The following is a 72,089-nucleotide window of genomic DNA, read 5'->3' as shown; positions in this document are numbered from 1 at the left end:
ATCGAACTGTAATCCCCTCTACTAAATCCAACGTCAATCACTACTGAACCAACTAACTATTACCACTTGGATTTAGATATGCAATTCTGTGCAATAATTCATTATATTTTAGGTACTTATCAATTATCAAACAGTGCAATCCATTAATGAACTTCAAAGTTTTGAAATTATTTCAATCCGTGAGTTTGTCTAAATGAGCTATGAGACATCTATTCAACTTTTTCTTAGTCTCATCAATAGATCTCGTTAGTAGCCTTGTATACATTTTACTTTGTTTTTATAGTTTAAGACAATTTAGAGAGTTTAATTTCTCAATATTAAAATGTAAATCGATTACCCCACTAAAATATAAATAATTTTTCATAGTAAATAATAGTGTATGCTTAAAATCTATTTTTGCATATTCTGAGAATGGTTTTACATTTTCTCGTCTATGATACGCTGATCAATAGAGGCCCGCGAGGCAGAAATTCGAATTAGGTTTATTACTGCTGCTGTGGAGCGGTTGAAAGCATGCACGAGGCCATGCATGCCCGATTGAGGATCTCGAGTGTGAGGAGCCTAATGCTTAAATATTAATATTTCTTAAACATAAGATTTAAAATATGAGTTTAACTGTTGTGCACTATCCGTGCAAAATTATTTTACACATGTATCTAATAATGTGTAATGAATATTGTACGTTATGTGGTTTAAAACACATTACATGATCTGTCAATGTATTATTTGATGTATGTGTAAGAAAATTTACGACGATAGTTAAAAACCTATTATAAAAAATGAATTTAACTATCTTATTATATATGTCAGGATTCAAAGTTAAATCTTTTATACATTGCGAATAATATTTGATGTATGGTACTGTTTTGTTTTCCTTATTTGCCTAGTGACTCCTTTTGTTTGGTGTAAAAGGAATTAATTTAGGCTTTTTTATTATTGTCATTTGTTGATAATTATGATATATTTTTTTAAAATAGTTAGAAGGTATGTTGTTTTTATTAATTAAAATATGAATATTTTATATGTTAGTTATAAGGATGACTATATTTTATAGTATTATTAATGTTTTTTTTTTTTACAATGTTAGCAATGAGAATCGAATCTATGACCTCATGCATACTATTCAAATCTCTCACCATTAAACCAAATCTAATGACTTTATATATTATTAATGTTATTTACAATTTCAATTAAGATTTGCATGTTTTTTTTTTATTAAAGGCTTCATTTTAATATTTGGGATTGGGCCTCCAAATAGTCGAGATCGGTGTTAATTCTGTTTTTATGTGTTTTTGTGGAAGCATATAATTGTGTTCATATGTCTGATATGTCTGACTTGCTTATTTATATTTGCCGATAATGGATATCATCCTCATCCCCCCACCTCATTTATACATATGGTGCATGGTGCACAAATTAATGTTTTTATTATATCGAATATGAATTTTACAAATTCACTGTTGAATTGAAAGTTTATATCATATAGATCATTCATAAAAAAAAATTAAAATCATTTGATATGTTATTGAGACTCATAAAGATTAACAGTATTTAATAAAAATTTATAAACCGTTAATTTTGACGGGTCTCAATAACATATCAAATGATTTTCAATTTGTTCAAAAAAAATTTATGGATAATCTATATGATATAAACTTTCAATCCAACGGTGGATTTTGTAAAATTCGTATTCGTTATAATAAAATCGCTAACTTGTGCACCATGCACCATATGGTGCACTTGTGCATGTTAGCCAAAGCCTCTTAACATATGGTGGAACCAACAATATAGTTTTTTGAGGGAAAACAAAATCGCTAACTTGTGCACCATACACCATATGGTGCACTTGTGCATGTTAGCCAAAGTCTCTTAACATATGGTGGAACCAACAATATTAGCTTTTTGAGGGAAAACAAATCTGTGGTAAATATAGGATATGGATTGCCCAATATCTTCAATGTTTTGTGGTTTGGCCAATTACCTTATACAGTTTTAGGAGTTTTGTTGAATACATATATGTTACTTTATAGGTAAAGTTAATTCAAAAATTAAATTTATTTTTTTAAAATAAAATTAGAGATGGAGGAATTATAGTATTTAAATCAAAGAAATATTTATATAAACACAACCACAAATAAAAGTTATTTAAGTCCACACTCATAAAATACATATCATTTAAATATTTTAAAAATATATATAGTCTTAAATATGTAAATGGTCTCTTTCAATTAAAGAGTTTTGATTATAGTTCCTGTAAAAAAAAAAAAAGATTTAGTCCTTACAAATACATATATTTTGCTTTTGGTCCTTGTTGTTTTCTTTGAAAATTAATTTTACTGAATTGGTCCTTGTAATATTCAAATATTTGATTTTTGTCTTTCAAAATATTACATAGAATAAAACTAAAAAATAGTATATTATTTAATTATTATTTAAAACAAATATATATGATTTAATTATTTTTCTTTCATATTTTAAAAATTTTGTGTATTTGTATTTAAATGGGTTTCATTTATGCTTGTGTATTTAAAAATGTAATTTTTTTTTTGTACAAGAGGGTCGAAGGTCCAACAAAAAACTAGAAAATTAAACGGACATTTCTGTGAGGAATGCCCTAAATGCTACGAGGAATTGGAACCTCAATTTTGTGTGATAAATTTTCACCTAATGTTGTAAACAAGGTGCTACCTATACCGACTCTCATCGATGCTGATGGGTCTGATATCATGAGATGGGATGGGAAACTTAGTAATCACAAGTTTACAATTCAGTGATTAGTGCATTTTTAATGCAATTTCTTTTATCTTGTGTTATGGTAATTCTATGATTTCTCCCGTTATTTTAATTGTTTTTAGTATGTTTTCTAAGTTTAGTTTAGTTTTACTTTTATTTTATTTTCGTTACTTAATTTTTGAATAAAGAGTAATTTAACACCTTCTCATTTCGCAGATCATAACTTGAGTTACGAGTATCCGACTGAGGTGCACAAATATGTGTTGGAAAGCTAGGACAAAAAGCTACAAGTTTCATGTTGACATTATAAGCCATTTCGGAGCGCAAAGGAGTCAAATAATTACGTTTCATTCCAGACTTAATAAAAATAATTTAATTTCGGGTCAAACATATGTTTTTCGGCCCGGTGCTTTTAGACTTTGTTTGGATTGGTGGAATGATATCGAATGGAATGGTATATAGTGGTATGGAGAGAGGTTCCATTGTTTGGATTCTTTAAAATTGAGTGGAATGGAGTGGTATATAATGGTATTCATTTCATCCCATTCCATTCCATCCTTTTCTCTCATTTTTCTTTCCCTCCAATTTGGAGTGTATAAGATGGAATACAACCACTTTATAAAATTGTCCAAACAATGGAATGAAGTTTATGTTCCATTCTGTCCCGCTCCATTCCATTTTATTTCATTTCGCTCCATTCCATTATGTACCATCAATCCAAACATAGCCTTAAAGCCCAATCTTTCATATATTATTTAAGCAAAAAAACCAAATGGTTTGTGGTAATGTCAGACAGGGTAAGACTATTCATTATTCACCAAATCCTAAACAAAAATACAGTTACATCTCTTCTATGGAGAACTAAAACATTGAAGGTTAATATGTTGTAAAGGTATTTCGCCAAGACTTTGAGGTTCTTATATTATTCAGTTTTTATTCAATTCTTTTCATTCATGTTCTCAGTTTTCTTGTTTGCTTAATTCGAGTTTCATAGGACAGGTTTGATTAAATTCGATTGATGCATGTTCCTGATTGTATTTGCGTTTAACTTAGCTTTTTCGTTAATTCACGCTATCTTTAACCGTTTGCTTAATTCGGTATATAGGAACGTAATTCATATAGTATCGATGTCACTTGTTCAATCGTTTCTGTAATCGAATGAGAATTGAATCCTCTTAGGGTCCGTTTGGTGCACAGGATAAGAGACAGGATATGATAACTGTATCATATCCTGCCACAATCCTATCCTGTCTCTCTAGTTATAATTCTTATCCTGAATTTGAGCTGGGTTACCAGCAGGATAGGATAAGAAAAAAAAATTATTGATTTATTTTATAAAATATATTTTAAAATACATAAAATAAAATTAATAAAATATAAATAATAAAATAATTAATTTTTAAATATATGTGATTTTCTCATAGGGGTAATTTTGTAATTTATATTTTCTAAAAAATAAAAATTTTACTAAAATTACAATATTTTAAAGTAAAATGATTATTAAAAAATTGACAAATAGGGATATTAATTTAAATTTTATAAAAAATTAAATATAATTCTTTTGCAATAGTTGTTTTATTATTTACGTATGAGATATATCATATATTTATTTGGCTTATCTAACATTGAGTTATTTATTTGATCATGATTTTTATTTTAAATTATATAAAGTTATTTGATTACTTATTTATATTTTTTATTTATAAAATTCAAAGTATTACAAAATAATTTTAAAAAAATAACAATTGTTTTACAAGAGTAATTTTGTCATTTAAATATGTTATATATCTTATCATATTATTATGAGCAAGTATGTATTAAAAACAAAAGATAATAGTTATCATGTTTGTTATCCTGTGTGCACCAAACACAGGATATGATAATTGAGTATAAATGTTATCCTGCTGTTATCCTATCCTGTCCTTATCCTGTTTTATATCCTATCCTGTCACTATGCTATCCGGCGCACCAAACGAGCCCTTAGTAGATTGATGATATAATAATCAATGATAAGTCTGAAATTGCTGAAACAGTAGATTAATCCGTTTTTCATATAAAAAATATTATCAAATTGTTTTCTATACTTTCGATTGTCTGAAACTGAACCCCCCCCCCTCGTTTTTTTATAGTTATTTCTTCGATTTTAATATTTTCTGAAATTGATTAGGTGTCCTTGTGATATGACTTGAGTGTCTCTTCTCTAACCTACATTTTATTAACTCGTTTTTTGACCCGTGTGCAACAGCGGATCATTCAGCGTGCTTATGTTTTGTAGCATGTAGAGACTCGTGCCCTAGAGGGAGAATTGAAGTCTTTGTGGGACTGGAAAGGACCTCACTGTTTACAAACATTTATATTGTTGGCAACCCAATGTGTTCATCCTTACCAATTTTTGTAGAAGCAAGTGTGGAATATCCCCTGCATGCACTAAATGTGAGAGAGGCGAGGAGACTACAATCATGTGCTTCGTGATAGTGTCTATACTACTCTGGTATGACGATGTCTAGTTCCATCTAATTTTATAACTAATTTATTTACTTTTGAATTGTGTTTTCTTTTTCTAAAAGTTCTTTGAAATAAAACAGTTTGAATGAAAGACGAGTTAAGAGCAAAGAGAGAGATACAAAGAATTTTTATACTAGTTCACTTGTTAACTAGGGTTACGTCTAGTCCCCTCACCAAGAGAGATTTAATTATAATAACCAAGATTACAATTGCTCAGACACCAAGTCCAAGTCTTCTTGCTCAGGATATTACTGATCCCAAGACTTCTTTGCTCAAGATACTACTAACCAAGAGTGACTTCCCTTGCTTAAGATACTAATGATCTTAAAACTTCCTTGCTCATGATACTACTAACCAAGAGACTTCTATTGCCTTACGAACAAGGACTTTCAATCAGAGTTACAAACAAAGATTGTTTGAGTTTGGTTACACTTCATACTCTTATATAGTGGTAAACTTACAATTAAGCGGAATCACTTAAATTTTCTAGGATACTAGATTTGTAAGAAAACTATCTAAGTGTTTACAAGGTTTATAGAGAGTTTTGTGTGTTTGAGAGTTCAGAGTTTTGTAAATTCTAATTAATGTAATTATTACCGGTAATTGAAAGTTCGATGCGGCGGTTCCCACATTAGTGTGGCGTATTCGAAATTTGTTGACTTTGAATTAGTGTGTCCAACTTTTTCATACTTGGAGAGATGACAATTGTTGTGTTGTTTGGCTTGCTGCTTTTAGCCTCTCATTAATTAGATGAATAATGCTAGCAACACACTCTTTAATAAACACACTCAACACACTCTCTTTTATTGGTTGAAATTCACATGGGTCCCATAAAAAAATGTGGATCCATATAACTTTTATGGGGCCCGTGTGAATTTTAACCAATAAAAGAGAGTGTGTTGGAGTGTGTTTGTTAAAAAGTGTGTTGCAAGCACTCCTCATTTTAACCACTGAACTATCTGACAATTTTTTCTAATCCACTTATTTATTTTTCAAAGTCAAACTACCCCTAAAACGTTGTCACCGAAGTTCAAATTAGAAGTTGTCATAAGTAGTTTTTTTCTAAAAATATCTTTTATAACTTAACCTTCTTGCCACTAGTCTAAACAAAAACCCTAATTCATCTTTGCTTATTTTCTTGTTTATCCACTAAAGAAGAGGTCATTTAGGGTCTTTTTATTCAAAATCACCTATCTTAATCGTTTTTATTATTACTATTATTTAAATAATTGATTTTCCCAAATTTTTAATTTTTATTTGTTTTTCTTTGTGATTTTTTTGTCTGATATTGTTTTACTACCGTCTTATTGTGGAGTGGTTTTATTTACTTCTTGTCTTGCTTCGGTGAGTGTTTTAATTTCTTGGCTTGGTACGTTATTTTTTTTGTTTGTTCAGGTATGCAGTTTCAGTGTAGATTTGTTGACTTTAGCGTCGTCAATATTGCAAATACAGAGGTATAATTATTTCGGATATTTGAATTTTGTCATATCAATTGTAGACTTCATTTTATGTTATTATCCTCGGATGTTGGGAGCTCATTTACAGATTCATCCTTTTTAATTTTGATTAATGTACTCTATCAATTTGAATAAATTGATATTATTATTTCTTAGTCACAAAATATCTATTATAATTTATGACTCTAAATTATTGAATGTGACCTGCATAATTGAATAATTTGAGTTACTTTTCTTTTTGACTAAGTAAATAGAGTTAGCTTAAAATAGCATTATCCATGTAAGACGAAAAATCCAGAATATCTAACATAAATTGACACATATGATAGTTTATGTATTTTTTATTATAATTCCATATACTTTATGTACTTAGTATATATATATATATATATATATATATATATATATATATATATATATATATATATATATATATTTGTTTACATACTTTTTTTAAAAAAAAAAATTCATCGATAAATTAGTATCCTTATTTTTAAGTCACAAAAATATCTTTTATAATTTATAAACTCTAAATTATTGAGTGTGACCTGCATAATTGAATAAATTGACTTACTTTTTCTTGACTAAGTAAATTAAATAGAGTTAGCTTATAACATTAGAGTTAGCTTAACATAAATTATTCTAGAAAACATAAATTGACACATATGATAGTTTTTATGCCTTTTTTTTTTGATACAGATACTTTAGGTACCATTTTTTTGTTACAATACTTCTGGTTTTTTTTTTAATTATAATTCTCTTGTTCTCATTGAAATGAGGCTCTGGTAATTCAGAGTTCGACAGCAAGATAAGTAAAATTTGATTAAGAATTGTTTTTATAAAAAATTGAACTTGAATTTTCCCAAACGATTCTTCTTATTATTAGATGTAATTAAGGGAAGTTGTGTACCAATAATAAATTAGTTTAAGTAGATTTTAAATCTTTTAATAAGTGATTAAGTATTTGATATCTGAATCTTACACATAATTTTTTTTTCATACTAATGACATTATAACCAAAAAAATGGAGGATTTGTGTAACGAAATGAATTAGAGTTTCACTATGTGTTGAATCAAAATTCGAATTTGAGCCTATAGAGGTGTTGGTATAATTAATTAGTGCTGACAAAACTTAATAATATAATTCTCACTCACTTGTTAGAAATATTATAATATATATATATATATATATAAATCAGAATTTAAATCTAGTGTTTTTCACTTATTTACTTTAATCAATTATCACCACTTAACTTACTGCGAAAAAAACTATTAAAAGCTAAAAAATTAATGTGTAACTAGGTTTTTACTCCATGCAAAATAGGCGAGTTTTGGTTTATCCTCTGCAAAAAATCTTTTTTGGATTACCCTTTCTATAATGTGAAGATTTTCTGGTTTACCCCGTCATGGAAAATATTGACTTCAGATTCCGTCATTTTGTCCCTTGTAATGTTAACGAGTTTTGGTTTACCCCCTAACTGACCATGCCACGTCATTATTTTTGTGAAATCATAGGTCAACATTTTTCATGAGTGGGTAAATCAAAGAATCTTTATATTACGGGGGATAATCCAAAAAAACAATTAAAAGGGTAAATCATTAAATATCACAAAAAAAAAGGTTAAATATGTTTTTGTCCCTATAGTTTTCCAGAATTTTTGTTTTAGTCTATGAAGTTTGTTTACACACTTTTTAGTCCCTGAAGTTTCATCGGTCAATGTTTTTAGTCACTACTTTTCATTCAACTCGTGTATACTTTCACATTTTTGAATGATTTTTTGTATTCATGTTTATAATATTATAAGAACATCTCCGATAAAAATTTAGAATTTTTTAACATAAGATGAATTATTTATGAATTTTTATGTGCAAAAAAATTAAAAAATATATATTTAATTCATCTTTTGTTAAAAAGATATAAACTTTTGTAACAAATATTCATATAATGTACTAATCATGACCGCCGAAAAAAATTACAATTTCAAATGATACGTACGAGTTGAATGAAAAGTAGGGACTAAAAACATTAACTGATGAAACTTAGGGACTAAAAAGTGAAAACAAACTTTAAAAACTAAAACGAAAATTTTCAAAAATTATAGGGACAAAAGACATATTTAACTGTGTCTGTATTTTGTTGTATGTACACTTATGGTTAGTTTATGAGGTTTAGTTCAGTGGTGCAAAAAGTTAGTATTATCACCTCCGCAAATTGTGCACACCGTCGCATAACACATCTACTTTATAATTTTTTCAGATAACTTAATTTACCCTCCAATTCCAATATATTGGTTAGATATTAGAATTCTATAAATAAAAGTTAAACCATACTCACAACTTTCCTAATCAGTAGTTAATTAACTAATTGAATCATATCCATTCAAATTTAGATTTAAGACTTTGTCAACAAAATCTTGCTGGATCTATCACTATCCTTTTTCAATTTAGTCATAGATTGAAGATTAGGGAGCAAAATTTATGGAAGTCCTGGAAAATTTAAACTATTATTATGGAGCACATATCATGGTGGCATCACCTGCCTCCTTTATTTAATAAAATATAATTTATATATTAAATTTTGCACTTTTTTAACATTCTCTTTAGTGCTGTAAAGTAAAAAAAGAAAACATCCCTTTAGCAATTGAAACCTAGAGTTTGGTCCTAGAATTCAATGTATTGAATCTTGGAATGTTTGGATATGAGTTCACAAATTACTTAAAGGTAAGTTGAATATAAAATAATATAAGTTTAATAAATTCACATATGTTAATTAAAAAACTGAACCAATAATTTATGTCTCTTCATGTATGATCCAAATTCCAAATGATAAGGAATACTCAAACATTATATCTTGTAAAATCCATTTTATCTTGTAGAAAAAGATCCATTTATTTTATTTTTTTTGTTGACAAAATCCATTTTATATTTTAAATTCATTTTAACTTCTCACAAAGGTGAATTTATAACCGTTTTTGTCACAAATTTTTAAAGCCAAATTTAAAATTTACACAACTATTAAATTTTACATTTAAAGGTGTTCAGTCTAGCAAATACATTTGTCAATTGAGATAAGTTTCACTAACTTTGCATAAACAATTTAACTATTTATACCATGTAGTTATGTATGTACAAAATATATTTTCAAAATGAAAAATAAAAATAGAATAAAGTGAAATTGCTTTCATAACATAGAAAAACCTATAAAGGTGTCAAAATGGGTCGTACCGTCTCATTTGGGCTCGTCTTGCCATCAATCTATTTAATTTTGGGATGAGATGGGGAGCCAACTTTGGTAGGTGAATTAAAACTCTCAGCCCGCCCTTTAATGGGTTAGCCGTTAGAGGGATGCTATGTCAAGCCATCATCAATAACAAAAAAAAAAATATTAATTTTTAGATGGGTTGGCTTGTAAAAAGAATGTCATATGTACATGCATGGCACAAATTATTTTCATAAACTTCTCCATAAGTCTAACAAATCGTTGTTAAATAAACCAAATCTCCGCGAGTTAATGCATTAGTATGATGGAAGCCGCCGGAAGTTAACTCGGTGAAGTTGAATACGGATGGAGTTTGCAAAGACGGGAGAATAGTGGGCCGTGGAGGCATCATTTGTGGTGAAGATAGTAACTCATTTAAAAAGATAATATTAAGGTTTTTTTTCTTAGAGATGGCACATAGGCACAATGCTTACCTAGGAGCTACTCAAGCTTATTTTTAATAGTAAAAGATTTGCAAAAAAGTATTTTGGTAGGTGTAGTGCTTTTTTGGCGGAGTGTTGGGGTGTAGTAGAAGGATTAAAATATGCTGGTCAGTTGGGTTATTGAGTTGTTGATGTGGATATTGACTCAATATTAGTTACACATGTTATTGATGAAGATGGAACTGATGGCTTGTTGGGTTCTTCATTGGTTAAGCATATTCAGAGAATGATGGACCTAGACCGAGAGGTGAAAATTTTCCATGTACATAACGAGGCTAACTAATGTGTAGATGTCTTGACAAATGTAGGATGTTCTTTAGATTGTAGTGTCATTTCTTTTCATGAATTTTGTCAAAATAGTGTTACGCATTTACTTTTTGCTAATATAATAATATAACATTATACCCCGAAATTAATTTTGATGTAATTTTTTTCTTTCTGAACTTAAACCCTCTTGATTATAAAAAAAAATAAAATAAACCAACTTAAATCTTGGCCCATAAATGCAATCCTTTTTTTTCATTAAAAATAAAATTGTATAAAATGAGCTATACATTCTAGAGGAAAATGTAATACTCCCTCCGTCCCAAATTATAAGGGAAAATAAAAAAATCACATTTATTAAGAAAAAGTAAAACATGATAATTTGAAATATGTTTTTGTGAGTTTTTCTTGGAATAAGTTGCATAGGAATATGTAAAATCACTTTTTATTGGTTGTTGTTTATTGAGAAAAGGGGAGAAAGAGAAAATTAAATGCAATTTGCATTTAATTTTACGAGAATAATGGAAAAACATTCTTGAAAATGATTTTTTACCTTATAATTTGGGACAAAAAAATATGTTTTTTTCCCTTATAATTTGGGACGGAGGGAGTATCTTCTAATGATTAAAATGTTTATTTTATTTCAAGAAGAGGTGTCATTTAGAGGTTAGAGGTAGATGCAAATCACAAATAGGAAAATGTAAATACAATCGGTGGTTATTAAGGCGGGTGCTAGGGTGAGAGAGCATCTAATATCTCTCACCAGTGAGTCATAGTTAAATACCATTAGATTAAGAGAGTCTATAGATCTTATTGTGGTTTATCTGTATGATATTTGTTTCCCTTTTGTTTGACCTTGACTTTTTTCTTTTTATAATTCATTTTTTGAAATTTAAAATTACTATTATTGTTTTACAATTTAAAAACGTAAATTAAATTTCCATTAAAAAAAACCCAGAAAAAAATTAATCATCAATCTTCAAAACATAAATTTAATTTTCATCCAAATGAATTTTTTTTTCTCCCAAAATCTCAAATCTAGAAATAACTCATTTTTCTCCAACTTCATCTCCATCTCCTTTTCATTCTCCAATCTCCTTCTCTCTACCAACACCACAAACCCAAATACCAACCTAAAAACAAAGTTGTTGCTCCCAAAACAATAACAACCCCAAAAAATTGCTTCTTCTTTGGCAGGAGCAAAATTACTTAAATAATCTCAAATTAACTTCTTACTTCAAATCTATTTCTTTTTTAGAGCAAAAGAAAAATTTATTTGGGTTTGAATGTTTGAGTTTGGGTTAGGGAAAATGTTTCCATGAAAATTTTCAATGTATTTAATTTGTGAAATTTCATAGTTTGGGTGACTTACCATACCTTCATCTTCTTTTTTTTTGGTACAAACCATACCTTCATCTTCATGTTAGTATATTCTCTTGAAGATGAAGATTATGAAAAACATGTTTTTTTTTTTTTTGAAATATAAGTTTTGTAATTTTAAATAATGGTAAATATTATTTTAGTATATTAGCATGAATAAATTTATTTGCTAAAAAATGTTGAATTTATAAAATTAAAACAATGGAAAAATAATGGCGTTTGAGAAGAACTGAAGAAGAGAACAAGAGCAATGATAATGTATAATATATGTATCATGCACCTTTTTCATTGAACGGTTGAGATTCATTATTTAAGTTGTCCACCCATGAGAGATATGAGACAGTCTCTCACGGTAGAACCCGCCGGTTATTAATTCATCAACAAAAAAAACACCAATAGTACTCTATATACTATGTGTAAGAAAAAGGGGTCAGTGTTTCATCTAAATCCCCACCTGAGGGACTAAGAAAAAGGATTCATGTGGTCCTCTCTATAGTCCTAAAACCAGCCACCCTTCCCAATATTTATGGAATTTTTTTTGGCTCTATATATCATCATAACCACAGCACCTCAAAACATTGAAACATGAAACCTCTCTATCACCCTTTCTAAACAAAAGCCATCTTTCTATTTTAAATTCAATGATCCTAAATAATTTCAAATTCACCATGAAACCTTCTTATCTTCACAACTTTCTTATTCTCTCCTATATAAACAAAGTGTCCTAAATAGATAATCAGAGTCTCAGTAGAGCGATCTAGTCTGCGACTCCGCCTAAATTTCAGTTGTGTTTGAAATTTGAAGCAAAAATTTCCTATAACTCTTTTCTCATTCTTCTCAAAACATGATGCTTGGTTGATAAACAAATAAACCACTCCACTCTAAAATCCTTAATTTCTTGACCATATTACCCTTACTTCTTATTCCTGTGATAAATTCTTAGTATCATCATATCAGTGTTTAAAAATCTTAAAAAATGGATCTTTTAGAAAACCCATCTTCTCTAAAACAAAACAGAATGGAAATATCTATATGGGTTGCAAAATTCATGCTTATGTCAATTGGGATTATCTCAATTCTTGTTTTGTTGAAAGTTGCAATAATTCCATACACATTTGATCTTGTTCTATCAACTCTTCCTCAACTTTGGTTCTCAATAAGAAGATGGTTAACAGTTCCTTTTCTTTACATCATTGTTAACTTCATCATAGTCACCATTGTAGCTTCTTCAAGCTTTTCTGATCCCAAACAGGCAACCACAACCACCATTTTAGAAACTACCACTGACCCAATTGAGTTACAAAACCAAACCAATGAACCACATGAAGAAAAAGAAAAAGAGGTTGAAGAAGTGTTTGAAGAAGTTTCAGAAGAACAAGAACAAGAGAAAAAGGTTGTTGAAGTTAAAGACTCTGAATTGTTCTTCAACAAATTCATCACTGACCCATCACCAGAAGAACAGGAAAATTGCAGTAAAGACTATTACTTGACAGATTCTGATGATAAAGTTAAAGACTTTGGATTGTTTTGCAACAAATTCATCACTGACCCATCACCAGAAAAATGCAGAAACGATTATACCTTGCCGGATTCCGGCGATGATGACAGTTTAGAAGCGACATGGAAGGCTATAATGGAAGGACAAGAGAAAACAATGAAGCCACATCTTCAGAAAAGTGACACTTGGACTGCAAGGATTGTGAAAGCAGAACCATTTCGTAACAATGGTGGTTTTGGTGGTGATGATGATGATGACCCTGTTGCTTGGGCTCAAAGGGAACTGAAAAAGTCAGAAACTTTCAATGATAGATCATCATTGAAAAGAGAAAAATCAATAAGTCCTGAGGAATTGAATAAAAGGGCTGAAGCATTTATTAAGAAGTTTAATAATCAAATGAAGTTGCAGAGACTTGAATCTTATCAACGTTTTATGGAGTTGGTCAACCGTGGTGTTTGATGATGATTTGGTTAATGTTAATCTCTTCTTCACACCAGTCACAGTTCAAAATTTAGCAGAATAAAGTGATTCTCTGCAAGGATATTAACCACTTGGAGGTACATAATATGAACATATTCTTAATTTTGTATTTTATGGTCATACATGTTTGAATTAACAATTTAGAAGAATTACGGTGTACCACCGTAATTTTGTTAAAAACTACTTTTTCCCGCTTTAATAAAATCACGTTTCAACTTGTTTTTGCCTATATTTGATTTCATAGTGGGTATGTCAGAATCACGGTGATCCACAGTGATTTTGCATAAGCTACAGAGACCGTGATTTTGCATAATCTACAATCTCTCTGTACCATCTGTAAAATCACGGTGGATCACTGTGATTCTGTCATATTCATGATGATATCAAACATACACTTCATCTAATTCACTGAGATTCCGATCAATACATAATTGCACTCTAATATCTAGTTGAGATAGGATAGGACAGTTCATGACCATGTTTCTACTTTTCAATTATTGGATTCAAAATAGAAAGTGAAAACTGAAAAGTACAATCTTAATTTGACAGTTTAGGTTGAGGATTATGTTATTTTAAACTCATTTATCAACATGGACTGTCACAAATCTCTATATATATCATGTTATAATTTCATTCACTACTCAACACATTGCCAATTCCATGAGTTATCTCTCTATTATATCATATATGTAACAAATTTGTTGTTTAAAATCATTCATTAATGATTAATTGGTTAACCTTTTCCCACCAACTTAACCTTTGGAATAGATAAATTTTGTCATGTATTAGATGACAACTATTCACATAGTACAAAATTAGTAATTAGTAATGGTAGTTAAATAGACCACTTTCTTATGGAATCTTTTTATGTATAAATTAAACATAATCAAATGTTTGTTGAACTTTTTTTAACTAAGGTATGACCTATGAAATGATTCTTTAAAGCTTCTTTAAGCATCTTAAATTCCATGGTACATACCATTACCATTGGCATCTTAAATTCTTTAAGCATTAGGCTTTTAACATCTGGCAAACATAAATAGTAGTTTGCACAATTAAATGAATCTAGCTTTGATTAGTTGCTGTTACAACTACCAAACACTTGATTGAATTGTAGAAAAAATGTATGCATCTAATAACAAATACATTATATTTGTCGTTTCCTCTAATTATTGACTCTGTCTTTTACCTCCTTTGCAGATTTTGTTGTGTACATATTTTTGTAACTGAGACTGTGTGAAGAAGCCAGGACAAGTTTCAAGAGACACGGTGGACTTTTTATCCCATGTCAAGTTTCTAGTGAATTAAGTTAGTATCTGCTTAGTTGGTATCACGGTTAGTATGTCAGAATCACAATGACTCATTGTAATTCTGGCGTATCCATTGCGTTACCAAAGATATTATTAATTTGTTATACGCAGCTTCTTCTGTCTAGTTATTTACATGTTCTAGTAGCTATTAAAACATCTACTATTTATAAGTTTATATTAAATAATAATGTTTGTAGTGATCATGTAGTTATCCAAGAGACTGCACTATATATATATATATGAGGATAATTTGAAGTTGAATGTAACCCACTTGGGTTGGTGCATTGATATTGGCTTGGGACCTGAGAGTGTGCTCCTCTTGAGGTCTGAGGTTCGATTCTCTCTGGTGCCAATTTGAGTGGGCTAATTTAGCTTCTTCAAAAAAAATTAATTGAAGTTGAATGTCAATTTCTGCAAACATAAATTGATCTATAATTCAGCTTTAAAATGATCGTTGAATTAGTGGCACATTTTTATTCCTTTTTCTTTTGATTCTAAGGTAATTGAGTGTTGCAACTAAAACTATAAAAGTGAATACAGAGCTTGGTATGCACAAAGTACAATGAGTCAAAATATAAGTCAAAAGAGTTATCTATAAAAACAAAATACTCACTCCGTCCCAAAATATAAGCCAAAATGAGTCAAAGAAATTTGATATATTTGATTAAAGATTTGGACCAAATACATTCACTTTTGTTGACCACTTTTTGCTTATATTTTAGGACGGAGGGAGTACGACTTTAATTAGTAATTATTTTTCATTTTTTTAAAAGTCAGTGATTGATAATATACTCCTATATACATACATAACAAAATGTGAATTGTTGAAATATCAACCACTTATCTTCTGACATTACTAACTACTAATTTTAAAATGTGAAATTATAAGTCTTCTTACTTCTTAGATAACATAATTGACCCTCACCTAAGTTGGTATCTAATAGTCTTCTTAGAAGAAAAACTAAGTCTTTTATTTATTTTCTTTTGGTAAATTGAAAAAATGGATAAAGTGACAAACAAGGATGAATTGAAAGCAAAGCTAATAGTAATTATAAGTCTAATCAACTGTGCATGGTTGCACGCTCAACTTTGAATTAAGATATGTATATTTTGGCTAAATTATATTGGTTATGTTGTCAATATCTCCAATTCCAAAGGTACAACAATTTAGTTTAGGGATCAAAATTGAGGTTAGTGTGATAAACTAAACTTAGTAAACACGCACGTAAATGAATCTTATATAGATGTAATGTAATAGTCTAGTAGGACTTGCTGTTTCTTGAAGACTTCATTCAATTATATGTAATCTATATGGTCGGAAAGTGAGTTTCACTTTTACATGCCACTAATCCATTCAATATAAAACTTTTACATGCCACTAAAATTGAAACAGAAGTACCCCATGTTTCTTCTTATGTCGCAAACACCGAAGCTAACTTATAGCTTATAAGTTAAAAGCTACTATTTTCATTATGAGCTTATACTTATTTTTTCAAACGCTATTTTAAGTAGTTTATGAGTTTATAATTTATAGCTTAACATTTTTTCTTCTAATTTTATCTCTGTCATCTTACTTGAAAAAAAACATTAAATATTAATTAAACATATTTTTTTATGTCATTTCATATTTATAAGCTCGTTCAACCACTAATTTTATCAAACACTACAAATTCAAATAACTAGCTATAAGCTATATTCGCTATAAAACTCTCATTTTGTTTTTTAGTTCCCCTTTTTTTTAAACAAAATAATGAACAATGAAACTAAGATAAAATGCATAAAAATGGTTAAAAATGCATGAGATTGCAACAAAAATAGAATTCTACTACTTATAAAATTAAAACAACATAGTTCGAATGCGGAGAAAAAATTCAGGATAAAATTGAGGTGTTATACTATTTACTTTTGATGTTATTCTATTCTTTTGAATTTTATTTTTATATAATATTTAGCTATTTTCTATTGTTCGATACACTATTTACATACTGTGAATCTCTCTCCTTTGATGGATTTGTTTCTGCTTTGTAGTGCTAGGATTTTGCTCTTGTTTAGCTCATTCACCTTGTTGTTTGGCTTATGGTTTCAATGCATACTTGCAAACGATGTATTTGTTCATGTTGCCTGGTTTGTAGCATTAATAGATAATAATAGTCTTACAAAATATCAAAAAAAAATTATGATCCAAATTTTCGTTTGACTTATTCAAATTTTCATTGCTGTTATTAGCCAATTTTCTTGGGCTTCTACCTTTTTAAAACAAATTTCTCAAGAGCTTCTTGTTGTGATTTTATCTCTTCATTTCATTTTTTTTTCTTTTTCAGTTTTTCACTACCACATAAATGTTTCTTAATTAAGCAACATCTTCTAAACTTCAAATAGAAACAAAATGGAAAAACTCAAGTAGAGAACAATAGCACCTATGAAGTTCCAAATGGTTGAAATTGAATACAAAAAATAACCTATTAAGTATTAACAATTTGTAGAAAATAAATTAAATAACTTGTTAATTAATAAAATTAGGAACAAACAAAACAACATAAAAGCCTAAAAAAAAAAAAACTATAACATCCATACATACCTTAGAGGAATGCAAAAATTAGAAAACAACAAAACACATTCAACAGAGTAGTAAAGGCAAGTGTGTCGTCGTTTTGTTGTTATGCGTATTTTAGTAATCCTATAGTCCTGTCAATGCCTAATCACGTTATAATCACTAGTATATATAAAAAAAAAAAATGAACCTTAATTACATTTTGAATAACACCTATTTTCTAGCCTAATCATTTTTTCTTTAAATATAATTGATTCTTTCTTAAAATTCGATTTTTTATTAAGATTATTTCTTCAAATATAATTGATTTTTATTTTGTTTTATAATAATAGGTAAGTATAAAAAAAATCGGTCCCCGTAAAATAATGGGCCCTAGGCCATGGCACTCATTGCATATGCTTAGAGTCGGGCCTAATCTCATATCAAACCTAGTAGCTTTCACTAAACCACTTTTATTTAAGGCATTTTTGGGTAAATATAACCACTATGTTGTAGACTCATTCAATGATCCTCTAACTTGTGATTCTATGCAAGTTTACTAACTCTACATGATAAAATGTTTAGTACAAAGCTTATAGTTATCTTGGATTGTTTTAAATGGGATATTGAACTTTACATTAATATTATTGTATTTACTTTTGGCAAATTGAATTTCGCATAGCTGAATAATTGATCACACTTACCAAATTATTATCTAGTTCTAAATTAAATTCTAAATTTTTATATCTCTAAATATTTTTATTATTATGATTATTATTAACTGAGCTAGCATAGTGAATAGTGATAACCAGCGTAAGAAAATTTGAAATGGTTGGTCTAATTTTAACATATATAAAGTATTATTTTACACTATGTATACAAGTTAAATTTTAAGTACTACAACAGTTCAATAAATCACATTTATATTTTAAGCTCTTGATTTCTCTCTTATTCCTCCCTCGATTCAAAGTGAATTAAGTCATTAAAAAAGGCTCCCAAAACTCCTGAAAATACACTATATTAAATTTTAAAAGGTTATCCTAATTAAATTTAAAAAGCTTCTGATCTTAACTGTTGATCAGAACAGGTAGAAGGCCAGCTGGAAGTCCGTTGAGCAGGTGGTAGGCAGCAATCCGAGCAGATGGTCCACGGAGGGGGGGGTTGTACCTGCAGGTGCTCCGATGCCAAAGTCAGACAAGGAATAAAGAGCAAAAGAGATACTAGAGAGAAGTTAGAGAGAGAGAGAATAATTGTGATAATGAATAGTGTTCTACCTTGCTCTCCCATGAGGGAGAGTATTTATAGCCCCCAGCTCTGGGCCAAAGGTCCTCTTAGTGGGCTGGATTAGCCAAGGCCCATTAAGAGGGACTGCCAAAATATTACCCTTAGATAGTGGGTAGAGTAGTAATTTTACCCCATCTTGGTGGAGAGGTTGTGCCATGCTGACATGGAGGTGGTTGGACAAGCCATGCGGATTTTGTGAGGGTCTAGGTGGACTAGCATTAGTCTAGTCCAGAACAGGAGCCCCCCAAGTCGTTGCTCCTAGGCATAGGAGTGATGACTTTAGATGTGTGCCCAAGTGCAAAAGGAAATTTCCTTGCAACCTCTCTTGAACAAATGTGGACGAGGAACTTGCTCGTCTAGGCCTTGCTCGCAGCAAGTATCTGCAATGTTTTGCTCGAAGTGGTTTCTCGAGGATATTCAGTATTCTGCTCGTATCTACTGCGAGGAGATAACTACGAGAGGGATTTGTTGCTCGCATTTATGACGAGGAGATAAAGGAATTGTTGCTCGTTGCTATGACGAAGAAGTTAGCAACGAGGAGGTTTTCTGCAAAGCGCAGCTTTTTGCTTGAGGACTTGCTCGAGTGAAATTCGAGCATCCTTTTTCATTGGGGATGTGAAAGGGTGCATTTACTGCTTTGGTTTTTACGAGGGAGTGTAAGGACCATTGGATCAAAGCGTCTCTTCACTTACCTGGCTTGGTCTATATAATAGAGGAGAGTGAATTTCATTTTTACTTTTCACTCTCTCTCTTCAATCGTGAATCTCTCTGAAGTTCCAATTCACTAGTCAAATCGTTCTTCAGATTTTCTTCATATTCAAGGTAATTCTTTCAAATTTTCCTCTTTAGATCCATTTTTTGTTGTTCCTGCCCAGCTTTGGGCGTTTTTACATGAAGATTCCATGAATTTATGAACATTAAGATGAATGTGCCGGGCACCATATGAATTTAGTGCCGAGGAGCCTTCCTCCCCTTTAAGACTTTAGGTTAGATGACTAGCGACGGGGAGCCTATCTCCCCGTTTAAACTTTTAGATAGTTTATTTGAGTGACGGGGAGCCTATCTCCCCGTTTCAAACTTTTAGATAGTTTATTTGAGTGACGGGGAGCCTATCTCCCCGTTTCAAACTTTAGATAGTTTATTTAAGTGACGGGGAGCCTATCTCCCCGTTTCAAACTTTAGACAGTTTGAATATGCCGGAGAGCTTGTCTCCCTTTTTTAGAACATTTTTTATGAAATTTGTTGTTTAAATTTCATGCCGGGGAGCTTACCTCCCCGTCTAATACTTAGAAGTTTTAACGAATTTCGTTATACAGTCTTAGTGCCGGGGAGCCTACCTCCCCGTTTCTGCCTGGCTTACCCTCCTCGGTTTGATTTTGATTGCCATTTGAAAAGGGCTTTGGTCGGGGACAGCGTCCTCGTCCTATCTTGCGCCCTTTCACTTGAATTGCGGTGAAAGGGTGGATTTGGTCATCGAATTCACTTTGTTTTTACTGCATTTTAGGTTTTAAAATATCAGAATCCGAGGAGGTTGTGGAAGCGCAGGGTGCAGAGAAGTATATGTTGGTCGACTGTATAACCGACCCTGCCCTGGATTGGGTTGCTCCAGAACCCCGGGGAATAGCTTCGGCGCTTACTCCCAAGGATCCTAGGTTATATACCACTGTCGAGCAGCGGAGGGCAAACGAGCCCCAACAGTGGTCGACTCGTCTACCCGGGGAGAATGAACGGGTGTGCTCGTCTTTTGCCGGGCACGATTTTGCTATGTACGAGTTCGTTTTCAAGGAGATGGGGCTTAGGCTGCCGTTCAGCCCTTTTGCGGCCAGTGTACTCAAAGCCTTGCAGGTGGCTCCGTCGCAGCTGCACCCTAACTCCTGGTCATTTATCATGGGGTTCGAGCGTCTCTGCGCGTACAAAGGTGTTTGTCCCAGCCTTCCCCTTTTCTTTAGGATCTTTAAAATTCAGCGCAAGCCGACGAAGGAAGTAGGACGAGCACCTCGTCAAAATTGGGTTTCGTTGAAGCATCATGAGGATGTTAAACTCTTTAAGATGTTTGTGGATTCCGTTAAGGATTTCAAGGAGAGGTACTATGTCGTCCGGCCAGAGTCTCCATCTGCCCGGGAGAGTTTAATAGAGCTGGAGGAAGATAGGGACGAGCAAGGTGTTGCTCGTAAGGATGCCAGCGGGCAAGTTATAGTTCGGGCAGTTCCTAAGTTCCCGTTAAGCTGGTCGTATACCCACTTCCAGAAGGAGCCCAAGGAATATACAACCGGGGACGCAGATTTGTCTCCCGAGGATATGGCTGCCTTCGAGAGTTTGAAGACCTTTGTGGCCGGTTTTACTCCCGGAGTCTGGACGACTCGTAAGGGAGTTACAATAAGAGATGAACACGGGGTGCCTAAGGCCTCTCCTCGTTTTATAAATACTAGGACCCTCCTCAAGTGCAGAAATGCCGGGGAGGTCAAATTGTGTTTGGGTATTGTTTCCTTTCTTTTTAACTTAGAAAAATTTCTGTTATTATTGTATGTATTCTTCGTCTTTTACTAACTTGCTCGTCACTTGTTTGCAGACGAAATGGAAACTATTGCCGAGCGCATGTTGAAGGCCAAGCAGGATGAGAAGGCGAGCAGGTCTGGCCGAGGAAAAAAGAAGATCGTTGCCGGAGCTTCCCAGGAAGTGAGGCCGGGGACCCCTTCCGTGCAGGTTATTGGGACCTCGGGTGGTGGTTCGGGCACCCCTACCTCAGCTCCCCGACCTCCTCCAGCGAAGAGGATAAGAGAAGAAGATCCCCCGGTTGAGGAGGCGGGCATGGGTGCATGCAGCAAGTTTCCTGTTCCTCGGTGCTTTACCGTGGACAGATTTTTTGAGAAGTATCCTCCGGAGGTCTTTGAAGCTGAAAGGGCTGCTATTCTCAACCAAGAGCCTGAGGTCCGTAAGGAGCAGCATGCTCGTGACATGGCTGCTGTGGTGCGAATGATCTCGAGCTCCCTAGTCCTCGGTGACGAGCGGGAATCCTTAGTCGAGCAGCTGAACACTGCCCAGGCCAGGCACGAGCGGGCCAAAGGTCGGATCAACCAGCTTAAAATTGTTGTGGATGACCTCAAGGAGAAGCAAAAACGCTGGGGTGACCAGCTGGACGAGCACCGTAAAAGAGGAGAGGAGTTGGATGCTGCTCGGGCTGAAATTGAAAGGCTTAATGCTGTCATGGCGCCGGGCGAGAATGAGCACAAGGCTGCTGAGGGGTTGACCACCCGAGCAGACTTGGTCAAGGTGATTGCTCAGCTGTCCCATGACTTTGTAGAGGGCACTGAGTACGCCTTTGAAAATGCCGTGCAGCAAATCAAGTGCCTTAATCCTGAGGTGGAGCTGGTGACCCGGGGAATGCATGTGAACGGGCAGGTCAAGGATGGCCAGATTGTTATCCCGGCTGGCCTGGCCGACTCTGATGAAGAGGAGGAAGATGTTGACGTGACATTCGAGGAGGGTCAAGAAGACGAGCAAGGCGACGGGCACGAGCAGGAGGATAGGTGCGAGGAGTAGATGTCCCCGGCCTTTCTATTGTAATTTTGTCTTTTTGAATTTTGGGGCCTTTGAGCCATGGTTTGTAATATTGGAACAAGTGGGCTTTTGTCCCCGTATGATTTTTATGACAATTCCGGGCAGGTGCCCGTTTTATTTATCTATGCTTGTTTATAACTGCTCGTCTATATCTGCTCGCATGTATGTTTACATTTTCTGCTCGCGTGTATGTTTCCTCCTTTTTTAACTTAGAAAATTTTTACAAAATTTCGTTGTTTATAATTTCAACCGGGGAGCCTCCCCGTCTTTTTAACTTAGAAAATTTTGGAGAAATTTCGTTGTTTAAAATTTCAACCGGGGAGCCTCCCCGTCTTTTTAACTTAGAAAATTTTGGAGAAATTTCGTTGTTTAAAATTTCATTCGGGGAGCCTCCCCGTCTTTTTAACTTAGAAAATTTTGGGGAAATTTTGTTGTTTTAAAATTTCAACCGGGGGGGTCTGGTCCCTGCCTTTAACTTAGCCAAATTTTATGCTAATTTCTTGCTCAAAATCTGAGCTGGGGAGCTTGTCCCCATTTTTAACTTAACGAATTTTGTTGTTTAAACTTCGTGTCGGGGATCTTACCTCCCCGTTATTGAGGTGCTCGTCTAGGCATGCTGGTATGCTCATTCGAGCAAGTTGGTGTGCTAAGTTTTGCCTGTTTATTTTTATGCCTGTTTTGTATACTTATCATATTTTTGCATGTATGAATGCTGCGCTCGTTGTTATTTTGCCGGGGAGATTTCCCCTGCTTGATACTGAGCATGTTTTATTGAGGGTAGTCTCCTCTGTTTTGACTTAAACAGTTTAGGGAACTGTATAAGCACTTAGAGTTGTTTCTAAGTTACGCGAATACAAGCACGCTAGTGTACCCTTCTTCGCAACCTGAACCTCCCATCGCGAGCTGGGTGCTAGGTCGTGGCACGGGGACGATGGGCTCGTTTCGAGAGTTATCCTCGTCTAGCAGGAGTTCCATTTCCCTTATGGTGAATTGGTTCCCCTGCTATGGTTTTAGATGAGCACGTGTGCCATGGTGCCCTCCGTTGTTTAAGGTGCTCGATTCGTTGTGTTCTGAAGTGCGAGCAGCCTTTTAGTGTGGCAATAACTTAGCTGTAATATTGTTTCAATTTCTGGGCATTCCAAGGTCGAGGAAGTTTCTTTCCTCGAAGGTCCTCGAGATAGTATGCACCATTTTCTGTTTTATCAATGACGCGGTATGGTCCTTCCCAATTGGGTGCAAGTTTACCATCCTGGGAGTCTGCGTTGCGTCTTAGGACGAGGCTGCCCACCTCGAATTCCCTTTTGATGACTTTGGTGTCATGACGGGCAGCTATTTTCTGCTTCAGGGTGGCCTCCTTTAAAGAAGCTCTTGTTCGAATTTCTTCGACGAGGTCAAGCTCCTCTCGAAGTGCTTCGTCATTTTGCTCCTCGTCAAGAGGCTGCTCAGTCCGACGAGATGGTTCCCCAATCTCTACGGGGATAACTGCCTCCGTTCCATATACCATTCGGAAGGGGGGTTCTCCAGTTGTGGAGTGTGGGGTTGTTCGGTAGGCCCAGAGTACATTGTCAAGCTCTTCGACCCATTTCTTTTTGTTTTGGTCAAGTCTTCTTCGTAACCCTCTCAGGATTACTCTGTTGGCTGCTTCAGCTTGCCCATTGGTTTGGGGGTGCTCGACCGATGTGAAGTGCTGCTTGGTGCCCAGGGCAACAAGGAATGCTTGAAAATCTTTGTCTGTAAACTGTGTTCCGTTGTCTGTGACTACCACCTGTGGTATTCCGAATCTAGCTAGCACGTTTCTTTTGAAGAAGCGCAGGATTCTGAGCGACGTTATGTCGGAGAGGGGTTCGGCTTCCACCCACTTTGTGAAGTAGTCCACTGCTACTATTAAGTAACGATTTTGATAAAGTCCTTTGGTAAAAGGACCAAGTAAGTCCATGCCCCACCAGGCGAAGGGCCAGGGGGAGGACAAAGATTTTAGTTCTCGAGGGGGAGCTAAGTGCATATCCCCATGCCTTTGGCATTTGTCACATTTTTTTACGTGGTCTTTGGCGTCCTGTTGCATAGTAGGCCAATAGTACCCTGCTCGTAGAGCTTTCCTGGCAAGTGACCTTCCTCCCAGGTGCTGGGCGTTAATGCCCTCATGGACTTCGCGCAGGATGTAATCTGATGTGTCCTCGTCCACACATTTTAGGAGAGGAATGGAAAATCCTCTCCTGTATAACTTTCCATCAAGGATGACATAGGAGCAGGCTCTTCGTCTGACTATAGCTGCTTGTTTCTGGTCGTCAGGGAGAGTTCCGTGCTCGAGGAAGTTGTATACTGGAGTCATCCAACAGTCTTTGTCGCCAATGACGTTTATGTCCACAACCCTGCTTGGTTTTTCTATGCTTGGACGAGGGAGTATCTCTTGGATGACAGATTTGTTTCCGCCCTTCCTTTTTGTGCTTGCCAGTTTGGACAGGATATCTGCCCTTTTGTTGTGTTCGCGGGGAACATGTAATATTTCAACAGAGTTGAACTTTGTGATATTTTCCTTTACTAGCACTAGGTATTCAGAGAGGTTATCATTCTTGGTCTGATACTCTCCTAGCACCTGTGAGGCGACCAGTTGCGAATCTGTGTAGATTTTTATCTCCTTGGCTTGCAAGTCCTCGGCCAAACGTAGTCCAGCGAGGAATGCTTCATACTCTGCTTGGTTGTTTGAAGTTGGGAAGGATAGTGCTAGGGAGACCTCGATTAGTAAGCCATTCTCATTTTCAAGAATGATGCCTGCACCTGCTCCTGTAGCGCTTGATGCTCCGTCTACAAAGATTGTCCATTTATCTGCTCCGTCCACTGTAGGGGAGGAGCTCGTCATCTCTGCGACGAAGTCAGCTAGGACTTGGGCTTTTAGAGCTTTTCTGCTCTCGTAACGAATGTCGAATTCTGAGAGTTCGAGGGACCATTTGAGCATCCTGCCCGCCATATCTGGTCGGCCAAGCAAAGACTTGATTGGTTGGTCTGTTCGGACCACAATTGTATGGGCCAAGAAATAATGTCTTAGTCTCCTCGCAGCATAAACTAGTGCAAGGGCTATTTTTTCAATTTGTTGGTACCTTAGTTCAGGACCCTGCAAGGCTTTGCTTGTAAAGTACAATGGTTTCTGCCCTTCGTTTGTCTCACGAATAAGAGCTGCACTTACAGCCTCCGAGGCGACGGAAAGGTACAGGTATAATACCTCCTCGTCACTTGGTCGTGAGAGGACAGATGGCTCTGATAAGGCCTTTTTCAGATGTTGGAGAGCTTGCTCGCATTCATCTGTCCATTCGAAGACTGCTTCTTTCTTTAGTAGTTTGAAAAAGGGGAGTGCATGTTGTGCTGATTTGGATACAAATCTGGAAAGCGATGTTAGCATTCCATTAAGAGTTTGTATGGACTTCTTATCGCTCGGAGTGGGGAGCTCGGCAAAAGCTCTGCACTTGTCAGGGTTGGCTTCAATTCCTCGCTCGGTTAGGTAAAATCCCAGGAATTTACCTGCTCGGACCCCGAAGGTGCACTTCTCTGGGTTGAATCTCATGTTGTATTTCCTGGCCTGCTCGAACACCTTTCGAAGGTGCACGACATGGTCGAGTTCCTCGGGGGATTTTACGATCATGTCGTCCATGTATACCTCGAGCATGTCTCCTATTTGTCCTCGGAAGACTTTGTTCATCATTCGCTGGTATGTAGCTCCTGCATTTTTGAGACCGAAGGGCATTACGTTGTAGTAATAGTTGCCCGACTCGGTCATGAAAGCTGTTTTTTCTCTATCTGCTACTGCCATTGGAATTTGGTTATAACCTGAATAAGCATCCATAAAAGACAATAATTTAAAGCCAGAAGAATTATCAACAAGTCTATCAATGCAAGGTAAGGGATAAGAGTCTTTAGGGCAAGCCCTGTTTAGATCGGTATAGTCGCAACACATCCTCCATTTTCCATTAGATTTTTTGACGAGTACAACGTTGGACAGCCAGGTTGTATACCTGGCCTCCGAAATAAAATTTGCCTCTAGGAGGTCTTTTACACATTTTTCTGCAGCCTCCGATTTCTCAGGAGACTGCCTACGCCTACGTTGTACAATGGGAAGTGCAGTGGGATCAATAGTCAGCTGGTGACATGCTATGTTGGGGTCCAAGCCGGGCATCTCGGAAGCGTGCCAGGCGAACAGATCAGCATTTTCCTTCAAGCAGGCTTCAAGTTGCTTCCTAGCAAGTTCGGGGAGTCCGGTCCCAATCTTCACTGCCCTGCTCGGGTCTTCTCCGAAGGGCATCAGCTCGAACTCGCCGTCTGGAACTGGACGACGGTGCTCTTGGCTTGCCTCGTCGTCTTCCTTCTTCTCCTTGCGGAGCTTCTTCTCATCTTTGTTTTCCTGTTTGGAAAAGCGGCTGTCGAGGTCAATGGAGCTGATTTCTGGCAAGGGCAGGGAAGTTGTTGCCTTGGACTTCTTGGACTCGGGGAGCTGCCCGATATATTCATTTCCTTTGGAGGACGCATTGAAGACTCTCCTTGCAGCTTCAATGTCTCCATGCAGTGTCGCAACTTGGCCTTTATGAGTATAATACTTCATCTTGAGGTGGGCGGTTGAAGGGACGGCCATTAAGTCAGCAATAGCTGTTCGGCCCAGGATGCACTGGTAGAGAAAAGGGCAGTCTACTACCAGGAATTTCACTTTGATAGTTTTTGCAGTTTCTTCAGAGCCAACGGTGACTAGCAGGTCTACATAGCCCCATGGCTTAGTTGTTGCTCCATTAAATCCGGAGAGATCAGATCCAAAATAAGGAGTGAGGTAGGTTTCATCTAGTTGCAGAGTCTTGAAAAGTTGGGAATACATGATATCACAGGAGCTTCCTTGGTCGACCAGTACCCTGCGGACGTCCATATTTGCCATGTCCACTCTGATGAGCAGGGGTATCTGGGAGTTTGCAGTTCCACCGGGCAGCTCTTCCATATAGAAGGCTAAGGGTTTTGATTGCCCTTTCGGTTTATCCAAAGTTGCACTCAGGTTGGAAGAGCCATCTATCAATTCTTCAAATTTTCTCTTGATGGATCCCACAGTCTGTTTGTCAAAACCTCCACCAGAGATAACCATAGCTTGGGCAAGTGCGTTCCATTTGTTCAGTGTAGGAGCAACATAGGTGTCGTCCAAGTAGTCCGGGACAAAGAAATCTTCAGGTCTGGAGATGGCAAGGGCAACTGGCTTGTGCCCGGATTCTTCTGGTGCAGCTTCTTCAGTGTTGCTGGTCTCAGCAGCTTCTGCCCGGGGAGCATTGCCCCTCTTCACGTATTGTTTGATTTGCCCATTTCTAATCAGAATTTCAATGGCGTCTTTTAATTGAATGCAGTCGTCAGTCAGATGGCCGTAACCTTTGTGGTACTTGCAGTACCTGCTCTTGTCTTGGCCAGGCTTTGTGGGTTGTTGTCTTGGAAATTTAATTCCTGCTTTAGTGAACTCAACTGAGTTGCACTCTTTCCAAATTTCTTCCTGGGTTTTGCTAAGGGGAGTATAATTGCTGAACGTGCTAGGAGGTCCACGGGGTTCCCTAGGCCTTTCGCCTCTTCGTCTTCCTCCTCCTCGGCTGAACTGTTCAGCATTTGAACGAGGAGCAGGTTGACTGTTTCCTGCTCGCCCATAACGGGCAGCATCTGCAGCTTGTTGCTCTTCATATTGGATGTAGGGTTGAGATTTGAGGAGGAGGTCGCTAAAGGTGCGCGGTTTTTCGATTCCAACGGCTTTTGCAAAGTCAGAGTTTGGCCGAAGGCCCCTTTGGAGCAGGTATTTCTTCATATCATCAGTTGTTTCTACCTGGACGGCTTCTTTGTTGAACCTCTCTATGAAACTGCGGAGAGATTCATTATCAGCTTGGAAGATGGCATCCAGAACTGCCTCGGTTTTTGGTTGCTTGCGGGAAGCAGTGAAGTGCCTGCGGAATTGGTCGGACAGATCCATCCATGAGGTTATGGAGCGAGGAGCTAGGCTGTGGTACCAAGCCATAGCTCCCTTTCTCAGAGTAGTTGGAAATATTCTGCATCTAATTGCTCCGCTGACCCTCAAGAAGTTCAGGGTAGCATTGACTGATGCGATGTGTTCATCTGGGTCAGAAAGTCCATCATAAGCTGGGAGAGGAGGTGGTCGCTCACATCCCTTTGGAACGGGTGCTTGAAGTATGTCGTGAGATAAAGGGCAGCGGGGATCATCCTCGTCACTCTCTTGCGAGTTTAGGGGAGGTGAGCTCTCACGATCAGGAGTTGGGCTCCTGGAGAATTGGTCAGTGTGATGGCTGCGGCCTACTGGCTGCCCTTGTTTGGTCATCAAGCTGAGTCCCTGGGGAGAATGACGACGAGGAGGTGTTCGGTCCACAATTTTTCCTTTTTTCACATTTGGAGAAGATATACCCTCGCGGGGAGGGGAGACATGGTCTCTTTTCTTGCCAGGCTGCTCAATCCTCTCAAGGGCAGGTCGTCGTTGCCTGACAGTTTCCTGACGAGGAGGGGATTGAGAAGTAGGAGTTCTCCTCGAGGGAGAGTTGTTCCTTGAGAGTCGCTGATTCCTTTCCAAGCGATCTAGTCTCAGATTCTGCTCGTCCATTCGGCGATTCTGGCCTTGGAGAGCTTCGGTGGTTTGCTTTAGGGCAGCTATGAGTGCTGCTAGTTCAGCATTGGTAACTGAAGCAGTGGACAAGTCGGTTTCTGCTGATTTGCCCTGCTCGGACTGAGGGCGCTTCCCTGCCTGCTTCTCAGTCAAGACGACCAAGTCGCCGTCCTCAGAAGTCCAGGAAGTTTCCTGCCCGTCTCTAGGGTCAGACTCGGGGAGGGCCTGGAGGTCAGTGATGAGAGCAGGAGACAGACGGGGAGAAGATGGAGGAGCAGCGTCTTCAACGTCATTGTTGAAATGAGATGAACTGGCCATGATGAAAAAGTGATTGATTGGTTTTGTTCTTTAGTTTACTTGCTCGAAACAAAGAAGGGGAGAACTCAGTTCCCCACAGTCGGCGCCACTGATCTTAACTGTTGATCAGAACAGGTAGAAGGCCAGCTGGAAGTCCGTTGAGCAGGTGGTAGGCAGCAATCCGAGCAGATGGTCCACGGAGGGGGGGGTTGTACCTGCAGGTGCTCCGATGCCAAAGTCAGACAAGGAATAGAGAGCAAAAGAGATACTAGAGAGAAGTTAGAGAGAGAGAGTAATTGTGATAATGAATAGTGTTCTACCTTGCTCTCCCATGAGGGAGAGTATTTATAGCCCCCAGCTCTGGGCCAAAGGTCCTCTTAGTGGGCTGGATTAGCCAAGGCCCATTAAGAGGGACTGCCAAGATATTACCCTTAGATAGTGGGTAGAGTAGTAATTTTACCCCATCTTGGTGGAGAGGTTGTGCCATGCTGACATGGAGGTGGTTGGACAAGCCATGCGGATTTTGTGAGGGTCTAGGTGGACTAGCATTAGTCTAGTCCAGAACAGCTTCACTTCAATATTAAATTTTAAGCTCATAAAACAATATGTTGGCCGGTACACGAACATTGTAAGTGGAACCAGCTTGTTAAAGTTTTTCATTAATAAGAAAGCACAGACATGGACCCTCCTCCATCTCCTGCCTGCAAAATGCCTTAAATTTCAATTAGAAAAGTTTAGTTCTGCACTTTTATTATGAATATATACTGGCCTTCCATTTGTATTTTTACCCAATCTTTCTACTTTGACATGTGGATTCTGCTACCTCGAAAATAGCCATGTATATAGTTCAATAACTAAATTTATTTAGAAGCAACAAAAGATAATATATTATTAAGATATTAAACTCTTATGAAAGGACCCTGACTTGTATAGTCTTTGGCCAAAGAGCATTTCTAAACGAGACATAATTAGCTCCACAAGACCAATAAAGGCATCAAATTAGGAAAGATGAACTCATTTCTAATAGAGCCCAACAACTACAACATATCAAATTAATATGAAAAAACCACCTTTTGGTCTTTTCCATTATGCTCGAACAAGGAGAAAACAACTAAGTCTCATAAAGCAAACAAATGTACCTCTAATTTTATTATCAATCCAAAGGCAAGGGTCAAGTTGGAGGTTTTATTGGCACTAGTTGTCTACATAACTCTTGCTTATGGTATTAATAATGTCTAAGTATTGATTAAGAAGAATGTGCTAGCTAGATGACCCAAAAATTATACTAAAAAATTGTTTGCAATTATCAATGACAATTTGACAAATCCTTTTCTTATTAACCACTAATGGAAACAACTCACAAAATGCTAGGACACGCTGTTATGGCACAACTGCACAAGTATGTTGTGTGGACCTTAATTAAGCTACGGAACAGGAACATGTTGAAGCAATGGGTGCAAGATGCAGCATTCAAAATTGTCCTACATATATTTCGATTTTCTGACTTCTGTGATGAATGCAATGCAACGACAGAAAGTTTCATTCTTTCTTGTGTCCATATAGAAAGCTAATTTTCCTCTATTTCTCCGAAAAGCCTATAATAAATATAATGAGAATTTGGAATAAGTAATGCCTAGAATAATGTCATGCCCATTTAAAAAAGTTCACATCAATTGGTGAAACCATTTTTGAAAGAAAAAAAATGCACTCAAACATCTACAAACACTCCTATTTTAAATTGACTAGGATCACAATTGACACAAAACACTCCTTATGAGTTTTAACATTGTTGCAATTTTAAGACTGGATTCAATCACAGGACCACTAAAGCTGAAAGAGATGGCCTATATTTTAACATTGTTGCAATTTTAACATGTGTCACCTCAACCAATGACTTGTGTTCTGCATATGAACTTATAACGTGAGAAGGAAAATTATAACATCAATTATAAACTTCTGGAGCCCAAAATAAAATGTACCCCAAAAAATTAGTAATGAACTTATAACGTGAGAAGGAAATCTAATTGAACAAAATAGGAGCCAAAATTTTACAAACAAACTCTCACATTGAGTATACAGAATTTACTAGAACAAAACAAATTCACAGTAGACAAGAATCTCAAATTATCAACACAAGGTCATGATTGACTTTGGTATGTACAGAATTTACTAACCAAAATCACAATCTATATCCACTGAAGAATATGGCTTTATGAAAGACTAAAAACAAGAAACATACACAGCTGAAAGCATCAGGTATAAACCAAGAGGGTTATCAAAAAAACAAAAAAAAAGCATAAACCATGAGATGATTAACGGTAAAGTACCAAGATAACCAAGCGAAAGCTAAGATGATTACAGGTGTAATCAATGGTTCTGCACCGGAAGGCTTTTCAGCAGGTACATCTGGAGGAGGACTAGGAGGAGAATGATAACTTGGTGGTGGAGCATTACGCGGTGGAAGATTACGCGGCGGAGGAGATGGTTTTTGCCCACCGTTGCCGGGTTGGTTTTGATTGTTATTGGTTCCGTTGTTGTTGTTTTTGGGTTGGGCCTGAATTTGGACTTTGAGTTTGAGGCCTTGTTTGCAATGGCGCATTCTCCCACAGACAAAGTAACGGGTTCTGTTATCGGTGAGATGGATCACTGTTTCGCCGGTGTTATCAATGGCTATGGCGTTTGCTATTGTACACGTGTCGTAACCTTGTTTGTTCACTTCCACCACATCGTATAACGGCGTGTAGGAGAATACTGCAAATCACCACACACATCCAATTAGTGTTCATTATTACTACAAAATTAAATTTTGATTTTCCTAAAATATTCTTGACTTTGTTCCCCCGAATTTTTTAATTTTTATATTTCTAGTACTTTTAGTCTCTCTTATGTAAGATATTGAAACTAAATTGAAGTTCATAAATAAAAGTGCCTTAGGTTCACATTTAAGAGACTAAATCGGTTGTTTAATTCATTTCATATCATCAATTTTATTTTGTTATTTTCAATTTATCATAACCAATATTTGGAGAACAAAAGTAATTATGTAATAATGCACAGAAATAATGATGGACTCAACTCCTCTAAGATTAGGATTTCCCCACATTCTCGTGCATTCAAAATATCTTTTATCATTCCACAAAATTGGACAGTGCAATTTTTCTGTAATTTTACAATTAACATTTAATTTGCATTTTTAGAACTTCAATCAAGATTGAATTTGAAGGATATCATGGATATCTCATTCTCGAATGCATGAATGTGTAATCCCTCAATTTCACGAAAAATCAAATTCACCTAAAAATGTAGATGCTGCACCATACACAGTCCAGCAGAGGATCCAATCATTAAATTAAGACAGAAGAAACAGAAAAATAAACAGTTATGAATGAATTCTCAGTACTATTTCATATTATCAAAAAGAAAATTCAACTAATTAGGAAACAAACCTAAAACACCAATTAACCTAATTAATTAGTACTCACTCTATCATTAGTTCAGTTAAGCGCACATGCAGTTACTAGATTAATTCAAGTTTCAAGAATCTTTAACAGAAAATGCAGAGATTATATAAGATGTAGTAGTTGTGTTTTCATGAAAATGATCTTATTGAAATCGAGAGATTAAGATACGTACCGAGATCATCGCCGACATTGAAGGTGGCAGTGGAAGACCAGTCCTGCATATTGGAAATGATATCCCAGCCGGAAGCGCCGCCAACAGTGTGGTTAGCACCACAAACGCAGCGGATGAGAGTCGAGGTGAAAACAATGACGATTATAGCTTTCACCGCTGGCCTCATTTTTCCTACAAAAAAAACAGAAAAAGATCGGAAAAAAATCCAAAGCTAACTATAGCTACAATTCAAAGGCTTGATCTAATAGAGTGAAATTAACATCGCAAACAAACAATCTGGAAAATAATTTCAGTTTCACAGAATTTTAGCGTGCAAATTGACTATAACTTCAATGTTTGATTGAATCCGATTGAATGAACACAAAATCACGACAAATGATACGGAATTCGAAATTGATTCAGTTTTGGTGAAAATTTTAGCGTGCAAGTACAAATTATATAGAAAAATTGAAATCGAAAAGGTATTAACAAGTTGAAACGTGATTAGGTTATCATCTTCAAGAAATTGAAAGTCGAATTTGAGTTTTGCGTACCTATACACAATGATCGCTTGAGGTTGATTTGAGTTTGTTATGAATTCAGAGCAGAGATTGTAAGCAAATGAACCTACAAATTCAGAAATCAAAATCTCAAAGCAATGAAGAAGAAGAAGAAGAAGAAGAGAGAGAGAGAGAGAGAGAGAGAGAGAGAGAGAGAGAGAGAGAGATTACGATGGAGTGTGAAGTAATGGTGGTTGTTGCATTGATCAGCGAGTGAGAGAGGAGAATCGTTTTCCCGCCTTTATACAGAGCGAGAGAGTGATAACGGTTTTTGTTTCAGTTGTGGAGAGTAAACTAGTCTGTGGTGCACTTACAATGAGGTTCATGCGCGCGCGGTTATATATTACAGTATTAAATCATTTTTTTACGGAAAATAATTAAGTGATAAATATAAGTTCCTGATTCCTATAATGGATATCACATTTAGAAATACTGTTTTTTTTTTGTGACTAATTAGAAATACTCTGTTTTGGATGAGGCTTATTGATGTCTAATTTTTATGGTTTTTTATTTTTTTAAATGATTTGTGGTTTTTTATTTATGAAGTCGTAGATACAAAATTTTCAGTGATGTTAAATAGTGATTAATCAACAGTGACTAATCACTGTTTAAAAATTTGTGGGATAACCAAACTTTTATGATGCTTAATAGTTTAGACTTTAGAGTCGAACATCTAACTATTTGTTTGAAGGGTCTAATATTTTTAACATTTAGAGCAATTCATTTTTCGTATTTATTTGGGTCTATGTCTTAAATAAATTTATAATTGGATCACTAAATTTATTAGTAATAAACTAATAATGGAGTCATAATTTGGAAAGTTTTTTATTTGGTTTATGACTTAAAAACATTAATGGAAAATATTATTAACGTTTAGTTAATTTTGGAGAATATATGACCTTTTTAGAACTTTTTTAATGTTCTTTAGTTCATTAACTGAGTTATCTATGGAAGACACTAAGAATCTACAAATGGTTTATGGGTTAGAAGTGACGAGCAATCGTGGTCAAAGTTTGGCTCTAGGCAATAGGCTAGGCCTAGTAGTAAGCATGGCTACAGTGAAGGGCTTACCAAGCGTGAAGGATTCGTTCCTCTCTCCAACACAGCAAGAAGATGCGCGAACCTCCAAGTGAAGCGCGCTAGTGCACCAATAACTTATTTAACTCATGTATAAATGGAGTGTTGCGAATACTTACTTTAACACTCTTTTCAACATTCAATAGGTTAATGAATGAAATCATAATTAGACGCACAAGAATTTCACTCCAAAAAAATATGTTAAAATAAGTGTTCTCAACACTAGTAACTTTATATTCTTACAAAAAAAAACGCTAGTAACTTATAGTATGAACATTTAAATAATTTAATTAAGTCGTTAAATTTTAAATAATTCGGATTTGTAAATTTAGAGGTCGAAATATCAATTACTTGAAATTTCATGAAAATGATTAAAAAAAGTTTAGTTAAGGAACTCAATTATAAATATCTTTCATTTCATAGGTCTATTTAAATCTCTAAATTGCTAAGAGGGTCTCCAAAGTAGTTAAAAAGTAAATGAAAAATAACCTTGTTTAACTATTAGCTTCACTACATGTGTAAGGAAAGCAAAGTCTAACAGTAAAGCAAGATTAGAACTTTGTATGGAATTTATGATGAAACTTCTGAACATGTCAACCAATATTGAACAAACCAAAATTCAATGAAGAAAGTTAACATCTATTTAGATTAATTTGATATATAAGAAGAAGATGAAGAAAAAAAGGTACACAAGATAAACAATGGGACATATTTCATGTATAACCTCTTGAATCACATATTCTTGGAAGTGACATTGTGAAACAAGAAAACAAAAAATAACTGTGAATTCCATTGATCCTATACTCCATATGAAATTTGAATCAGTGGCTATTGCAGGAATAAGAGATAGTTGTAACAAATTAAATCATTGTAATGACTACCTCAAGCTATATGTGATGTATCAACCTCAAAGGGCTATTGTTGTTGTATATGAGAGCCTAATCTATATCCTGCTGATGAAGTCAGATCGAAAAATTTGTCCACAAACCTGTGAAAATATACAACAACGATGAATTGTTGTGGCTATCAAATATACAGTCGTAGGACTTTTTTCTGGATCGTGAATCGCATATTATCATCAATCGTAAGATACGTTGCCAACAAAAATATAATTTTTTTAAGTAAAAATCAAGTGACATGACAAAATTATAAGCTAATGCATCATAAAAGATTAAAAACCTCAAAATAATTCAACATTCAAATTATATATCTAATGACAAAAGAAAAGTGGTTGGTTACGCTAAGTTTAGGTAACAATTCATATTCATTAGAATGAATCAGGATATTCAATCATAGTGAATTAGAATTTAAGATAAGATTCATGTCCAATTATATACACACAAGAAATTTGTGTTGATTAGGTTCAATTTAGTATTGAATCGCGATATGATACGACTCGTATGTATCGTAAGATACTGATAGCCATGCAACAAATCTTTTGATTATAGGAGAGAGTGAAGAAGACAAGGGTCAATAAAATATGGAGATAAGGATATAAACAACAAATTAGCATTACTGAATTGCAATGAGAAATACACACCAGACCAACACAGCTTGATGTTCGTGCAACATTGCACGAACGGATTTAACCATAATCTTGTGACATCTATCCAAAAAGCTAGCTCAACAAATCTATAAACAATTTGCACACCTTCTCCTGTAAACATAAATGCTGATTTAATAATTTCCAAGCGCATAACACGAACCATGCGAATCAAAGAAAATAGAACAAAGATTCTGAAGATGTGATGCTACAAGTAATGTAATCTTACAATCAAATGTTGTCCAGCTAGAAGGTGTAGTTGATATATTCTTTTTATCGTTGTCGAAGGAAAGCAAGTTAAAAAGATCGACGGTACCGTTGCTATTTCCAATGGGTTTATCAAAATCAAGTGATGCTGATGGCCTCTTTATTGGTGGTGAATTCTTCATTTTTAAATCTAAGGGACCCTGAATTCAACAGATAAACCTCAATTAGTATTTTGGTTTTTGTGGTGTAAATATTTGAAGATAACAAAATTTTTGACTTTGCAAACAATTGTGGATGTGACTGGTTTATCAAATGATACATCGAACATGCATCCGACTAGTGTTGTAAATCACGGATCGCGGAAAATATTCGTTTGTTCAAATTCTACTCTGCTACAGTGTTATAGATAGCACTGCTATAGCAGCTATTTGACAACAATTTGTACTAACTCACATGTCACAGAACAATAGCAGTTTGTTATAATTCCGTTGTTCAATAACGTGATATCTGCTATTTCAGAACACTCGGACAAATTAAAATATGAAAGGAAAATCTTTATGGGGGATTAAACATCAAATATAACATGAATACCTCATTAAATTTTGGTATTGGAGGCCGAATTTGTGCCATGTGATTCACAAGAATGCTTTCCTCAAGAGACAATCTCCTAGGTTTTTGAATACCATTCTTGGCCCCAGTAGGTGGTGAAATTTTGAAGTTCAAGTTCAACTTTATTTCAGCTGACTTTGTAGCTTGTAGTTCACCTTGTAAAGCCCATCGTTTCTCCACATATCTGAAGGAACATAAGCTAGTTAGCAATAGTAAAAAATGGAAAAGTAGATGAAAAATCATCTCTATGTTTCTAGCATAGTTCTAAATTGTAGTCTGTAGACACAATATAAAGATTTTAGAAGTCTTCGCAACAGCATTTCAATTGCAACTATATTATGCCATAGTATTAAGGGTCACAGTGTAACCACAAGTCACAACAGCAACTACAATTTAGAACCATATAGTCATGTATAAGAATATATTGACAGTTTACTTGGCACGGATAAACTTCTCGATTCCATATCCATTTCTGTCAAAATTTGGTGGTAGTTTAGCTTCCCAATGCTTATTTGACTTCACATTACCCGTATCTGCATAAAACACACCATATGAGTTGCACTTGCAAGAGCCAAACAACATTTGTAACAATTATCATATCTTCTAGCACTGTCAACTGCAATAAATAGTGGTTCGTTAAAATTTCGCTACACTAGAGTTATAGGCTTATAGTGCAGCTATAGCCGTTACTTGAAAACAATTTGTACTGAATCAAGTGTCGTGGAGCAATAGTAGTTTGTTAATATTCTGCTACGCTATAGTACTATAGCCGCTATTTGACAAACACTGATATCTTCGATGAGTAAAGAAAGAGCTAATCAATCAAATTGACATTATGTAATGTCCTATAAGAGAGAACGAAAGAGTTGCTCATTGTATCTCATAATTTGCTCAATAGTACATTTCACAAAGAGCGTAATCAAGAAATAGATTGCATAGTTTCTTACATTGCATAAAAGAAACTTGTTCTGGCAACCATGTATCCAAAGTTGTGGACCTCACCTAGTAACAAAATAAGAAGGTTCAGCCATTATCAAATTTCTAAATTGAGAAGGAACAAAAATGTATATAAACCTTTGATATATGCACTCCAAGACTCCGGTGAATCCCTGAACATTGCATGCAAATGAAAATTCCTAAGTTCACACTAGCCCATCGTGGTGCCCTGAAATAATAAAATTCCATAAACCGCAAAAAAAAACTCATTAATTTCAACAATAGAATTTGCAAGATCAGATGCTAAACTTTACACTGCTACAATGAACAATGAATGTGGCAGTTTTGCTTTCCTTCACAAGACAAAACCTTTCTAGTATACTATATCTCATAATCCTAAGTAAATTCAATGTTGAAGCTTCCCCAAAATCAGATAATAGGAACTTAAGCAAAGTGAATTAAAAGAAAAAAGCTTAGGAGTGAAACACTTTAAAATAGCTGGATTTAAGTGCTCAGTGCCATGGTTATCAGATCAAGATTCAAATCACGAATCAGAAGACTTTTTTTCTGAAACCTGAGTTGAATCTTATTATGAATAGGAAGATATATTGCCAATAAAAATGTCATTTAAAAAAAAAAAAAAAAAGTGAGACAACAAAATTATAAGCTGATGTATCATATAAGGACATCAAATTAATTGAAGATTCAAATCATATATCAAACGACAAAAAAGGTTTGTTATACAAAGTTGACAAACAAAAGTAGTTGTCTACACTAAGTTTAAGCAGTGATTTATTATAATGAACCAGAATTCAAGATGGAATTCATGTCATAATAGATACAATAGAGATTCATATTGATCGAGTTTAATTTAGTATTGAATCGAGATATGACTCGCATATATTGTAAGATACTGATAACCATGCTCAGCACATATGAGGTGCACAATCAGTCTCCTTGTTGATATAAGTAACAGAAGTACTCAAAAATGTTTATAGTAAGAAAATAACCTATGAATGAACTATTGTAGTAGTTTAAGCTTAAAGATAAAAAACATGAATGTGTTGTGAAAAGTGTATACTTGGTCCCACAATCTGCACATTCCCTGTTGTCAGGTAGCTTAAGAAGTCCCTCTAAGATCTGCATACAGTCACACACAATAAAAAACAAATTTCATACATACCTTCACTTATTTTTAATCAGCTAACTCATAATCTTTATGTAACATTTTGAAATTTGAAAAAAAAAATAAATAACCAAAAAAAAAATTCCTAAAAACCAACAATTAAATAGAATTAGGTTCCATATATTTTCATTAATTTAGAAGCTAAAACCATAATTTACCCAAGAACAATAAACAAATTAAATGAAAAGTGACCTTGGTGTGTTTCGCATGAAGCTCCTTAGAAACGGAAGCCTTCCCGTTCATGTTTGCTTCAAAACCGAGAGAGAGAGAGAGAGAGAGAGAGAGAGAGAGAGAGAGTTTTAGGGAATTGTGGGTTTGTTTGTTTGTTACACAAAAAATTGAGAGGGGAAGCGTAGTTGGCGATGAAGAAGGAGACAAAAGTGGGAATTCCGTTAATTTGTTTTAAGCAACAAAGAATAATTTTCACTCTCTCTTTCCTTTTGTTGACTTTACAAAAGCAAAATCACAACAATAAAGACAAGCACAAATAAATTGTGTCAACATTTGCCAAACTTATTCTTTCTTTCGCCAACAGATAAAACAAAATGATCATTAATTTATCCTCCGTCCCAAAATATAAGCAAAAAGTGATCAACAAAAATGAATGTATTTGGTCCAAATCTTTAACCAAATACATCAAGTTTATTTGACTCACTTTTGCTTATATTTTGGGATGGAGGGAGTATATCGGTACACTTCAATTTATTAATGTACTCTTTCCGGTCAATATTATAAACAAATTTGACTTTTCGGTAAATTGGAAAAGGGATGTATGTTATCCATATCGGTCATCCGAGATATAACCTAACTTTTGAGGTTATTCTAAGTTATAATCTCATCTATGGGTGCTGCCACCCCCTCTTTTTAGAGCTATGAACTAAATACATCATTTGTTCAACTTCAATGTACCAAAAACGTCATATTTACTAATAATAGTGATCGAAGATACTACCATAGAAGCTCCCAAGAATATTGACTATACATGTTTTATGATGACTTTATTATATTTGGTTTCTTTAACTAGTACTTCGGGGGTATTAGTTAGCATTTTTCTTATAAGGCAAAATTTTACCCTCGACCCGACCACCCCTACACTTAGGGGTGTAAGTGGATCAAAAAAATTCGATTAAACTAACGAAAAAAAACCAGTCAACCGAAAAAAAGACCTTGATGTTTCTGGTTCCGATCAAAAACCAAACTGAACCAATTAAAAACCGATGTGGTTTAGTTCGGTTCTCAATTTTAATTTTTAGAAACCGAGAAGAACCAATTAATCGAACCGGTGGTTATATTATTAACCATTGATTGAGTTTAGCTCATCAAGCAAGCCTACACCTAAATGTTCTATATTCTAACTCTTCTAACTATGTATATATTTCAATTTATTTTTTTCATGATGGTGCATTGGCGATTCAAGTGGGAAAAGAATTGAAATTTTATTTTAGTTATACTTTGTTATTTGATGTTGAACTTATGAGTTATATTTTGTATTAGATTCTAGATTGAGAAGGTTTTAGGTTGTTAAAAATTAGAATTAACTGTATATTTGGTCTCTTATGTTTATTTTAGGTTTCAATTTGGTCCCTTATCTTTTAAAAGTTTCAAGTTGGTCCTTTTCCTCAAATTTTAGTTTAAATCGTCGATTTTTCTAATGAATTTGCGTACGTAGACCACTTAGGAGAGTACTATGTGAAGGTTTTAGAAAAACTAACTCAAAATTTAACAAAAAGTTAGAAAAAATTAACTCAAAATTTAACGAAAACGACCAACTTATGTTGAGATCAATAACATAAGGGACCAACTTGAAACTTTTAAAAGATAAGGGACCAAATTGAAACCTAAAATAAACATAAGAGACTAAATATAGTTCGTATGGTACCTTTACGAGATGCGTTTCTTTCTAAAAAAAATTTATGTTTCTTATTATTACAAAAAACAAAATTAAGATGGGCAGCCCAGGCATGTGTCAGGCATGCCCGGCGGCATAATCGCCCATGCTTATTACCCCATAACTGTTGAATACATCTATCTCTGAAGCTTTCTTTTTCTTTTCTTTTTTGTATAACAAAAGAAGCTTTCTTTATTTTTGAAGCAAACAAATATAAAACGCTCCTTTTTTTTAAGGAATTGACTCAGGGTCTGTTTGGCAAGCCAAATAAGCTAGCTTTTAGTTTTTGTCTTATGGCTTATAAGCTAAAAGACTTGTTTGATAACAGTCTTTTCAGAAAGAGTTTTTAGCTTATTTTACTGACTTATAGCTTCTTTTTCAGAAGCTATTTCAAGTAGCTTCTGAGCTTATAGCTTCTAACTTTTCATTTTTTCTTTCTCTTTTACCCTTATTATTTTAACTAAAATTCATATTTATCCTTTATAATTTATTATCATTAGAATTTAAAATAAAATAAGTAAATGCATGTTTTAATGTTGCTTCTTTTAAAATCACATGTATATAGTATGTTTGGCTTATATAATTTTTTTTTGAAACAGCGTACCTTACTATAATTAACCATTATACTATATTGTGAATATATTTTGTTGATATTTTTTCATAAAGTATATCAACCGAAAGGAAAATAATTTTTTTTAAAAAAAATCAGCATATAAAAATTAGTTTAATAATAATATTTGAAAGATATATTTATTGAATTAATAAACTTAAAATATTGTAAAAAAAAAAATAAACTTAAAATATTAAATTCTAAGTATCTTAAATAGTATTAATTTGATAAAAAAATTTATTGAATTAAATATGTCTTTTTATGTCATTTTACATTTATCAGTCAGTTGCACCGCTAATTTTACCAAACACTTCAATCGGCTAGAAGCTATCAGCCATCAGCCACCAGCCATCAGTCATAAGCTATCAGCTAGCTTATCAGCCATAAGTTATTTTTGCCAAACAGAGCCTCAACCTACTTTTCTTAGCACTTTCGCCCCAACCCCTAAGAGCATCCACAATGGAGATACTCATTTTTAGTACTTAACTGGACTTCACATGTACACATCACTCATTTTAATTTTTTAATAATAGTACCTAATAAGTATTCAATCCCTCCAACCCAACATCTCTTAAAAAGTTCTAAATGGATCACACCAATAACACACATTCCACTAATAATTATACATAGTTATAAATGAGACCCACAAAAACAAAATAGATACCACTTCTTATTGTAGAACCAATACCTATGAAGTACTCTTTGTGTTTTGCTCCAATAGGAATATCTATTATAGGTACTAGTACTAAAAAAATATAAATAGCCACCATCGGAAATGATCTAAATTCAAAGAGACCACCTTCATTGATTCTAAGGTTTTTATTGCTCTCAAAATTTCCCCATCTTCATCACTTTTCTTACTAACTATAATTGTTGTATACACTCTCCTTCATTTCCTACACCTCCCAAATCCACAGCCTCCTTCCTCCACATCTTAGGGCTTAGACTACACCTCATTCTCTCTTCTTAGAAGAAATTGCTTATTGTAATTCCTAATATTTGAAGACTTGAAGGAACTACAACATAGAACTGATCCGGCCGAAGAAAGAGAGTTTTTCAATATTGTTAATTTGTTAGCATTTCACTTATATGGATGATGATCATTCATTCAGGTGAGCTCTTGTAAAAAAAAATAAAATCATTCAGGTGAGCTATGCAAAGTTGGATGAATTTTTGTTTGGTCACAACATTTAGACGCACATTAATAAAGTAAAAAGATATAATTTTTTAGGGAAATAATTTAAATAATCTACATCCGTGCAAATAATTTAATTCAAAAAAAAATTAAATAATATACAATTTAAAATAATTTATAATTTTATGTATATGCATGCAAATAATTTTAATTTGAGATTGCCAACCAAATATTCTTTAACTAGACCACATTGGAAAATCTGAATAGCAAAGTAGCTAGCCAACTTGCCAAGTAAATCCTAATGCAATATATATATATATATATATATATATATATATATATATGGGGTTTTCTAACTTAGACCCTAGTTAGGTCTAAGTTAGCAAGGTGCACCTTTTCAATTGGACCAAAATACCATTCTTTTAATTTTTGAAAGAATAGAGCAACAGGGGCATTTCTGTAATTTTACATAAAAAAAAAATAATGACACGCGCCCCCACCTTCTTAAAAATTAATAGACGTGGATCCAGTGTCGCGCGCGTACGGAAGGACCATGGTTACAGACCGTTGATTTCCATCAGACAGCCAAGATGTGATCTCATTAAGGCTGTCTGATTGATCAGACAGCCCAGATCATCCTACCATCCTGTCTGCGCCACACTAGATTATAAGCTGGAGAGAGAAAATTTTACTTTTGAAAAAGGCAGCCACGTGTCAGCATATGACTGGGTCTGCCTGATTTTTTCCATTTTATGCTTTAAACTCGATTATTTCGTCGTAAATTAATTTTTTATTTTTTAATTTTTATACCAAAATTCATAATTTTTTTTTCTCTACAAATAGAGACTTGGTTTGTTTGATTTGGACACCGAAAAAAAAAACGCAATTTTTCACTACTTTAAACTCGATTATTTCGTCGTAAATTAATTTTTTATTTTTTATTTTTTATACCAAAATTCATAATTTTTTTTTTCCTACAAATAGAGATTTGGTTCGTTCGATTTGGACACCGAAAAAAAAAACGCAATTTTTCACTACCTTAATCTCATTTTATTGTTTACTAAATACGTTACGTGTGTGTTCTAAACTCAACCAACCCACTGAAACCATTATACCAGGAAAATAGTAGATAATATTCTGGAACTTTTGGTATATTTTATGAAATTTTTGGAGACCTGAAACTATTTTTAGTTAATTAAATGAGATAAAACGATAATTAAAAACTAATGTTTGCTTCTGAAACCATTTATCTGGTACAATGGTTTCAGAGAGTTGTAATCTGAAACCATTTTGCTGGTAGAATGGTTTCAGTAAGTTGATTATTAGTTATTTGCTTCTGAAACCATTTAGCTTGTAGAATGGTTGCACATAGTTGTATTCTGAAACCATTTTACTGGTAGAATGGTTTCAGTGAGTAATTTATTAATTGTGTTTGCTTCTGAAACCATTTATCTGGTACAATGGTTTCAGAGAGTTGTAATCTGAAACCATTTTGCTGGTAGAATGGTTTCAGTAAGTAGATTATTAGTTATTTGCTTCTGAAACCATTTACCTTGTAGAATGGTTGCACATAGTTGTATTCTGAAACCATTTTACTGGTAGAATGGTTTCAGTGAGTAATTATTTAATTGTGTTTGCTTCTGAAACCATTTATCTGGTAGAATGGTTTCAGAGAGTTGTAAACTGAAACCATTTTGCTGGTAAAATGGTTTCAGTAAGTTGATTATTAGTTATTTGATGAGATTAAGGTAGTGAAAAATTGAGTTTTTTGTTTCTGTGTCCAAATCAAACGAACCAAGTCTCTATTTGAAGAGAAAAAAAAATTATGAATTTTGGTATAAAAAATAAAAAATAAAAAATTAATTTACGACGAAATAATCGAGTTTAAAGTAGTGAAAAATTGTGTTTTTTTTTCGGTGTCCAAATCAAACAAACCAAGTCTCTATTTGTAGAGAAAAAAAAATTATGAATTTTGGTATAAAAATTAAAAAATAAAAAATTAATTTACGACGAAATAATCGAGTTTAAAGTATAAAATGGGAAAAAATAGGCGAGCCACCAGGAAGTGACACGTGTCCCATGCAATGCAAAAAAATTTCTCACTCCCCCCGCGCGTGTGTTGCACGCGCCTGTTTTTTGTGGCTTACAGCTTGCCACGTGTCCTGGGGGTGGGAAAAGAAATGGGGGTGCGTGTGAAATAGAGGAAAATTACAGAAGTGCCCCTTTTGCTTTATTGTTTCAAAAATTAAAAAAATGGATATTTTTGTCCAACTCAAAAGGTGCACCTTGCTAATTTAGACCCAACTGGGTCTAAATTAGCAGCCCCCTATATATATATATATATATATATATATATATAGTCAGGATCCGTTGACACCAACTAGTTTGACATCAAATATTACACCTCTCAATAACGTTTTAACCGATATAAATTTTATAAAATCCACCGTTGGATTGAAAGTTTACATCATATAGATCATTTGTGTAAAATTTCAGACAAATCCAAAATCATTTGATATGCTATTGAGACACATAAAGATTAACGGCATTTAAAAAAATACAAAAATCGTTAATTTTGATGTATCTCAATAACATATCAAATGATTTTGGATTTATTTGAAATTTTACACAAATGATCTATATGATGTAAACTTTCAATCCAACGGTGGATTTTATAAAATTTATATCGGTTAAAACGTTATTGAGAGGTGTAACATTTGGTGTCAAACTAGTTGGTGTCAACGGATCCTGACTCATATATATATATATATATATATATATATATATATATATATATATATATATAGTTAGTTAGTTAGGATCCGTTGACACCAGGTGTCAAAGTTTAATTTGACACCAAATCTCAACCGTATATTTTATTTAATCAAAGGCTCATAATAATTTCTAAATTAACACACTTTTATTTATGGTATATCCTTTCCACTCAATCAATCTTATTTATTTCAATCATTCAAAAACCTAATTCCCATTAAAGGCACGCTGAATTTCCTTACCAAATAGTATAACGTAGCAAAGTTTGAAAATATGAGAGAAACCCTAAAAAAAAAGAGATTGTCTCTTCTCCTCATCGATTTCAATTACACAGTATAGACAACTCTTAATTTTTTGGTGCACTCAATAGCCAGCAATTCAAATTAATTTAAAGGAGTTTTCATTATACAAAAACCCTAAAACTAATTTTATTGAGCAGTGTCACAATATAAATTTGGCATAAATTTCTTCATGCTGCTATATATCGATGCAAGGAATTAACCAACGGAAATAGATATGCAGACAAGAATAATGTTAACGGGTGTGTGGTGTGTATAATAAATTTTCCATAAGATTATAAGGAATGTAATGATGCACCAATAATACTATATGCGATTGAGGGAAAGATACACCGTATAAATTATTATGAGCCTTTGATTAAATAAAATATACGGTTGAGATTTGGTGTCAAACTAAACTTTGACACCTGGTATCAATGAAACCTAACTCATATATATAATAAAGCTTTTGTCTCAAAAGGTACTTTATTCTACTCTCCTTTCGTTATCCTGCTATTTAAATATTAGCCTATAGAACATTTCGGATTCTACAAGACGTACAGAACATCAATGGTTTCGTGGTGTAGTTGGTTATCACGTCAGTCTAACACACTGAAGGTCTCCGGTTCGAGTCCGGGCGAAGCCATATTTTTTCAGATCATTTCTTTTTTATGTCAACTTGAAAATGGTATTCACATCGGTTCCATGTTGAGCTGGTATAGAAATTGGGCTTGTAGCTCTAAATTTTTGTATATATAAAAATGCAACGTTTATCCAGCCATACACAAAAAAGCTGAAAAAATTATAAATTCACCCCAAAACAACGTCTTATACGCCATGAAAGTAAACAGACAATGAAGTTTTAAGTTCATTCAAGATGAAATTTCGGATTATTATGATTCTTTTGCTCATAAACTAAAAGGTTAAGACCCAAAAATATAATCCTATAATAATATTACATAAAAATCATATTAATATGTCTATAGTAGCACTTTATTTAATAAAAATAAAAATAATTTAAAATAAAACCGTACTTAAAAATTTATATAATTTACTTAGATGGAAAAAATCATACGTTGTAATTAAGTTTGATAAACATAATTAAAAAAAAAAACAAATTAATTTTTTTTACCATAAAAACAAATTAAAATTTTTAAAAGTACATCATTATTATTAAAACAAATTAAGTATATATGATCAATTGTACTTGAATACTAAAACTATTTGGTTGGGAGTTCAATTTCAAATACTATATATGAAAAAACATATGTTGAATGTTGAATAAAATAATATTTGAAATTCTAAAAAATGTAATTGAATGTTGAGATATAAGTGAGAGTACTCATAAACCTAATGATAAAATTTTGGATGAAAGTGTAGTATTAAAATCACTTTTGTGGTTGCTCTTACCAATGTGTCGATCCAATGCAGTGAGACTCCCTACAGCTGAACATTAAATGATATTCAATCACAAACAAATGTTAGCGCTTAAATTAGAATTCAAGGTGGTTAAAGGTTAACTTACAATGTCGGAGGAAACACAAGACAATGGAATTTGAATTATGTTTATCATTGTCAACTTTTTCAATTAAAGTTAAGTCCTTGATCAAATAATTTAACTTCGGTTTAATGCACAAACACAAGAGAAGTTAAATCATAAATAACTTAGACTAAATAAAAGATAAGGTACAAAGGAGGAACGCAGCACGATATTTTTATATTGATTCACTACTCAACTGATAAGCTACTCTAGTCCACCTTTCTGGGATGATTTTGCCTTCTAACTTTAGAAGGAACTAATCAATCATAATTTGCAATTACGATTACCAAGATAACCTTATCCTAGATTTTCTTACCTCAAACAAGACTATTTACACCTAGTGATCTCTCCAGGATTTCCTGCCTCACAGAAAAAGAGTTCTAGCTAGTGCCACACACTGGATTTGCTGACTCGCAACTAAGGACTTCCTTGTTTGAAACAAGTTGTTTCCAATGCTGTGTAGCTTTTGTCCGTTGTTTATGTTTTGATAATGTCATTGTGTTTTATCGTTTATTTCCTTATGAGAGAATCTTTCACCCAAGTAGCTTAAATGTTGAAACTTAGCTTTTTAAAAACTTGCTTCTTTTGAATTCCAAAAAATGAGAGAAAAAGTTTCTTTGAGATGTATGAATTAATTAGAAATATAAGTATCACAATGTAAATCGAATCATAGGATGTGTGAATCGAGTCATGCTGTTGAAAACTCAAGATCCCGTTTTTTGACACACGTGATCAAGATCATGAAAGCCCTCTAGCTTTCCGATCAGATTCATGAAAAGTGAAAAATATGATTATGTCAACAGCAAACATTTCTACGGCAATTTGTATTGAGTATCGCGGCCATTAGATGAATGGTTAACAATAAAAGAAAACTGATAAATATATAGCTTATTTATTACCTAAAAAACTTAAAGAACCTAACCACTACCTAAAAGCCTTAAAAGAACCTAACATAGGTTACAAACGTACCCTTGGATGCATTTGGCTTATTCTTTTTATGAAACCGCCAAGTTTTGTTGGTATAGATATAGGCCAAGCAGCATACAAAGCGATCTTCTCATTAATCGATTACTAATAAAGATGCAATCTTTTCAGCATCTCTTTTGCATACATGTAGATTGCATGTTATAAATCTTTCCTATCCTTTACTTAAAAAGCAAATGGATGTGTAAAACTTATGCGATCATGTCTCTTGACCTTAGTACTGCAGTTTAATTTCATCACTAAATGGGTTCTAGAACATGTCGTGCAAGGATTCTAATAGAAGAGCTTCATAAAGCAATTGAAAATGCTTCCCTTTTTACTGGAAACTTCTAATGAAGGATTTGTCTCTTAACCTCAACTAATGAAGTTTTAAACCAGTGTTTGGTTAGGGAACAGTCTTTGAGTTCAGTTTATAGACAGAGAAGAGTTAAATCTATTAGACAAGTGTCAAGGTGCGTTTATATCCCTATCAGTTGAAATACTACAGGCTGATATTGCCATAGAGATATTCATTGTTGAGCATTAAAAGAAGTCAGTTACCCCAAAACAGTTCATAACAATTACGTGCAAGAACACCTCGGATATTGCACTAAACTTTTCTATAATTAGGCATATAAACTCATCTGCAATAAGTAGCTTATCTTCCACGGCACCTTAATCAACTTGTAGACAAACTGTTGGAAAAAACACCCATCCTTGTGTCGCGGCGCGAAAAATATCCTCGAGTGTGAACACTCGAAAAGAAACAGAGTCGCCACCGAATTTTATTTATCCCAAAGAAGGGAAAGGAAAATATCGAGAAAACCTTGAGGGGTGAGAAATGGGTTCGGGAGTTGGTTATGCGAGAGGAAGGTATTAGCACCCCTCACATCCGTTGTACTCAACGGGAACCTTTTAGAGGGAAATGTTTGTTTGCTTTAATGTGTTTTTTAATGTTTGCTTGATTACTCGTTTCTTGCTTCATCGATAGAAAAAGTTTGTTTTTATTATTATTTATGTTATTATATATGCGGGGAAAAATGTTTTGTTTTTTATTATTGTACCCGACAAGATGTTGAATCCTGCTCCTACGTATTCCCAGGTGCAATGGGAAAATCAGGGTTTCGTAGTTCAGGGTAAAAAATGTTTGTGGGTTGGTTGCTTTTAGACGCATGACGTCTAAGTCGCATTCTCGTAGTTAAACGCTGCTTGTATGCTCGCACTTCGGAGGCTTAAGCGTGGTTTGTATTACGGAGAATGTCGCATTCTCGTATTTAAACGCTGCTTGTATGCTCGCACGGCGGAGGCTTAAGCGTTGTTTGTGATACGGAGAAAGGACAAAAACGTCACCCGTTTTGTGAAAAGGGTTTTACCTTTACTGCGCGCGTGGGCAGAGAAAAGGTTTGAGTGTGTTGTGTTGATTTTAGGAGTTTTAATGAAAACGTCCGAGAATGAGGATAATCCGAGTCACGAGCCATACGTCAGGGCCTTGAATTATCCGGGGAAGAAAGCCATACGTCAGACTAACCCCTTTTCATTCTAATTATGCTTAAGTTCTTTTATTTGATTTAAGAAAATCAAAAGGAAAGATGAAGCGGATGATGAAGTGTTTTAATGTTTTTTAGCGTTGGGGAATGAGAATGATTCAAGTCACGAGCCATACGTCAGGGTCTCGAATCATTCGGGGAGAGAAAGCCATACGTCAGACTAACCCTTTTTCATTCCAATTATGATTTGATTTGATAAGTTTAAGCAATATAAACAAAAAACAAGCCAAGCAGACATAATATAACAATAAACATATGCATGGACTGAAGCTTTTGTCAACCGGTCAACTTTGCTTAATCGTGATTGTTTAGGAAAAAGATAAGAATGAGAATAATTCGAGTCACGAGCCATACGTCAGGGTCTCGAATTATTCGGGGAAGAAAGCCATACGTCAGACTAACCCTTTTTCATTCCATTTATTTTAATTGTGGGGTTTTTTCAAGTAAAGAAGTGTTTTTGAGAAACAAACTTGAGATAAAAGTATTAAGTCAAGTAAATAATCCAAACATTGCATATGAATAAGCTTGAGAGGTTTTGATTAATTAATCACTTAACTAATAATCACTTATTTAAGTGTTTAACCATTTAAGCACTTAGTAACTTGAGCACTTTTAATCAAACAACTTAAATGGTTACTCACTTAATCAAGTGTTTAATTAATTGACTAATTAATCAACAACTCAAATAACCATTTCCAAATGATAAGCACTTATCTAAATAAGCACTTATGTGAATAAGCTCTTATTTGAATAAGCACTTATATAAATAAGCACTAAAAATAATCAAAAACGTAACTAGGGGTGCAAAAATGGATTCTGGGGGTGAAGCAATAGCAATCTGCAACACCAGGCCCAGCCCAAGATCCAATTCGTCCAAACAAAAAAAAGCAGAAAAAATAATCCAGTGTGGCATGATAACAGAGGCGCACAGTAGGCGTCATGGATCTGAGCCTTTTGATTAAATCATGTGGCTGTGATTTAAAAATCACATAACAGATCTCAGCCCTTGGATCTTTAAAATAAAATCAAACGGACGTGTTTTAAACTAACAAGAACCAACCACGGGATGACACGTAGTCATCCCTAACCTCAAGCTTCTTCTTCCTTGCGCTGAAGAACAGCAAGGGCGGCCATGGAAGAGCTTGTCGAAGCTCACGGCCAAACAACAACTTCGTCAAAACAACATCAAAAATTATAAATGAGTATACGATTTTGCTCGAAATTTCACATAGATCATGAATATAAACTTAGATTTTTCAATATATGTTTATATCTCAAAAAAAAGTTCGAAACTTTAAAACCCAAAAAAACTTTAAATTTCACATTTGTGTGATTTAGACAAAATTAAAGGTTGGAAAAGCTTCAGTAGGTACTCATGAATAGAAAACGTTTAGAAACCTACTTGTTTTGTAGCTTGCTTAGGTGGATTAACACCTACTCTTTTCTTTGCTATTTTGAACTTTGGGTAAGCTTCTCTCAACTGTTTTCCTTCGTTTTTTCTTGTGTGTTTCGCTACTGGTATGTGTTAGAAGGGATTAGTGAAAGAAAATTGAAGTTTGAGGGTGGTTTGAATGGATTTCGAAAAATGGAAGAAAATGATGAAAAGAGGAGTTTTCTTTTGGTTTTTCCTTCTCCGTTCTTGCTAACTCTAAAATCGCCCCCTTTGTTCTTAATTCTGCTCTCAATTTATAGAGAGTGTTGCTGAGATCTCATGTCCAGTGGATAAAATGGAGTTTGGATTTTCTATTGTTTTGGCACAAAATGTGGTTTTGGCAGGGATCAAAAGGGAATGGAGTGGCTGCACTTTTGCTTTGAGTGTATTCATGGGGAAGACTGAACTTATTTTGGGAAAAGATCATGAAAAGAAGAAACTGAAAATAAGGGATGGAGGAGGCGCATAGCAGCAACAACAGTCTTGTTGTTTTTCTCTTCTTTTTTTTAAATTTTTGATTATAATAATAATAATAGAAAATAAGTGAAAAATAGAAAAATAATTGAAAAATAAAAAAAATATAATTGTAAAAAGAGGGTAGGACAAAATTAGGGTATGACAGCTGCCCCTATTTAATTATCTTGGACCCAAGAGTATGAATGACCTTTGTCTTCATAATCTTGAGGTGCAAGGTAATTAAATACAAATGCCCTAATTTTGCTCCACGGAGAAAAATGAATTTGATGATGATAAAGAATGAGATCCACTTCCCTGGAAAAGTCGGATACTCAAGGTAGAGATGATTCTGATTTTATTCAGCCGCCCACACTGAAGGTCAATCCCTTGATCCGTGATTCGATCTTATTCAGCCGCCCGCACTGAAGGTCAATCCTTGGTTTGATCTCATTCAGCCGCCCACGCTGAAGGTCAATCTTTGAAAGTGATTTTATCCAGCCGCCCACACTGAAGGTCCATCTTCTTTTGATCTTATTCAGCCGCCCACACTGAAGGTCGATCCTCTTTTGATTTTATTCAGCCGCTCACACTGAAGGTCAATCTTCTATTTTGATTTTATCCAGCCGCCCACACTGAAGGTCCATCCACTTTTGATCTTATTCAGCCGCCCACACTGAAGGTCAATCTCTTTTGATTTTATTCAGCCGCCCACACTGAAGGTCGATCCACTTTTTGATCTTATCCAGCCGCCCACACTGAAGGTCAATCCTTGGTTTGATCTTATTCAGCCGCCCACGCTGAAGGTCAATCTTTGAAAGTGATTTTATCCAGCCGCCCACACTGAAGGTCGATCCACTTCTGATCTTATTCAGCCGCCCACACTGAAGGTCAATCCTTGGTTTGATCTTATTCAGCCGCCCACGCTGAAGGTCAATCTTTGAAAGTGATTTTATCCAGCCGCCCACACTGAAGGTCCATCTTCTTTTGATCTTATTCAGCCGCCCACACTGAAGGTCGATCCTCTTTTGATTTTATTCAGCCGCTCACACTGAAGGTCAATCTTCTGTTTTGATTTTATCCAGCCGCCCACACTGAAAGTCAATCCCTTTTGATCTTATTCAGCCGCCCACACTGAAGGTAAATCCCTTTTGATCTTGTTTGCCACTTCGCTTTGTAAGTTTTGAAACTCAACAATGGCTCTCCACTTTGCTTTGAAAGTTTTGAACCCTAGATGCTCCGCTTTGAGGGCTTTGCAAATTGATACTCCGCTTTGAGAGTTTTTCAACTTTGGTACTCCGCTTTGAGAGCTTTTGAAATACTGGATACTCCGCTTCGAGAGCTTTGCAAATGGATACTCCGCTTTGAGAGTTTTGCAATTGGAGACTCTGCTTTAAGAGCTTCGCAAGTAAGGTGATCTTGAGATCCCACCGGGAATAAGATAATCTTGTTCAGCCACTTTTGCTGAAGGTTGATCCTTACTGATGAGGTGATGCTCTTCTAGGAGGTTCTGCTGGGGATGTCCTTTTAAGATATCTTGTCTGAGGATTCTTCAAAAGACTTGTTGGGGAGAAAGCTGGACATCTTTCAATTCAGACTTGCTGGGGAAAAGGTGACTTCACCTTGCTCGAGATTGAAGGCTGAAGGTTATACTCTATGGGGAGAAACCTTTTGAATCTGCTTTTATGCATGCATGCTTTGGATGATGCAATGATTGTTTATGTATGTCTTAATGCTTAAAGATGCAAAGCTAATGCAAATGAATTTGTTAATTCATGATATGCATGATATGTCTTTGTTTGTTGGGCATATTGTTGATACATGAGATGCATGAATGCATGAAGTGGAATGCATGACTAGCACATGTGATGATCATTGGGACGAGTAGAAATTGGATTTTTTACGAACGGGTGCTAATGACAATTGGGCTTAAATGTGACCAATGGTGCTTAGGCTGCAAAGTGGGTGCTAATGACAATTGGGCTTAAACTTTGCCAATGGTGATTAGGCTGCAGAGTAGGTGCTAATGACAATTGGGCTTAAACATGTGCCAATGGTGATTAGGCTGTGAATTGGGTGCTAATGACAATTGGGCTTAAACGTTGCCAACGGTGATTAGGCTGCAAAGTGGGTGCTAATGACAATTGGGCTTAAACATGTGCCAATGGTGATTAGGCTGTGGGTGGTGCCAAGCGAGGTTGGGCTTTTAAGGGTACCAATAATGATTGGATTTTGAGTTGGTGCCAATAACGATTGGACTTTCAGGGTGCCAATAATGATTGGACTTTTGAGTGGATACCAATGACAATTGGATTTTTGATTGGGTGCCAATAACGATTGGACTTAGCTGGGTACCAATAACAATTGGATTTTGGGTGTGCCAATGACGATTGGACTTTTGAGTGGGTGCCAATAACAATTGGGCTTTGGGTGTGCCAATGACGATTGGACTTTTGAATGGATGCCAATAACGATTGGGCTTTGCTTGAGGATATTTGATTTGCTGTCTAGTCACGAGGTTATTGAGTTTGTGGTATGGGGCATACCAGATGAATGAAATGACATGATTAATGCGTGATGTGGATTTGCTAGAATGAAATGACATGATTAATGCATGAAGATGATTAATGCGATGATTTGCATGTTACTATGAATGCCCCTGTAGTGGGTGAGGATTGATTTTAGAACCGGTGAATGCTCAAGGCTTTTTGTGGAAAGGTGGCCTGATGTTGTGTCAACATAATCCCGACGCCCATTCCGGACTCAACAATTGTGGATGTATGCTAGATTTGGCTTGGCCGCCTTGAAGGTATGAGGAGGAGTTGCCCCTGTGTAACCTGTCTCGCCCCGGTCAATTGCGTCTTTGAAGTGATTAGCCAACTCACTGATATTGGTGCCCCTTTTCTAGGAGGTATGTTCTTTGATTAAACTGGCATTTTGGAGGTGCAACCCTGATTGCCCCATTCTTGAAATGTTTTGGCCGGACCAACGAGATCTTCAGGTGCCCCTAGTCACAAGGGTTCACTCTTGATTGTCAGGATCCCAAGGTGGTTTGCCCCTAATTAGGAACATCTTGAACCAGTTCGTTTGGTTTTGAACACCTGGGTTTTGATGCAGCTTGCCATGATGTGATTTTGGGTCACTTTCCCCACATTGAATAGCCTTCCTAGGGAACGTGCCTCTTGGTTAAATGAAGTCCCGAGATAGTTGCCCCAGATTGGACCGAACTTCTTGCTGATCACTTGGTGACCGTTCATAGCTGAAACTTCCTTATTGTTAAGTGCTGATTTACAGATAAACCTGTTTATGCAAAATAGTAATCCTAATGCAATGTCTATGCTAGTTTTGAAATCAAAATTGAGATGAAATTGATGTATAATGGATGAATATTTGTGTAAGAGGTGTGAGAGTATGATATCAACACTGATGATTAACAAAAGATCTTCGGAGTCAGGTTAACGCAACCTTGCTACCGCATGCTTTCAAAATAAACCTTGCTTCAATTAGGTCTTTTGAGGGTTGTAACGTGGACTGGTTCACGGTTTTTGAATAAAAGGATATAAGGCTCAAAATTTTATTTAAACCCAACCCATTCTCCATGATGCTCTTCAGTCCTACGTTCAATTAATTCAACATATGCTCTCAAGTTCCAAGAGATTTTGGAAACGCGATGGTGAGGATACAATGACTCATAGGACAATGATGTTCTTTTGACGTGACAGTCACTTTTGCCTTTTTGTTTTGGTCACATGATTTTGACTTCATTGGTGACGCTCTTTCAGTTCTCTTTTTTGTTTATGATCCCTAATTTTTGCCTGGACTATTTTTGAGTTTTAGTCCACCGGGATGCCCTAATTTTTGCCTAAGTCAATTTGAGTTTTGCCTTAGCGGGCTTTTCTTTCTTCATTTTGTTGGAGAATTGCGACTGCCTTGATAAAGGTCGAGGAAAACAAATTCTGTTTTTGACTCTTTTTTATTTCCTTGAGATTGTGTGATGTGTTCAAGGAAGGAAATGTGATTGATCCTCGAATGAGATGTTCTTCTCTTGAAACTCGAACGCATGGTCGAAACAACTGAACACTACCCTGCCCCGGGTTAAAAATGCGGGTTTTTTTCGTATAGAAAAGAAACACCAACTTCTAGGCTCAACAGGGGTGACTACGAATTATCTTCCTTATTTCTCCGGTGTTTGAGGATTGAAACAATGCCTTACATCATCAGCAAAGTTTTATCCGAAAGCATACTGTAGCAATTTTGGTTATTTCGTTTTCATCATTCTCTCTCCAATCTTTGTTCAAACAGATTCGATAACGAAAGAAATGAAATGAGTGAAATATATATTTTTGCTTTTGTGGAGAAGAAGAGAAAAGTGAATGGACATGAAAAGATTAATTCAAAACATGCATTATTATTCCATTATGATTACTATTGCGAATAAACAAGTTTAAACACAAATCAAACTCTTGCAAATAGGAAAATTACAAAAATGAAAACAGTCTAATGATAATAAATCCTTGAGCTTGATTCCTTTTTGACCGGTTGGCAACCTTTAAACTTTTAGACGGCCTCTGGCAGCGGACTATCTTTCACATTTGGCTTGCCATCCTTGAAAGTCAAGACCTTCCCGTCGATGAGCTCTTGTACTAGATGTTTGAATGCTATGCAGTTATCAATGGAATGACCTTCAGCACCCATATGAAAACTCACATTTAGCTTTATCATCATACCAAGCCGGAAACGGTGGTGTCATGGGTTTTAGAGCCCTGGGAATTACCATTCCATTGTGCACTAGATATGGAATAAGTTGACCATATGACATAGGAATCAGATCAAAGACCCTTCTTTTGGGAGTGACAGCATTGGTTTCCTCATCCTTCTTTTTGGTGAAACTGTTTGCAGGCTCTTTTGAGGTACATTGACTGCCCACAGTGGCTTGAATCTTACCACTCTTGATTCCATTTTCAATCCTTTCTCCTATCTTCACCAGATCTGAAAAGCTAGACGAAACACTGCCGACCATTCTTTCAAAATATGCCCCTTGCAGAGTGTTAGTGAATATGTCCACTAGTTCAACTTCTAAGAGTGGAGGACGTACTTGCGCAGCCAACTCTCTCCAACGTTGAGCATAAACCCTGAATGACTCACCCTCTTTTTGGGACATGTTTTGTAACTGAGTACGATCCGGAGCCATGTCAATGTTATATTGGTACTGCTTAATGAAAGCATTTGCCAAATCTCTCCATGACTGGATTCGGTTCCCCTCCAGCTGCATGTACCAGTTAAGTGATGCCCCTGTGAGGCTATCTTGGAAGCAATGCATCATAAGCTTGTCATCATTGGCGAAAGAAGCCATCTTTCGACTATACATAATCAGATGATTCTTTGGACAGCTGAGGCCTTTATACTTCTCAAAGTCAGGGACCTTAAATTTTGGCGGGAGCACCAAGTCTGGCACTAGGCACATATTAACAAGGTCTAGGGGATCACCTCCTCCTTCCATCATGCTTAAACGGTCTTCAATAGCTTTAAATTTCTGATGAGTTTCCTCTAGCCGAGGAACATTAGAAATAACCTTTGGAACATCGTAAAATGAATCAGGACCCTGATAGGCATTTTTGGGATCATCCAGATTCTCTGGTTGTGACACAAAAACTGGTTTGATTTGAGGGACCCTAATAGCATGAGTATTTGAACCTTCAACCCGATTCTGTGGAGTCTGAGCATTCTGAGGAACCTGTTGAGTAGGTATATACTCCAGGGGAGTATATCCAACGGGTAAACCGAGGAATGGCCATACAGATCCCCCTTGTGATGTCAAAGTAGCAGGTTCCGTAGCTTCCAAAACAGTTGGATGTGCTGGTTGACTCATATTAGCCAAAAGCTCCAAAGCTTTGTCTAATTTTCCCGTTAATTGAGCAACCTCGCCTTTCAAGGCATCGTGCTGGTCTTGCCAATTCTCCATGACTTGTTTGGTGACGTTTCTTGTCCAATACCGGCGTCGGGAATATGACTGGTTATAGGAACGAATGGAATGAGATGCAACTTATGAATGAAAATGCATGCAAAATTCTTTTCTTTTTGGGTCATTTTGGTTTAAGGGAACCATAGACATATGGTTATCATAAGCATTTCAGGATACAAGGAAAATTCAAACTTTTTCTTCCCATGATTTAAAATTTTATGCTTATGTAACTAGTGTCTGTTTAGTTCCTTGAAAACCAAAATATACATGCATGATTATTGTTAAGGATGCATCGATGAAAATAGTATGCCATGCAGCAGATCGGGCGAACTAGGACATATTTGGTGTAAGTTTTGAAGGCCAACGGCTCAGAGTTACTTGCAACCCATCCCATTCTCACATGTTTGTTCTAGGTTTGACACGGGTTCTAGAATCATAGATAAATCTTAGGAGACGATGTTCGTGTTGCAACAGCTCATAACAAACATCCCCTAAGAATGAATCTCATATACAAAGGTTCCTAGTAACATGTTTTGGGATTCTAGGTTAACTAAAAAGGTCCCTAGAGTCACGGACCCCACAAGAAAACATCGGTCCTACGAGCCATACGTCAGGAGAACCGACATCGTCAAGGGAATCTACTCTAGGTGGGGTATCATGCCAACCTTACGAGCCATACGTCAGCAAGGTCAACAATGATCCACCGTTATGTCCTAAGTTTTCCTCAAGTCCGGGTGTAGGACTTTTCACTCAGTAACCGGTAACCGGCCCAAGTGGGCAAAAGGAAAAAGAAAGGAGATGAAGCAGAAGGAGCAGATACAACAAATAATATCCAAGCAAGTATGCAATAAAATATTAAAAGTAGTAAAACAAAAAGCAAATATGTAAATAACATACACATTAAGGCAAACAAACGAAAAACCCTCTAAATTAGGCTTAACTCTCAAAAGGTTAGATTTTCCCCAGCAGAGTCGCCAGCTGTCGCGGCGCGAAAAATATCCTCGAGTGTGAACACTCGAAAAGAAACAGAGTCGCCACCGAATTTTATTTATCCCAAAGAAGGGAAAGGAAAATATCGAGAAAACCTTGAGGGGTGAGAAATGGGTTCGGGAGTTGGTTATGCGAGAGGAAGGTATTAGCACCCCTCACATCCGTTGTACTCAACGGGAACCTTTTAGAGGGAAATGTTTGTTTGCTTTAATGTGTTTTTTAATGTTTGCTTGATTACTCGTTTCTTGCTTCATCGATAGAAAAAGTTTGTTTTTATTATTATTTATGTTATTATATATGCGGGGAAAAATGTTTTGTTTTTTATTATTGTACCCGACAAGATGTTGAATCCTGCTCCTACGTATTCCCAGGTGCAATGGGAAAATCAGGGTTTCGTAGTTCAGGGTAAAAAATGTTTGTGGGTTGGTTGCTTTTAGACGCATGACGTCTAAGTCGCATTCTCGTAGTTAAACGCTGCTTGTATGCTCGCACTTCGGAGGCTTAAGCGTGGTTTGTATTACGGAGAATGTCGCATTCTCGTATTTAAACGCTGCTTGTATGCTCGCACGGCGGAGGCTTAAGCGTTGTTTGTGATACGGAGAAAGGACAAAAACGTCACCCGTTTTGTGAAAAGGGTTTTACCTTTACTGCGCGCGTGGGCAGAGAAAAGGTTTGAGTGTGTTGTGTTGATTTTAGGAGTTTTAATGAAAACGTCCGAGAATGAGGATAATCCGAGACACGAGCCATACGTCAGGGCCTCGAATTATCCGGGGAAGAAAGCCATACGTCAGACTAACCCCTTTTCATTCTAATTATGCTTAAGTTCTTTTATTTGATTTAAGAAAATCAAAAGGAAAGATGAAGCGGATGATGAAGTGTTTTAATGTTTTTTAGCGTTGGGGAATGAGAATGATTCAAGTCACGAGCCATACGTCAGGGTCTCGAATCATTCGGGGAGAGAAAGCCATACGTCAGACTAACCCTTTTTCATTCCAATTATGATTTGATTTGATAAGTTTAAGCAATATAAACAAAAAACAAGCCAAGCAGACATAATATAACAATAAACATATGCATGGACTGAAGCTTTTGTCAACCGGTCAACTTTGCTTAATCGTGATTGTTTAGGAAAAAGATAAGAATGAGAATAATTCGAGTCACGAGCCATACGTCAGGGTCTCGAATTATTCGGGGAAGAAAGCCATACGTCAGACTAACCCTTTTTCATTCCATTTATTTTAATTGTGGGGTTTTTTCAAGTAAAGAAGTGTTTTTGAGAAACAAACTTGAGATAAAAGTATTAAGTCAAGTAAATAATCCAAACATTGCATATGAATAAGCTTGAGAGGTTTTGATTAATTAATCACTTAACTAATAATCACTTATTTAAGTGTTTAACCATTTAAGCACTTAGTAACTTGAGCACTTTTAATCAAACAACTTAAATGGTTACTCACTTAATCAAGTGTTTAATTAATTGACTAATTAATCAACAACTCAAATAACCATTTCCAAATGATAAGCACTTATCTAAATAAGCACTTATGTGAATAAGCTCTTATTTGAATAAGCACTTATATAAATAAGCACTAAAAATAATCAAAAACGTAACTAGGGGTGCAAAAATGGATTCTGGGGGTGAAGCAATAGCAATCTGCAACACCAGGCCCAGCCCAAGATCCAATTCGTCCAAACAAAAAAAAGCAGAAAAAATAATCCAGTGTGGCATGAGAACAGAGGCGCACAGTAGGCGTCATGGATCTGAGCCTTTTGATTAAATCATGTGGCTGTGATTTAAAAATCACATAACAGATCTCAGCCCTTGGATCTTTAAAATAAAATCAAACGGACGTGTTTTAAACTAACAAGAACCAACCACGGGATGACACGTAGTCATCCCTAACCTCAAGCTTCTTCTTCCTTGCGCTGAAGAACAGCAAGGGCGGCCATGGAAGAGCTTGTCGAAGCTCACGGCCAAACAACAACTTCGTCAAAACAACATCAAAAATTATAAATGAGTATACGATTTTGCTCGAAATTTCACATAGATCATGAATATAAACTTAGATTTTTCAATATATGTTTATATCTCAAAAAAAAGTTCGAAACTTTAAAACCCAAAAAAACTTTAAATTTCACATTTGTGTGATTTAGACAAAATTAAAGGTTGGAAAAGCTTCAGTAGGTACTCATGAATAGAAAACGTTTAGAAACCTACTTGTTTTGTAGCTTGCTTAGGTGGATTAACACCTACTCTTTTCTTTGCTATTTTGAACTTTGGGTAAGCTTCTCTCAACTGTTTTCCTTCGTTTTTTCTTGTGTGTTTCGCTACTGGTATGTGTTAGAAGGGATTAGTGAAAGAAAATTGAAGTTTGAGGGTGGTTTGAATGGATTTCGAAAAATGGAAGAAAATGATGAAAAGAGGAGTTTTCTTTTGGTTTTTCCTTCTCCGTTCTTGCTAACTCTAAAATCGCCCCCTTTGTTCTTAATTCTGCTCTCAATTTATAGAGAGTGTTGCTGAGATCTCATGTCCAGTGGATAAAATGGAGTTTGGATTTTCTATTGTTTTGGCACAAAATGTGGTTTTGGCAGGGATCAAAAGGGAATGGAGTGGCTGCACTTTTGCTTTGAGTGTATTCATGGGGAAGACTGAACTTATTTTGGGAAAAGATCATGAAAAGAAGAAACTGAAAATAAGGGATGGAGGAGGCGCATAGCAGCAACAACAGTCTTGTTGTTTTTCTCTTCTTTTTTTTAAATTTTTGATTATAATAATAATAATAGAAAATAAGTGAAAAATAGAAAAATAATTGAAAAATAAAAAAAATATAATTGTAAAAAGAGGGTAGGACAAAATTAGGGTATGACACCTTGACAAATAAACTATGACTTATTCAACTTTTAGAAAGAAAAAGAAAAAAAGGCAAATTTCTATTCTTACAATCCAACATCAATGTACCCAGGTAAAAGCGAGGTCTAATGTTTACATTCCATCTTCAAACTTTTAACTTATATAAATCATCTAGTGAAAGACCAACTTCCAAGTATAATGGTTTGAAAAATAGACAAAAAAGAGACACTGATGCACACTCTTATTGGACAAAATGCAGGACAAAACTCTTCAATTTTGAACAAGTTATGCCGAAGGGTCTTGTCCCTACTTCCAATGTTGAAACTGTTGAATCCCGTTGCTGAATAATCTGTGAATCAAACTGAACCAAAAAAATTCACATGAAATCATAATCATCCAATGCATCATACCGATCAGCAGCAACAAAATCTTCATCAGGTTTGTCGACAGTAAGCTGTTTTTTCTTGCCACCTGCAGACACAAAACCAACATTAAAATCAATGGTAAAAGAGAGGAAGATAATATGAATAATAAAAGCAACATAGAAGGTTGTAGTGTCAGATGAATTTACCTGTCTTCTTTTTACCAGCATTGGCTTCTTTCTCTGCTTTTATCTTTTCATTTGCAATGGCAGTCACGGAAGATGCAATATCTTTGGCATCTGCTCCTTTTAGAGAAGTCATTGATATTCTCATTACCGCCTTCAGTAGACCCATATAATGATAACTTTTCTGCAGTCATAATAAAGAAAGTTAGAATGCACATTCCACGAATGGTGTTAAAAAGAAATGTCAGAAACAGAAGTGTTTAACCTCAAAAGCACGAAGCCTGCGTGCGATGAGCTCTGCATACTCATTGAAGTCGCTCTCAGATTTCGGTATAAAAGTATCAATGTTCTTTTCCTCAACAGCTCCACCAAACAATTCTTTAGTGGACTTGTAATCTGCTTCTTCAACTAGTCTGTCATAGGAAGTAAATTAAATCAGAAACAGTAGTTTTCTTAATCTAAATTAACTATCAGGTTCTTTCATATCCTGTACTCATTCAGAAGTTATGACAGTTATATTTAGTAAAAGGAAGAGGCAATTTTACATTAGATTTACATTAGATATTATTCAAACATCAAATTTAATTGCAAGAAAAAATAGAGAATATAATTTTCGAATCATTTAAATACAGAGGTTTTAATCGTAGCAAGGAAGCCAAAGTTCTACCAGTGTCAGTGATACTATGTTTACTGTACTATAATAGCCTTTGGTCAAAGAGAGATGCTTAGGCTTACAAAATGAAAATCTAAATCCTTAGTGTGTCTCACGCTCCCTCCCTCATTTGCAACCTTTCTTTTCTTCTACTGATAATTCATCTAAACAGCAAAAAGCTAAGTAGGATTGGCTATATAGTTTAGATAGCACCATAATGCCCTATAATATATAACACCACATGATAGACATTTAAATATATATCCATCGTTTCTACTACAGATAGTTCTTCAAAACAGGAAAAGCTAAGTAGCATTTGCTGTTTGGCTAGGTAGGATTGGCTATATGGATTAGACAACATAATATGACATAATATGGCCTCTAGCTTAACTTATAGTTTTCGTTAGTAACCCTTTAACTCTTATCCTTAAATCTGATTGATCCTCCTTAATAAGATTTCTACAAGTTCTCTGCACACATGTCTAAACTATCTAACCAGGGTTCTACAATCTTTTTCTCAATGGGTGTGCGCTACACAGGCTTTCTCACTTATGGTCTCATCGAGTGTAGATCGTAAAAGTGCCATCTTTGCAAAAAAGTGTTCAAGTATTGGCTCTTCACCATCCATGTTTAGTTTCATACAACATCAGGTCTTAAATACATTGCAGTAATTTGTACATGGGCTTTAGTGGTACTTTTCCACAAAAAATTGTAACTGAACTTCTCCATTTCTTCTACCCCGCTTGAATCCTACGGTTTACTACAGCCTCTAAGATCCAAAAAAAAAGCTACTCATTGTGTAACTGCCATAGCTAGTAAAAGCAAACCTAATAACACGACTATATTGCCTAAAAAGAAGAAATTTTATGGAAACAACACCCAAAGTATTTACAGAAAAATACACCACATAACAAAACGAAGTTTCAATAAAAGCAACCTAACAAGGAAGATTGGGGTTAATGGTGTACTTTTTATAATGAGCACTTGCTCATAATCATATTTTCTTAGACAGCATACATGACAAGGCTACACAATGTTACTAGTGGTGTGTAATAATATATTGTACCTACATGTTATTCTAAAAGGAACATTAAGATCAGAGTAAACAAAATAGATGCAAACAATAAACCTTTGTTGATGCAAACCAATTGCCTATAACAAGTTTTATTCTAAAAGGAACATTAGGATCATAGTAAACAAATTAGATGAAAAAAATAAACCTTTGTTGACGAAGTTTTTCAGCCAAGGGATCCAGTGGTTCTTCCTTTTCTGGTTCTACTTTCTTCCCCTTCTTTTCAGTAGCTTTTTCAGAAGTTTTTTTAGGAGCCTTTTCAGTTGTTTTAACTGGAGGTGCTACAGGTGCCTGGTGATATTTTGCAAGCAATAAAAAAACTTGCAATAAGTATCTAAGGAAACAGTTAAAGATTATTACAAGAAATGCTGCATCATTACTATAGATTTAAAGCAACAGTGGTTGCATTGTGGCATCAAGGTAGTAAAAAAAGGAAGTGCTAATTGCACAATTAGATGGTAGTTGACTAACTATGAATGAGCTATGTTCATCTTTTTTTTATTTTAACATTATAAATGTAAACATATGTACACATGTAAACGAAATGCATTATTGAAAATCATTTCAATTGTCCTTACAGGAGCGGGCTCATCGTCATCCTCCCATGAGTCCTTCACTTCATCTTCATCCACATCTTCATCTTCCCATTTAAGTTTAGGTGGCTCTTGTAACTTAAGATCAATAGGTGCCAATTGCTCTTCCTCTGAAAAATACAAAAGCATATCTCAAATTAACAACAATATATAATACAGTACAAAAAACATAGTATGCTTAGAGAATTATTGGTCTAATATACAAGTTCTATGTCAGAACCATACAGAGTATGATTGGAATTGGGAATTGATTTGATTTATAAATTTATAAATGAAATCATTAGTTGGGAAACATAATCTAATAATTGAGATAAGATTCTTATTCTTGTTCACCAAAAAAAATATTCTTATTCTTTAGTTGTGTATATTTAGAGATTCACTATAATATTGTTGAACTTGAGAATGAAAATGTGGTTTAATCATAATTTATATATGTAAACGGACAATATCATACTTACTAGAGCAGCAATTTTGAAAAATATCATGTAGGGCAATACCAAAGAAATACCACGATAACAAGCATATTTAATCTTTAATATTCAAAGCAAAATAAACTTTTTACAATAGTCTAAATCAAATACATTTTCTATGATTCCAAACATAATCATAATGAATTAGAGCAGTAAAAAAAACAGAAGAACATTATAACTTTTTATAATTTATCAGGCTTAACCAATCAGCAGAAACTGTTTTAGTTTTACTATAATTTTATTGATATCGACGTGATACAAATACAAATCGAATAATTAGAATTGCACTGGGTGAAGTGGGTGCTAAGGAAGAATCTCATTACCCCAATCATCCTCCATTTTGCCGGTCACTTGGTCAACAAAACAGACGAAGAAAAAAGGAGTTCCTGATCACCAACTGCATTAAGAATGAAATTCGTCAATATCAAAATCAATGAAAACAGTTCAGTATGGAATCAGCACCACCTCATCAAACACTCCAAAAACAAGTGATAAAAGACTAAATTAAGACCTACTCCATAAAAATTAATCAATTATCGTTTTCCAATATTCCAAAACAAGATTTTAAGACTCCATAACAATTAGGGCACAAAATAAACATGCATGTTTGAATTCGCGATGAATTTGACAAAACCACTGTAATTTTATGGAGCTCCACCCTAATTTGGCGAATCTCACCGCCAATTCAAACTTACACGGTGAAAATTTTTCGTCAATTGCGGCGGTTAAGCGTGTAATCACGGTGTAGAGATGGAAGAAAAATCCCAAAAAAAAAAATCAAAAAAAAAGGGGGGAAAAAGGAATACCTTCTGGACCAACTTTGTGACTGTTTCTGGCGGCGGAGAACTCCGGCGGAGATTTCCGGAGAGATGAGTACAGAGAGAATCGAATCGAAGTTGATTCTTATAGAAGAGAAACGCAACAGCGGCTGCAACTGAGATTTGGTGTGTTCTAGGGTTTTTATTGTGAAAATTTATTTATGTAAGTATTTAAAAGAGGAATAAATTGGGCTCTTTATGGATCGGGTTAAGGATTAAAAAAAAGATTATCTTCATAAAAAATAAATAAATGTAGTTTTAAAATCTAAACAAATATTTGTGTAAAAAAAAATCTAAACAAATATTATTATTTTTGATACAAAACAAATATATGTTTTTTGTTTTATGTAGGATTTTTTATCAAGATAATTTTATTCGAAATATATGGGACACAATGCAAGTTACTTCTTTTAGTTGGTAAGATTTTGACTCGTCGCGTTGTGAGAGTCTAACATCTTCGATAAAAAAAAAAAAAAAAAAAAAATTCTTCTAAGTTTAAGTCCTTATAAAAAAAATAGGGTCAAATATGTTGAAATTCTTTTATTTTGGTAGTGGAGCTCAATCTCAATTGGTCTTAATTATAAGATAACTTTTACTTTTTAGGTTCATTGAAATGTTAATGTATCTAAACTATAATATAGTGCAAATACATTAGTGTTTCAATGAATCTAAAAAGTATAGTTCTCTTATAATTATGACCGGAGGGAGTAGTTAATTAGGGACATTGTGAATGTTGATATTCGAACCCGGAATCATCCACTCAATGGGCTAGAAATATTACATCCAATGAAAATATTTTTTAGATGATTTTTTTTTGTTACCACGTTATAGATGCAAAATATTCATTATTATTTAGTGTGATTAATCATCGTCGGAAAATTTGTTTGGTACACAACGTAGTTCAAATCTCTTACCATTTAAAAAGGACAAAACTTATATGCATTTTTTTAGATGTTGTTGTTCCTGTTCCTCTCACAAAAAGGTAGTTATTTATATTTTTTAATTAAAAAAAAGAAAAAGAAAAATGTTTTTAAATAAAAATAACTTCCCTCATGTATCTAGCACAGTAAAAACTGTGTATATGGAACTGTACATAAGTTTGGTCCTTAAATCAATTCATTGTTGGTAGTAAGGCAAGCTAAACTCATTTCATTTCATCAATGATAATAGAAAAAATACAACTTGAAGGATGATAAAAAGTAGTGGGGCTACACTGAAATACATACGCTCTAGCTAGATTGTGAGCGACTCTATTAGCTTGTCGCCAGATAAATGCTATGTTGTAATTAGCATTAGCGGAGAGAATGAACTTACAAGTTGACAAAAGAGTACCTAGTTCATTCTCATATCTATAATCATTAGTAATTGCATTAACTACCGTTTGACAATCACTTTTAAAGATGACCCTCTCAAAATCATTTGCCATAGCAATTAACAAGGCATGTTTCAAAGCAGAGACTTCACATTTAGTTGGTGTTACTTCAAAAGGGAAGACCATGGTGTAAGCTTGAACAAGAGAACCATGATTGTCACGGAAGCAGATACCAATACCAAATTTACCTACGCTAGTGAAAAGAGCACCGTCTACATTGCATTTGAGCCGAGCCAATTTTCTTCCGGTTGTTCCCACGTTTGCACTTGAGATGGTGATTGTAATGCAACAAGGATAGAACAACACCATTCACAATCTCTTATCAAGTTTGTAGCGAGCCTGCAGGTTGTGATTATGGAGAGGGTTGTTTATGCTCCCAATGACATTTGTTACACGTTCTCCATATGCTCCAAAGAACAACAACAAAATGCGCTTGCAATTCGGCATCAAGATCAGCAAGAATACCACAAATAATAGAGGAAAAGATGCCACTTTGGTGGATTTTTTGCTCTAGTTTATTCCACAAATTCATTGTTGGTAGATGATGTTTGGTTTATTTTGCTAACAAATTAAAGGAATATCTAATACTATTTTTTTTATATATAAAACACAATAAAAAATCATTTTTTACCAATTTAGGGTGCGTTTGATCTGCTAAAAAATAAGGGACTGTACAGGACAACTCCTGCTGTACTGTGTTTGATTTTAAAACTGTTCCTGTTACTTGACAAACTGGGGGTCAAGGGACAGGACAAAACTTGAAATTCTTGTCCCCCACAGAACCACAGGACAACTTTTTGTCCTCAGCACAAGTTGTCTAAAATACCAAAATAACATTTTGTCCAACAAACATCGTGCAACACAAAGTTTGTTCAATACCTTAAACGTTTGTCTTGTGATGTTCTGTCTTATACTGTTCTGTCCAGTATTTATATTTTGCAGATCAAACGGACCTTAGAATTAATGAAGAGAAATATATGACAAAAATAAAATTGACTTGGTTGAGAGAGAATGTATGGGCAGATATAAAATAGTTGGTGTAGAAGTAAAATTTTAAATATTGAAGGGTAAGTAACCCACTTGGGTTGGTGCATTGGTATTGGCTTGGGACCTGGGAGTGTGCTCCTCTTGAGGCATGAGGTTCGATCTCTCTGACGCCAATTTGAGTGGCTAATTTAGCTTCTTCAAAACAAAAAAAGAGAAGAAAATTTGGTGTTTCTCTCTTGGTAGGAGATGTTACATAATAATTAAGGAGAGTAAAGTTAAAAGAAACGTTGTGTAAAAGATTTAATTGAAGAGTGGAAAGACCTACATAAAATAAATTAGAAAGTAGAAATTGGAGTAATTAATTTTAGAAAGTGAAAAAAACTGAACTTGTGATAAATATATTTATGCGTAAGTTAGTGAGGCCTAATTAATTTTGTGGGGCTTAAAAAATGTATTTTTTTTTATATTGGAGTATTTTGTTTATAATAAAAAAGATATAAATTTGTTTTTTTGTTTTTAAGAAGAATTTTTTAGGGAAGGGAATAATTGTATAGATAAATTAGTTAGTTTAGGTCTATCATTGTCTGAGAATATCTTACTAAAAATAGTCTACGTCTTTCTTCTTATATCACTAGTCACTACAAGAAAATCTATATTTACAAACAGAATTAAAAAACATTTAGTGGCGAATACTTTGTAAAAAAAAAAGAAGTTAGTGGCCAATAAAACTACCAATAACTAAAACAAAACAAGTCACTAGGTTTGGTCTAATGGTGAGGAGTTTAGGTAATATGCAGAAGGTTCTAAGTTCGATTGTCTCTGACTCCATTGTAAAAATAAAAAAAAAAAAAACTAAGACAAAACTATCAGGAAAAAAAAAACCTTTACACTTAGTGGTGGATTATTCCAACAATAAGTTCTCTATTTGGAATAAAACACCAAAAAATCTAATTGCGGAATTTGAATCGTATGTTCAAAAAGAAATGTTCCGTCGGTGGATCTGATGGGTCGGTCGTTATTTGCTCAAGGTGAGAGAGTGTAAAATTGGATAAGAATGTTTGTATCTTGAGGATACATGCATGTGTGCATATATAGTAAAAATTATGTGCATAACCGTTTTGTGGGTCTCTCGTTATTCGAATGAGTCACAAATATATTATGAGAGGTCATTTATCAGCTACCGGCAAAGCTCTATTGAGGATGATGCGTTTGATAATCAGGTCTTTGGCTAGTCCGGAACAGGATTAAATTGTCAATAAGTTGGTCAGAAAAAACTAATTTAGTGGTGGAATTTAATTCGTCAGTAAGTAGTTGGAAGAAATGAACTCCAAAATTACCCTCAACCCACCTCTCATTTTCCTCACTACTCATAACAATCTCCTCAACCCAACCACCACTGCCAACATCAATCTTCATACCCACAAAAAATCGCTTAATCCTCCGGAGAAACAGTTTGCAGAGAGAACTGGTCGCTTGGACATTGCCAAATTTTTGCAGGATTGTGGAGCTCAAAATGCTATACACTATCATAGCCAAAACCCAAGTCTAGGTCATGACCATTAAGCATGATCCCCTAGTTGTTCCTTTACCTAAGCTCCATCTCAAAAATCCTGTGAAGTGCTTATGGATGATTCCTTCCACCACCAACCCTGGGAGCTAGGTCCATCAAATCACCTTCAACTAACAAAGCTCTTGAACTCAAACGAATTGTGAGTGACGTAAAAAGTGGGGTGCATAACCAGCTAAAAAAACACATTTAATACACAAAGATGTGGTAATAATTAGTAATGTTGTGTTGTTTCCGAATGAAGAGTTTCATATGTGTCATATTAACAGACAAGAATAATGCTAGCAACACATTCTCTTAACAAACAATTTTGCTAGACTAGTTGATGATGGCGGATTGTTTCGCCAAATTGGTTGATGATGGCGTATATAAATAAAACGTAGCGGCAGCTGCCAATAAATTTGAACTTATCGACTGTTTTGCTCACTTATGAAGGCTTTTTTCAGCCAATAAAAGGTTATTTTCTTGTAGTGATAGATTTTTGCTAGTTCCTTTTTAGGGTTGAGTTTAGTTCCCCCTCTAATTGTATCTCACTTTTTACTTTTATATATATAAAAATATTTGAAAAATCATACATTTTCTCCATAAAGATTAGTATAATTATTATTATTTTTTAACTGAAAGTGCAATATATTACCTCATCAGGCGAACAAAAGAAATGATTTCATATTTTAATCTTTAAATGATGAATGTTGCACCTCAAATAACTATATTGTTTTAAAGGCAAATTACTACATCTTTAATCCCTTTTCATTTTAAAATTTTTTATGGAAAGGCCAAGAGAAATTATATTAATTAAAACAAGATTTTCAAACAGCTCATAACAAACTAATATACAATCCCATATCTTGTAACCATTGTTCTAAATAAAAACGCATACACCAACTAGATCAATGCTCCACTACTCATACCAAACCTAGTATTCAATACACAAGCTAAGGAAAATTTACCCAAAGGTAAACACACAACAGTCATGCACCATGGCTAAATTTAGGAATAGGATTTCAACCTTTACACTATCATGACTGGTACACAGTTGCACGACCAGGCTACTACCCCTCCGGCACCACGAGATCTCTGCCTATGTATAAACAAAAAAAAAGCTTCAAACTGAAGCCATAATGGACATAGAATTTGAGATTCGATTGAGGTGCCAAAGGAGTGCGCCCACACCCGATTACATAACCACCTCCCACCTGAAAATTGAATGACACACAACACATCTCACAAGAACCTGCAACTAATTCAAAGCACCATGATTGAACAACACTAGACCACAGTAAACACCAACCTGGTTGTATTCAAACAAATGCTTTTGTCTTGAAAAATCTTTGCATTTCTATTCCTCCAAATGCACCACATACATGCAAACCGCATAGACATGATTTCTGAATCTTTCTTTCCATTTTACGATGGTTTGTAGAAACTATTCATAAATAATTTATAGGCTTAACTACACATTTAGTCTCTTACGTTTATTTTATGTTTCAATTTGTTCCCTTACGTTTAAAACGTATCAATTTGGTCCCATACGTTTCCTCCGTTACCTTTAGTTGGTCTTTTTCGTTAATTTTTATACTTACACCGTTTAAAACAAAGGACTATGTATGATTATCATGGACTACCCTACACTGGATTATGAGATCATCTCATCATCTCCTTCACTCAACACCACCGCCCCCATCTTCTTCTTCTCTCTACCAACACCACCAAAATCTCTACCACAACATCCAAAACAAAAACAATTGCATATCTAAAGTCAAATATAAAAAATCACAAAAACCCAGTTTATGTTAAAATCACAGATCTAAAAGAAATTGCATAAAAAATCAAGCATAAAAAATCCAACATGATTAACAAAATTGTACCCAAAGTACTGCAACAAGAATGATTAACGAATTCAATTCAACTCAAATCAAACATAAAAAAATCCAACATGATTAATCATTAATTCTTCCCTCAGTTCCGAGCTGAAATTATTCATTGGTTGCAAATCATAACCCAATCTCAAAATGATTCCAGATCTAAAAAATAAGTTTTCTACCAAATCGAAAAATTAACCATTGATTGCTCTTGATTTGTTCTTCTTTGTTATTTATTTCTGTATATGGTTTGATTGTTGCGACAGAAGTAATAAGGTTGCAGGAAGGTCTTGCAAGTTGCAATGGTGAGGGAGACATGTTTATTATTTAGTGTGGGAGGGTGTATGATAATCATATATAGTCAACTTTTATCAACGGTAGATGATGGAT

General features: G+C 35.0%; 4 protein-coding genes and 1 non-coding gene across 6 annotated transcripts; 2 read left to right on the top strand and 3 right to left on the bottom strand.

Moving 5' to 3' along the window:
• Positions 1–11,777: 11,777 nt before the first annotated feature.
• LOC123910147 lies at positions 11,778–15,532 on the top strand. The gene is made up of 2 exons (XM_045961199.1): positions 11,778–14,096; positions 15,220–15,532. Exon 1 carries the CDS (start codon positions 13,018–13,020, stop codon positions 13,996–13,998), a length of 981 nt encoding a protein of 326 aa, XP_045817155.1. The 5' UTR covers positions 11,778–13,017; the 3' UTR covers positions 13,999–14,096; positions 15,220–15,532.
• A 16,122-nt stretch (positions 15,533–31,654) lies between these two features.
• LOC123910146 (uclacyanin 1-like) lies at positions 31,655–34,081 on the bottom strand. Its single transcript, XM_045961198.1, has 4 exons — positions 33,952–34,081; positions 33,775–33,847; positions 33,242–33,412; positions 31,655–32,359 (listed from the first exon to the last, which is right to left on the bottom strand). Exons 3-4 carry the CDS (start codon positions 33,405–33,407, stop codon positions 31,884–31,886), a joined length of 642 nt encoding a protein of 213 aa, XP_045817154.1. The 5' UTR covers positions 33,408–33,412; positions 33,775–33,847; positions 33,952–34,081; the 3' UTR covers positions 31,655–31,883.
• Positions 34,082–35,475: 1,394 nt separating this feature from the next.
• On the bottom strand, positions 35,476–39,793 carry LOC123910145 (probable ADP-ribosylation factor GTPase-activating protein AGD15). 2 transcript variants are annotated; one of them, XR_006810138.1, is made up of 9 exons: positions 39,531–39,793; positions 39,234–39,292; positions 38,291–38,381; positions 38,164–38,218; positions 37,653–37,749; positions 37,199–37,400; positions 36,630–36,807; positions 36,398–36,514; positions 35,476–35,845 (listed from the first exon to the last, which is right to left on the bottom strand). XR_006810138.1 is itself a non-coding variant. In XM_045961197.1 (8 exons), coding segments are annotated over exons 1-8 (735 nt in total). In that variant the 5' UTR covers positions 39,582–39,793; the 3' UTR covers positions 36,328–36,512. The 2 variants fall into 2 exon arrangements, 1 of the variants encoding a protein (XP_045817153.1); XM_045961197.1 differs by lacking the exon at positions 35,476–35,845 and having other exon boundaries at positions 36,328–36,514.
• Positions 39,794–46,593: 6,800 nt separating this feature from the next.
• Positions 46,594–46,667, top strand: TRNAV-AAC. The gene has a single exon. It is a non-coding gene; the product is annotated as a tRNA-Val (tRNA).
• A 2,492-nt stretch (positions 46,668–49,159) lies between these two features.
• Positions 49,160–66,075, bottom strand: LOC123910143 (eukaryotic translation initiation factor 3 subunit J-like). The gene is made up of 8 exons (XM_045961196.1): positions 65,900–66,075; positions 65,417–65,490; positions 64,609–64,733; positions 64,179–64,321; positions 62,572–62,719; positions 62,331–62,490; positions 61,779–62,230; positions 49,160–49,240 (listed from the first exon to the last, which is right to left on the bottom strand). The coding sequence occupies exons 2-7, from the start codon at positions 65,430–65,432 to the stop codon at positions 62,136–62,138; spliced, it is 687 nt and encodes a 228-aa protein (XP_045817152.1). The 5' UTR covers positions 65,433–65,490; positions 65,900–66,075; the 3' UTR covers positions 49,160–49,240; positions 61,779–62,135.
• Between the last annotated feature and the right edge of the window lie 6,014 nt (positions 66,076–72,089).

This window comes from Trifolium pratense, linkage group LG2, assembly GCF_020283565.1.
Source record: "Trifolium pratense cultivar HEN17-A07 linkage group LG2, ARS_RC_1.1, whole genome shotgun sequence".
In the NCBI taxonomy this organism is placed as follows: domain Eukaryota; kingdom Viridiplantae; phylum Streptophyta; class Magnoliopsida; order Fabales; family Fabaceae; genus Trifolium; species Trifolium pratense.
This window is presented reverse-complemented; position numbering and strand designations above follow the sequence as displayed.

Bases quoted from the DNA above. Each gene is read 5' to 3' on its own strand.
- LOC123910147 (XM_045961199.1), top strand. From the start codon at position 13,018: ATGGATCTTTTAGAAAACCCATCTTCTCTAAAACAAAACAGAATGGAA.
- LOC123910146 (XM_045961198.1), bottom strand. From the start codon at position 33,407: ATGAGGCCAGCGGTGAAAGCTATAATCGTCATTGTTTTCACCTCGACT. The intron at 32,360-33,241 runs GTACGTATCTTA...GGTGATTTGCAG, and splicing joins CAATGTCGGCGATGATCTCG to TATTCTCCTACACGCCGTTA.
- LOC123910145 (XM_045961197.1), bottom strand. From the start codon at position 39,581: ATGAACGGGAAGGCTTCCGTTTCTAAGGAGCTTCATGCGAAACACACC. The intron at 37,401-37,652 runs GTAAACTGTCAA...ATGTTCCTTCAG, and splicing joins GAGAAGTTTATCCGTGCCAA to ATATGTGGAGAAACGATGGG. The intron at 36,808-37,198 runs GTATTCATGTTA...TGTTGAATTCAG, and splicing joins CAATACCAAAATTTAATGAG to GGTCCCTTAGATTTAAAAAT.
- LOC123910143 (XM_045961196.1), bottom strand. The intron at 64,322-64,608 runs GTAAGGACAATT...AAATATCACCAG, and splicing joins ATGACGATGAGCCCGCTCCT to GCACCTGTAGCACCTCCAGT. The intron at 62,491-62,571 runs GTTAAACACTTC...TTATGACTGCAG, and splicing joins GCAGGCTTCGTGCTTTTGAG to AAAAGTTATCATTATATGGG.